The 72,089-nt window shown below is 44.1% G+C and overlaps 2 protein-coding genes across 2 annotated transcripts; one reads left to right on the top strand and one right to left on the bottom strand.

Moving 5' to 3' along the window:
• The first annotated feature begins 16,073 nt into the window (after positions 1-16,073).
• Positions 16,074-29,435, top strand: LOC135549614 (protein QNR-71-like). Its single transcript, XM_064979736.1, has 12 exons — positions 16,074-16,216; positions 16,920-17,057; positions 17,152-17,295; positions 20,290-20,463; positions 21,856-22,017; positions 24,449-24,739; positions 24,963-25,028; positions 25,159-25,461; positions 25,772-25,877; positions 26,041-26,267; positions 28,245-28,335; positions 28,771-29,435. Exons 1-12 carry the CDS (start codon positions 16,147-16,149, stop codon positions 28,916-28,918), a joined length of 1,920 nt encoding a protein of 639 aa, XP_064835808.1. The 5' UTR covers positions 16,074-16,146; the 3' UTR covers positions 28,919-29,435.
• Positions 29,436-34,227: 4,792 nt separating this feature from the next.
• LOC135549615 (insulin-like growth factor 2 mRNA-binding protein 3) lies at positions 34,228-71,779 on the bottom strand. Its single transcript, XM_064979738.1, has 17 exons — positions 71,052-71,779; positions 70,068-70,128; positions 61,522-61,570; positions 56,763-56,814; positions 56,489-56,552; positions 49,591-49,872; positions 48,938-49,072; positions 48,641-48,763; positions 44,434-44,569; positions 44,033-44,167; positions 43,730-43,798; positions 41,786-41,911; positions 41,641-41,679; positions 41,346-41,420; positions 40,946-41,077; positions 40,692-40,805; positions 34,228-36,104 (listed from the first exon to the last, which is right to left on the bottom strand). Exons 1-17 carry the CDS (start codon positions 71,224-71,226, stop codon positions 36,000-36,002), a joined length of 1,872 nt encoding a protein of 623 aa, XP_064835810.1. The 5' UTR covers positions 71,227-71,779; the 3' UTR covers positions 34,228-35,999.
• Positions 71,780-72,089: the final 310 nt, after the last annotated feature.

Raw genomic sequence — 72,089 nt, 5'->3', positions numbered from 1 at the left:
GGAGGGCACACCAGGAGAGAGAAGGAGGGGGAGAGAGAGAAGGAGGGGGAGGGCACACCTGGAGAGAGAAGGAGGGGGAGAGAGAGAAGGAGGGGGAGGGCACACCTGGAGAGAGAAGGAGGGGGAGAGGTAAAGTGAAGAAGAGAGGATGAGATGGAATGAAAGGGAATGGAGAGAAGAGAGAGGTGAAGAGAGAGCCGAGTCAGGGAGAAAGAAAGACTGACTAAGTGACAGAGGGGATGAGAGGTAAAAATACGATCTAGAAAATGAAAGAAAGGAATGTTAGAAAGAAGAAAGCGAGCATCTTTCTACAGGGCAGATTTCTCATCCCACACATCCTCCTCAGGAATGTTCCTTCCTCATCTAGAAGCCAGTGGTGTAAGTAAGGAGGGGGGCAAGAGTTTGCTTGTAACCACCTCCCTCCCCCCCCCCCTTGTCAGAGAGGTATGTTTGTTCTGAATGGCCTATTTCTATCTGACAGTTCCAAAGCGTTGGGTTGTATTCGGTCGTCACTAGTTAACACAACCCTAACCTTAAATTATGACCAAAAAGCACATTTTTGTAGCCAAATTTGACTTTGTGTCTGTGGAGTCTGGTTTTGTGGCTGTGGAGTCTGGTTTTGTGGCTGTGGAGTCTGGTGTTGTGGCTGTGGAGTTTGGTTTTGTGGCTGTGGAGTTTGGTTTTGTGGCTGTGGAGTCTGGTTTTGTGGCTGTGGAGTCTGGTTTTGTGGCTGTGGAGTTTGGTTTTGTGGCTGTGGAGTCTGGTTTTGTGGCTGTGGAGTCTGGTTTTGTGGCTGTGGAGTCTGGTGTTGTGGCTGTGGAGTCTGGTTTTGTGGCTGTGGAGTCTGGTTTTGTGGCTGTGGAGTCTGGTGTTGTGGCTGTGGAGTCTGGTTTTGTGGCTGTGGAGTCTGGTGTTGTGGCTGTGGAGTCTGGTTTTGTGGCTGTGGAGTCTGGTTTTGTGGCTGTGGAGTCTGGTTTTGTGGCTGTGTTATCAAATCCAATTTATTTATACAGCCCTTCGTACATCAGCTGATATCTCAAAGTGCTGTACAGAAACCCAGCCTAAAACTTTTCCCATAACTGGAACTAAGGGGCCTAGCCGAACCATGAAAAACAGCCCCGCACCATTATTCCTCCTCCACCAAACTTTACAATTAGCACTATGCATTGGGGCAGGTAGTGTTCAACTGGCATCCGCCAAACCCAGATTCATCTGTCTGATTGCCAGATGGTGAAGCGTTAATGATCACTGCAGAGAACACATTTCCACTGCCCCAGAGTTCAATGGCGGTAAGCTTTACATCACTCCAGCCGACGCTTGGCATTTTGCATGGTGATCTTAGGCTTATTTGCGGCTGCTCAGCCATGGAAAACCATTTGATGAAGGTCCCAACGTACAGTTCAGTCAAATTTCAATCAAATGTTATTTATATAGCCCTTCTTACATCAGCTGATATATGCTGTACAGAAACCCAGCCTAAATCCCCAAACAGCAAGCAATGCAGGTGTAGAAGCACGGTGGCTAGGAAAAACTCCCTAGAAAGGCCAAAACCTAGGAAGAAACCTAGAGAGGAACCAGGCTATGTGGGGTGGCCAGTCCTCTTCTGACTGTGCTGGGTGGAGATTATAACAGAACATGGCCAAGATGTTCAAATGTTCATAAATGACCAGCATGGTCGAATAATAATAAGGCAGAACAGTTGAAACTGGAGCAGCAGCACGGTCAGGTGGACTGGGGACAGCAAGGAGTCATCATGTCAGGTAGTCCTGGGGCATGGTCCTAGGGCTCAGGTCCTCCGAGAGAGAGAAAGGGAGAGAGAAGGAGAGAATTAGAGAACGCACACTTAGATTCACACAGGACACCGAATAGGACAGGAGAAGTACTCCAGATATAACAAACTGACCCTAGCCCCCGACACACAAACTACTGCAGCATAAATACTGAGAGGCTGAGACAGGAGGGGTCAGGAGACACTGTGGCCCCATCCGAGGACACCCCCGGACAGGGCCAAACAGGAAGGATATAACCACACCCACTTTGCCAAAGCACAGCCCCCACACCACTAAAGGGATATCTTCAACCACCAACTTACCATCCTGAGACAAGGCTGAGTATAGCCCACAAAGATCTCCGCCATGGCACAACCCAAGGGGGGCGCCAACCCAGACAGGATGACCACATCAGTGAATCAACCCACTCAGGTGACGCACCCCTTCCAGGGACGGCATGAGAGAGCCCCAGTAAGCCAGTGACTCAGCCCCTGTAATAGGGTTATGTATTGGAAGCCCTTGTATTCTGTCAACACTTCCTGGTTTTGTGTGAACTCAGATGACAGTTATCAGGTCTAGCCAGCAGAGGGGGGCAGGAGTGTTCAGCCAGAGAGTAAATATTCTCGGTGTCATTGCTTCAAGATCAGTAGCTCTGGATCATTATTTTTTCCAGATTCCAGCAGAACCTTCAGCCATTGGGACCAGAGTGACAGCCAGTAAATCAAAGAGAAAATGCAGGTTAAGCAGGTAGAGACCTCCCTCCCAACCCCACAGGACCTTTCTCTATGTAAATAGATTTCATTACATCACTTATTTGAAGCTTCGCTAAGATCTTTTCATTTTCAGCCAGAGCTAAGATAGGCTATATCCTCAGACCTCAAACATCATCAGAAATATTGTAAATTGTGAACCAACCCCCGGTCACACAAAACCAATATACATTGGAGGTTGGTTCACTACAACCAATAGATGAGTTGAAAATGTCATTCGATTTTAAAAACCCAAGACAAACAAAGATCTTTTTTTGTGTGTGTTAGAGCTTGGCTCCTGGAGAAGCGTTGGACAGCGAGGAGAGCGTCATGGTGTCTCAGACCCACTGAGATTATAAACAAGAGCAATAAAGAAATAGTCTCCACCTGTGAACGAGACAGTTATCACTCAAATTACAATGTACATTAATCAAATCCCCAGAACAGAAGTGTAGTCTCGCTCTGCATTAAGCCATGCACTAAGAACAGACATACACTACATGACAAAAAGTATGTGGACACCTTCTCGTCAAATTCTTCGTTACAAAATCATGGGCATTAATATGGAGTTGGTCCCCGTTTGCTGCTATAACAGCATCCACTCTTCTGGGGAAGACTTTGACTAGATGTCAGAACATTGCTGCAGGGACTTGCATCCATCAAGCCACAAGAGCATTAGTGAGGTTTGGCACTGATGTTAGGTGATTAGGCCTGGCTTGCAGTCGGCGTTCCAATTCATCCCAAAGGTGTTCGATGGGGTTGAGGTCAGGGCTCTGTGTAGGCCAGTCAAGTTCTTCCACACTGATCTCGACAAACCATTTCTGTATGAACCTCGCTTTGTGCACGGGGTATTGTCATGATGAAACAGGAAAGGGCCTTCCCCAAACTGTTGCCACAAAGTTGAAAGCACAGAATCGTCTAGAATGGCATTGTATGCTGTAGCGTAAACTTTTCCCGTAACTGGAACTAAGGGGCCTAGCCGAACCATGAAAAACAGCCCCGCACCATTATTCCTCCTCCACCAAACTTTACAATTAGCACTATGCATTGGGGCAGGTAGTGTTCAACTGGCATCCGCCAAACCCAGATTCATCTGTCTGATTGCCAGATGGTGAAGCGTTAATGATCACTGCAAAGAACGCATTTCCACTTCCCCAGAGTTCAATGGCGGTAAGCTTTACATCACTCCAGCCGACGCTTGGCATTTTGCATGGGGATCTTAGGCTTATTTGCGGCTGCTCAGCCATGGGAACCCATTTGATGAAGCTCCCAACGAACAGTTCAGTCAAATTTCAATCAAATGTTATTTATATAGCCCTTCTTACATCAGCTGATATATGCAGTACAGAAACCCAGCCTAAATCCCCAAACAGCAAGCAATGCAGGTGTAGAAGCACGGTGGCTAGGAAAAACTCGCTAGAAAGACCAAAACCTAGGAAGAAACCTAGAGAGGAACCAGGCTGTGAGGGGTGGCCAGTCCTCTTCTGGCTGTGCCGGGTGGAGATTATAACAGAACATGGCCAAGACGTTCAAATGTTCATAAATGACCAGCATGGTCAAATAATAGTAATCAGTGAACAGGTCAGGGTTCTATAGCCGCAGGCAGAAAAGTTGAAACTGCAGCAGCAGCACGACCAGGTGGACTGAGGATAACAAGGAGTCATCATGCCAGGTAGTCCTGAGGCATGGTCGTAGGGTTTAGGTCCTCTGAGAGATAGAAAGAGAGAATTAGAGAGAGCATTCTTAAATTCACACAGGACACTGGATAAGACAGGAGAAATACTCCAGCTATAACAAACTGACCCTAGCCCCCTGACACACAAACTACTGCAGCATAAATACTGGAGGCTGAGACAGGAGGGGTCAGGAGACACTGTGGCCCCGTCCGATGATGCCTACCGGACAGGGCCAAACAGGCAGGATATAACCCCACCCACTTTGCCAAAGCACAGCCCTCACACCACTGGAAAGATATCTTCAACCACCAACTTACCGTCCTGAGACAAGGCCGAGTATAGCCCACAAAGATCTCCACCACGGCACAACCCAAGGTGGGTGCCAACTCAGACAGGAAGATCACGGAAGACAGGAAGAACAGTTCTTGTGCTGACGTTGCTTCCAGAGGCAGTTTGGAACTTGATAGTAAGTGTTGCAAACGAGGACAGACGATTGTTACATGCTTCAGCACTCGGCGGTCCAGTTCTGAGAGCTTGTCTGGCCTTCCACTTCGCGGCTGAGCCGTTGTTGCTCCTAGATGTTTCCACTTCACAATAACAGCACTTACAGTTGATGGGCAGCTCTAGCAGGGCAGAAATGTGATGAACTGACTTGTTGGAAAGGTGGCATCCTATAACGGTGACACGTTGAAAGACACTGAGCTCTTCAATACGAGCCATTCTACTGCCAATGTTTGTCTATGGAAAGTTCATGACTGTGTGCTCAATTTTATACACGTCAGCAACGGGTGTGTCTGAAATAGCAAAATCAACTAATTTGAAAGGGTGTCCAAATACTTTTGTTTATGTAGTATATTACACAACGACAAATGCCTCCTCTACATTTCTCTCTCAGATATTATTGCGTTTAACCTCTTGTTTCTAATCCACTTTTCCTTCTTCTTTGCTGCCTGAATCTCAGTGTTTTCATTCTTCCTTCATCTCCTCTTTTATCTCTTCCTGTCCCTGAGACTCTTTAACCTCGCCCTCTGCTTCCTGTCGCAGAGACTCTTTTACCTCTGCTTCCTGCCCCTGAGACTCTTTAACCTCGCCCTCTGCTTCCTGTCGCAGAGACTCTTTTACCTCACCCTTTGCTTCCTGTCCCTGAGACTCTTTTACCTCACCCTCTCTTCCTAACTCCCTTTACCTGCATTAAAGCCCTTGTTCCACTCTTAGTAGTGGTCCTCAGTTCCTCCTTAGCCCAGGGGGAGATGGGTGGGAGGATGGGGGGAAAGGAGAGTTTGTTGCCATGCAACACAGGAAGGAGGGACCTCGAAGGAGGGAGGGGCCATGTCTATCTACCACCCAGGCCACGCCCCTTTAGTACGATCACCCCTCAGCTACGGCCCCTGCCCCTTAACCACCAGACCTACCGGTCCGCCCACGCCCCCACCCAGCTCTGTCAGACTCATCCCGCTCTGACTCTATGATGTTCGTGGTGGTGATCTCCTTCTCACGGTCAAACTCAGCTCCAGCCATTATCTTCCGGATTTCCCCTTGGATTTCATCCGTCTGAGCTTCCCAAATTCCCTCTCTGATCTCATCCACCATCCTCTTCATGGGCTACTCCACACGTCTTGGTCTCTTTGTTACAGCACTGGCCCTCGTGGATCAGACCGTTTTTCCTAGTTCTCTCCCGAAGCTCCAGGCTTTTCTCCAGGCTCTCTGCTGTCCTCTTCACTTAATCCAACTGCGCTTAATGTTTACTCACTAAACCGTTTGGTAAACTTATAGGTTTTAAACTGGGTTGTCTACTATATATGGATTTGAGAAATACATAAATAAAATGTGTGTTTGTAAATGAAATCTAATGACATGTATGATACATGATAACCATACATAATGACTACTGTAAATTATAAACATCTAATGACATGTATGATACATGATAACCATACATAATGACTACTGTAAATTATAAACATCTAATGTCATGTATGATACATGATAACCATACATAATGACTACTGTAAATTATAAACATCTAATGACATGTATGATACATGATAACCATACATAATGACTACTGTAAATTATAAACATCTAATGTCATGTATGATACATGATAACCATACATAATGACTACTGTAAATTATAAACATCTAATGACATGTATGATACATGATAACCATACATAATGACTACTGTAAATTATAAACATCTAATGACATGTATGATACATGATAACCATACATAATGACTACTGTAAATTATAAACATCTAATGGCATGTATGATACATGATAACCATACATAATGACTACTGTAAATTATAAACATCTAATGACATGTATGATACATGATAACCATACATAATGACTACTGTAAATTATAAACATCTAATGACATGTATGATACATGATAACCATACATAATGACTACTGTAAATTATAAACATCTAATGACATGTATGATACATGATAACCATACATAATGACTACTGTAAATTATAAACATCTAATGTCATGTATGATACATGATAACCATACATAATGACTACTGTAAATTATAAACATCTAATGACATGTATGATACATGATAACCATACATAATGACTACTGTAAATTATAAACATCTAATGACATGTATGATACATGATAACCATACATAATGACTACTGTAAATTATAAACATCTAATGGCATGTATGATACATGATAACCATACATAATGACTACTGTAAATTATAAACATCTAATGGCATGTATGATACATGATAACCATACATAATGACTACTGTAAATTATAAACATCTAATGACATGTATGATACATGATAACCATACATAATGACTACTGTAAATTATAAACATCTAATGACATGTATGATACATGATAACCATACATAATGACTACTGTAAATTATAAACATCTAATGACATGTATGATACATGATAACCATACATAATGACTACTGTAAATTATAAACATCTAATGACATGTATGATACATGATAACCATACATAATGACTACTGTAAATTATAAACATCTAATGACATGTATGATACATGATAACCATACATAATGACTACTGTAAATTATAAACATTTAATGACATGTATGATACATGATAACCATACATAATGACTACTGGTTATTTCTGATGGATTCACATAGTGGTAATCAAAATTGGTCACCATATAAAGTAGAAGGGGGTGTTTGAACACTTTCAACATGGAGCAGATAGACAGCAAGGGAGAGGAAGAAATCAAATAGCTCATGGACAAGGGGCCCCTCAGAATAGGTGGTCATGGACCCTGTCAAAGAGGTAGGCATGGACCACGATAAAGAGGTGGGCATGGACCATGATAAAGAGGTGGGCATGGACCACGATAAAGAGGTGGGCATGGACCCTGACAAAGAGGTGGGCATGGACCCCAACAAAGAGGTGGGCATGGACCCCGACAAAGAGGTTGGCATGGACCCCAACAAAGGAGGTGGGCATGGACCCCAACAAAGAGGTGGGCATGGACCCCGACAAAGAGGTGGACATGGACCCCGACAAAGAGGTGGTCATGGACCCTGACAAAGAGGTGGTCATGGACCCTGACAAAGAGGTGGTCATGGACCCTGACAAAGAGGTGGGCATGGACCCCGACAAAGAGGTTGGCATGGACCCCAACAAAGAGGTTGGCATGGACCCCAACAAAGAGGTGGGCATGGACCCCGACAAAGAGGTGGACATGGACCCCGACAAAGAGGTGGGCATGGACCCTGACAAAGAGGTGGTCATGGACCCTGACAAAGAGGTGGTCATGGACCCTGACAAAGAGGTGGTCATGGACCCTGACAAAGAGGTGGGCATGGACCCCGACAAAGAGGTGGGCATGGACCCTGACAAAGAGGTGGGCATGGACCCCGACAAAGAGGTGGGCATGGACCCTGACAAAGAGGTGGGCATGGACCCCGACAAAGAGGTGGGCATGGACCCCGACAAAGAGGTGGACATGGACCCTGACAAAGAGGTGGGCATGGACCATGACAAAGAGGTGGGCATGGACCCCGACAAAGAGGTGGACATGGACCCCGACAAAGAGGTGGGCATGGACCCCGACAAAGAGGTGGGCATGGACCCCGACAAAGAGGTGGGCATGGACCCTAACAAAGAGGTGGTAATGGACCCCAACAAAGAGGTGGGCATGGACCCCGACAAAGAGGTGGGCATGGACCCTGACAAAGAGGTGGGCATGGACCACGACAAAGAGGTGGGCATGGACCCCGACAAAGAGGTGGACATGGACCCCGACAAAGAGGTGGGCATGGACCCCAACAAAGAGGTGGGCATGGACCCTGACAAAGAGGTGGGCATGGACCCCGACAAAGAGGTGGTAATGGACCCCAACAAAGAGGTGGGCATGGACCCTGACAAAGAGGTGGGCATGGACCCCAACAAAGAGGTGGTCATGGACCCTGACAAAGAGGTGGACATGGACCCTAACAAAGAGGTGGTCATGGACCCCGACAAAGAGGTGGACATGGACCCTAACAAAGAGGTGGGCATGGACCCTGACAAAGAGCTGGACATGGGCCCCGTTAGAGGTTGACATAAGAGAGAGGGAGGCAGACGGCAGGGAACTGTTGTGTTTAATGAAGTCCGGGCCATCATCGGTGACCATGTGGTTAACAGAGACCTTACCATGGCAGAGGCTGATTAGTTAGGTTAGTTCAACCCAATCTGAAAAGATCAACTGTCAATTCGCCAAGAAAACCAGTAAGTCTTCAGGATATGGACTATGCTTTACCATTGCTTTTACAGTAAATTAATATCATAATGCATGTCAATTCACAAAACATGTTACACTATTCTTACTGTATGATCTATTGACAGTACACTCTGTTCTACCCTCAGAATTGACAGAAGACCCCATGGTGGTGGCCGTGTGCTGACCGACCAGCAGGAGTGGGCAGTGGTGGAAATGGTGAGGGCCAGGAATGAGATACGTCTGTCTGAAAGAAAGCAGGCCATTGATGAGAATGATGACACCTTTGCCAATGTGTCATCCATCAGCCTGCCAACACCTTTTGAAGAGGCACCAGGTATCTATGAAACACATTTACCTGGTGCCTTTTGAGAGAAACGACTGGGTGAAACAATTGCAGGCTGAGTATGTTCTGTTACAGCACTAACCTCACCGGCCGACGGACGACCGTCCAAGCACCTGGACAACGGGGGGAAACATCTCCATGTGCACAGCTATCTCTGAATAGTATGGTATGGTATGGTAGGATGTAGGCCTACCATCATTGTGTGGTAGGATGTAGGCCATTACTTTCATCCTACAATGCTGCACACTTCATTGTATTTCTATGTGAAATTGAGCAGACATGTCAAGGTGAAAGGTTAATGTCATTGTGTGGGACAATATCTGGTTCCACCCTGCAGAGGTGGTTCAGGCATGGTTTTGGGCCCATCCCCGATTTGTGACCCTATACCTGCCCCGTACTCATACTCTCCTTTCCTATTGAGGATTTGTTTTCAGCATGGAGGTGGAAGGTGTACGATCACCATCCCTATGAGCATGACACCTTCCTTCTGGCCATGGATGAGGCATGAGACGACATCAATTCAGACCACAGGAGGCTGCTGATGGGAGGACAGCTCATAATAATGTCTGGAACGGCACAAATGTAATTGCAGGCCGAGTATGGAAACCATGTTTGATGTATTTCATACCATTCCACTCATTCTGTTCCAGCCATTACCACAAACCCATCCTCCCCAATTAAGGTGCCACCAACCTCCTGCGATGCAAACCAATGTCAAGCTAGGATTCACCATGCCATGTTTTAGCACGTAGTGGCACTCCTACTGAATTAAAGCAAGCAAAGGCATGGAGACTATCTGGTTGCTAGACTCAGGGTTGTTGATAGTGATCCTGCGGTCACCAGCATGTCTGGACTCCACAGTTGGCTCATGACAGTCATCAATCTGCAAGTTAACTACAGAGAAATGAAAAGGAGTGACATAATATAAATACTGCAGAAATTCAGTTCATTCAGTTCATTCAATGTACTATTAGGTGTAGAAATCATTTGCTGTCCTGATGTCATGTGACAAGGCAGACATGGGTCAGTCAGTGGTCCAAACTGGTGTCTCTTGTTAAGCTGTCTAATTGATAGGACATCTCTGATGGTCACATGTTCATTTGTGCTTATCAACCAGGCAAAAAGCAGATAGTTGTCACGTACACTACCGGTCAAAGGTTTTCGAACACCGACTCATTCAAGGGTTTTTCTTTATTTTGACTATTTTTATTTCTACATTGTAGAATAATAGTGAAGACATCAAAACTATAAAATAACACATATGCAATCATGTAGTAACCTAAAAACTGTTAAACAAATATATTTTATATTTGGGATTCTACAAATAGCCACCCTTCGGCTTGATAATAGCTTTGCACACTTTTGACATTCTCTCAACCAGCTTCCCCTTCAATGCTTTTCCAACAATTTTGGAGGTGTTCCCACATATGCCGAGCACTTGCTGGCTGCTTTTCCTTCACTCTGCAGTCCGACTCATCGCAAACCATCTCAATTTAGTTGAAGTCGGGGGATTGTGGAGGCCAGGTCATCTGATGCAGCACTCAATCACTCTCCTTCTTGGTAAAATAGCCATTGCACAACCTGGAGGTGTGTTGGGTCATTGTCCTGTTGAAAAACATGATAGTCCCACTAAACCCAAACCAGATGGGATGGCATATCGCTGCAGAATGCTGTGGTAGCCATGCTGTTTATGTGTGCCTTGAATTCTAAATAAATCACAGTGTCACCAGCAAAGCACCCCCACACCATAACACCTCCTCCTCCATACTTTACGGTGAGAAATACACACACTGAGATCATCCATTCATCCATTCACCCACACCGTGTCTCACAAAGACATGTCAGCTGGAACATAAAAGTCTCCAATTTGGACTCCAGACCAAACGACAAATTTCCGCCGGTCTAATGTCCATTGCTCATGTTTATTAGCCCATGCAAGTCTCTTCTTATTATTGGTGTCCTTTAGTAGTGGTTTCTTTGCAGCAATTTGACCATGAAGACCTGATTGACACAGTCTCCTCTGAACAGTTGATGTTGAGATGTGTCTGTTACTTGAACTCTGTGAAACATTTATTTGGGCTGCATTTCTGAGGTGCAGTTAACTCTAATGAACTTATCTGCAGAAGAGGTCATTCTGGGTCTTCCATTCCTGTGGCAGTCCTCATGAAAGCTAGTTTCATCATAGCGCTTGATGGTTCTTGAAATGTTCTGTATTGACTGACCATGTCTTGAAGTAATGATGGACTGTTGTTTCTCTTTGCTTATTTGAGGTGTTCTTGCCATAATATGGACTTGGTATTTTACCAAATAGAGCCGTCTTCTGTATACCCCCCTACCTTGCCACAAAACAACTGATTGGCTCAAACATTAAGAAGGAAATTAGCTTTAAGGCACACCTGTTAATTGAAACAGGTATTTACACGTTATATTTTATATTGTATTATTGTATTTTGTTTAGTCCCAGTATGAAAATGTGCTGCAAGACAAGGTTGTAGACTATGACGAGTACATCGAGTCCCTGACGAGAGAGCTGAGGGAGGCCATGGAGACGGTACAGGTGTGGGCAACCAAACAGCTGAAGAGGCATGCAGGCCTCTACAACAGGAAGATCAGAGGAGCTCCAGTGGAGATCGGTGATCGGGTGCTGCTGGTGAATAAAGGTGAACGTGGAAAGAGGAAGCTGGCTGATCGTTGGGAAAACAACCTCTATATTGTTACGGAGAAGAATTGTGACATCCACATCTTCAAAATACAGAACATGTCGACTGGCCAGGAGAAAACGGTCCACCGTAACCTGATAATGCCTGTAAACTTTTAGCCTCTCCCTGACACTGCCTTAGAGACACCTAATACGGGAGACCGTGAGGTTCAGAGTGAGGAGATAGAGGACTATATACCAGAAATGGACATTGGTGAGAGGACTAGTGTGTGGGTATTAGAACAGACCTCGGAGGAAACACAGTCGGAGCCCTCTGAAAGAGACCCCAGATGTGCTGGAAGATGGGCCACTGGCGAGGGACCCTCAGAACTCACCACATTCTGAGGGTGCCACAAGCGTGTCAGCGCTAACCTTTGGAAAAGAAATGTCCGAACCCTCTGAAGAAGGAAGGCATTCTGAAGATGCCGCTGGTAGCACAAGCTCCAGCAACAGTCACAGAACCTTTGACCTTGACTATCCACCGACTGTGGACAGTGACTCACCAATGGTGGTTGTAGTTGAACAGGTTAAACATAATGATAACTCCGTTAGGCCTGTCAGGTCAGGGGCTGGTCAGGTTAGGAAACGCCCAGTGAGACTTATAGAGACTATGCAGACACAGAGGGTTTTTCATACAGAGTTCATTAGAATACCTGTGTGGGCATAGGATTAGAATCCAAGTTGGCCTGTAGATTTCCTGTAGAAAGCCCTTTCTTTTTTTTTGACTTTCAAGAGACCCCATGGAGGTAATGGGTCAGAGGTCAAGTCGGCCAAGGTTTTTCTGTCTTGGTTGTAATGATCATCGTTGGTGGAATTAGACCAAGATGCAGCGTGGGGTAGGTTAATCATATTCTTTAATGAAAAACAAGAAAGCGCTAACCAACAAAATGTACAGCCTTGTAGTGCTCAACAGCAACACTACAAGGACAAGATCCCACAACATAGGTGGGAGAAAAAGGCTACCTAAGTATGATTCCCAATCAGAGACAACGATAGACAGCTGCCTCTGATTAGGAACCACACTCGGCCAAACACAAAGAAATACAACACATAGAATGCCCACCCAAATCACACCCTGGCCAAACCAAATAGAGACATAAAAAGGCTGTCAGGTCAGGGCGTGACAGAGGTTCTTATTGTCACTGAGTGTACTGAACATGTAACAGGCATGTTTTCCTGTGGGGTCTTTGAATTCCCCTAATTCTCTGTAGAGAATAGTCTTTGCACTGGAATATTTGGTGACATATGCATTGCAAGGTATTGCATACCTTGTTTTGTTTCTTTGTAGTATGCAAGTGTAATTTAGCATGGGAGAATGTAACAGGGTTGGTTATGTTTCCAGTTGCCTCTAAAGAAAGGTGTATTTAGTGTTCAAGCATTCTTATTGGTTGGTTCAACTCTGGTGACAATAAGGCGTGTTGTGATTGGCCTCGCTTGCAGATAGGGGAGATCCCGAACGCCAACTCTCCCCAGTAATGAAAATGTGATGCAAGGGGTAGGTCACGTTCTGAATACGGTTTTATATTTTACAATGTGTACAGGTTTGCTGTACATTGCTGATTTATACATGTATGGGTCTATGGTACCTGTTCGGGGATTGAGGGGCTTTCTGGGATGTGCTTTAGTATATGATTTCTGTATATAAGTGTGTTAGCTAGCATGCTGGTCACATAAGCCCACTGCTAACATAGTTGTTTTCATGCTACAGATTTTACCATCGACAGCCATCATCATCATCAAGCCCTGCACAACTAACGTGCTGTTTCCTATTTAATAACAGCAGATAATAAATAATACTCAACTGGGACCACTGGCTGTGGTGATTTCTTTGGACAAAACACAATGCAAGGAGAGTACGATCAACATATGTTACAAAGGCACACCTGTTAAATTAAATGCATTCCATATGACTTCCTCACAAAATTGGTTGAGATAATGCCAAGTGTGTACAAAGCTGTTATCAAGTCAAAGGGTGGCTATTTAAAGAATCTCAAATATAAAATATGTTTGGATTTGTTTAACACTTTTTTGGTTACTACATGAGTCCATATGTGTTATTTCATAGTTTTGATGTCTTCACTATTATTCTACAATGTAGAAAATAGAAAAAAAAGAAAGAAAAAACCTTGAATGAGTAGGTGTTCTAAAACTTCTGCCTGGTAGTGTATACGCAGGTGCAGAAGGTGAGGTGCAGATTAACAAAATATGAGAAGCATACAGAACATAAATGAAAACAAACCAATACTGCCTGATGACTGAGACTACTGAGGGCTAAATAAAGGGAAGGTAATCAATGTGATGAGGAAGTCCAGGTGTGCATAATGAAGATTGCAGGTGGTTAGTAGACCAGCAATGTTGAGCACCGGAGTGGGCATAGGCGTGACAATAGTAAACAGACAGGAGTATGTTATTTTGGAGTGAGAAATTGTATCATTCATTTGAATTGTTTTCACAAATGGTGTTAAGTGTTTTAATTTAATTGACCAAAATATGAATTCTCAGAGCAATAATGTTTGTTTTGTCATATAGGAACCCAGTGCCTGATTTGGATTGATTGAATATGACCCATTGAGTCTGACTAAGGGGACATACAGTATAGGCCAATTCGATAGTATAGAGGGTTAGTTTGTCAAAAACAACGTTATTAAATTATCATTAGGATTCATCAAACAGCACCACGTGATGGCAGGACCAAAATGATTGACTATAACGACTAGAACAGGCATAGTAGCTTTCTCAACTTCACTGGGTTACCAAATCATCAGACCACCTGTCATTAATATTCCTCCCACGTGCCAGTTAGGCTACTCTCATGATAATCCAGTATTTTCTCGCTAAAAAATACATAATTGTAGCTACTTTTATGACTAACAGAAAGAATCCCTACACCACTCAAAATGCCATAACAAATTGCAACCGTTTTTTATGAAATAAAACACACTTTTGATAAGAATCGAAATAATCTATTTGTAAAGACCAACAGACTAGCCAACTGTAGGCTACATGACAGATGTATCATTGCCTTGTTTTTGCACTCGCTGGAGCTGTTCTCGTGACAGCAGACTGATGGCCGGTCACGATGATCGTCACAGGTTGGGCTGAGTTAACGAGACGGCTCGCGCGTCATAAGATAACCGCACACTTTCCGGTTTGCATAGGGCAGTACAGACCTATACCGCTGCGTTGACATGAATTTGGGAGAATGTCCCAAGACCTATGCTGTAAAATTCGTCAGATATACGTTGAATAAAGTCATTTATTTGATTATGCAATTTGTGCGTAAAGGCAGCATTTCAACAGGAATGCAGGAATTTCACATTCCTGTTGAAATGCTGCCTTTAAGGAAAAGGCTATAGGCCTACACAAATATGTATTTATTAGCCTATCGAAATCTGTTTTCTTTTGATGTTTTACCTAAATTGTTATTGACTTTTGTTTAAAAATGGTTAGGATTGAACAACACAAAACACATTCGAAAATATTATCTCCATCAATAAAAAACTCGGTAATAAGGCAATATTAAAATTAAAAGGCTCTGTTTGATCAAGATGTACAGGAACTGTCATGATTCAAAATAGGCTTTAAGTAGAATATGCGAATATTTTTGATAAAATAATATTCGGTATTTTAATTATTACAATAACTCGTGAAATAGCTTGGGTCTCTATTTCAATGAATTTCGATGCTTCATACAAATCCAGACCTGGCTATAGGCCTTTTAGCCAGACAAATCCGAATTTGTTGACGTCTGGAGTCTTCTGAAAACTACAGCCTCCACCAAATTGGACTAGGATTTGACCCCATGCGTATAGCTTCTACCCTTTCAGACCTCCAAGTCTTCTTCCACTTCTTGGATACTGGTCAATTATTATTTATGTTGTTGTTTAGGTGACGAGAGAACACGAGACATGTTTTAGGTGTTTTAAATGTAAGAGACAGGACAGAGCAGAGGGGATGGGGACTGAGACGGTCCACATGAGGCTCGCGACCTAATGAAGGATGAGATGCGTCTTGTTATCAACATCACATGTTTGCGCGAGCATGCAGCCCTGTATTAAATTATGGAACTCGGGGCACGCGGGGGAAGAAAGGGAGAATACATGTGTGCGTGAAGGAGCAGTTCTGTTTTTGGTGGGGTCTGCGTGAGGTGCAGCTTTTTATTAAAGTCGAAATGGGAGCTTTACATTATGTGTGTGTTCTGGCTTGCACTGTTTTCGTTTCTCAAGCAAATGGACTCAAAAGTAAGTACATTTTTGTTAGCTTTTTGGGTTTTAGCTGTGCCCATCAATCAGCTTTGCGGTATAGGATGCTTGGATGCAGATGAAGTATCCGGTTTTGGCAAATGATCAACTGAAATGATATAGGGATACTTGTTACATTGTTAATTGATAATTGCTATGCGGTTTGTTTTCTATTTGTCATTTTCAGCCTATAAAGGTTTATTACTGCACTCTGTCAAGTCTTTCAAATAACTATAGGTCGAAATCATTTACATTTATATACCTTTTTTCAGTTTACCCTGTGGTTTTCTAAATACTATTTACAAGGAAAAGGCAACGCTCCTTTAATTGTTTTCTTCTGACCTTGCTCATCTCATAAGAATTTCAGAGAAGCGCGAGCTGTTATTGCGTTGCCAACGTCCGTGCGCTTGTCCTGTCAGTCACAGTCCCATGAGCCCAATTACACCATTTGCGCGCATGCACTTTGAGATCTGTATTTTCCAAAGGTTACTTTTATTCAGTATACAACACGACTTTAAACAAAATATTTTCCACTGGTCAGTCAGGAAATATACTTTTTAAACGAATTAACAAGATAAACTTACATTAGGGCTCACATTAGATAGATTTTTCAAAGTTTTTAAAAGCACAATTTTAACCATAAATCTATAGGCCTAAGTCTCAAAACAAAATTGTACTCTCTCTCCCTTCCTCTTTCTTTCAGCTTACCGGGACATGTTCCCTCACAAGCATTCATTATCGATGAAGTTCCCGCCGATCCCTGGTTGGAGCCCAGACAGCAACCCGTGGGATGACTATATCTACCCACCCTTTGGTCCCAAGGAACTAACGCGGAGAAAAGGTGAGCACCTTGTCAAATTATGTAAATAAAGTTTATAACGTTCCCACTTTAAAACATTACAACATTTATCAACTAATTTCACCTCCGGATCCAGGTAAGCCCGTCAAAGTGCGCCTGACCAGCGACAGTCCAGCAATCAAAGGTTCTATGGTGTCATTCACTGCCAAGCTGGAGTACCCGCCATGTCAGAAGGAGGACACCAACGGGGAGCTGGTGTGGGATGAGCACTGTCCAGATGGTATGGAGTTGGAGGCCTCAGGTCCTTCCCACAAACCACTCTACACACGCACTGTCACAACACAAGCACCTAGCACAAACAAACCTACACACTCCCACTCAGAGACACCCAGACATGCACACACACATGCACCTTGGTGGACTTACCATGAGGAGGAATAGGCAATTACCTCGGGCCTCTCATCATCAAGTGGCCTCATTCCTGTGCATTGTTTCACGTGATATGATTGCAAACATGACTGTCACTGAAATTAAGTTGCAGCAATGAGAAGAAACAGAAAGATGTCATTTTTTTAACAGAAAAATGACCTACATTCTTTAGTAAAAGGACAGGTCTGCTGATAATAAGGTGCTGCTGATAATATTGCCGTAGTCCTCCAGGCAGAGGACATGTCCCACTGGGCACACTGGTTGAATCAACGTTGTTTCCAGATAATATAAATTAAATTACGTTGAACCAAGGTAGAATAGATGTTGAATTTAGAATAGACGTTCTCCTATGAGATAGTTTCAGCTACATGCGAATTGATGAAAAGTTGGAAGATATACAGTGCACTGTTCGGATCCTGCAATTATTTTGGATGAATGTGCAAAGGTAACCTATTTTTTGAAGTGATTTGTTTGAAAATCAGATGAAAGCTGGTTGTGTTCATGGCACATTAAAAGGTGATACATTTTTACAGTTAAATTAAATGTCTTCATGACAAAACCCATTCTCAAAATGTGTTCCTCAGTGTCCTCAGTCTGGCCTCTGCCTGGGGCCTCCACATTGTATTGTATTGTATTTATTAAGGATCTCCATTAGCTGCTGCCTAGGCAGCAGATACTCTTCCTGGGGTCCAGCAACATTATGGCAGTTATATACAATAAAAATATGACATTACATTTTATAAAACCTTTCACAACACATAGTGTGTTCTCTCAGGCCACTACTCTACTACCACATATCTACAATACAAAATCCACGTCTACCTATGTGTAGAGTGTGTGAGTTATCATGTGTACAGTTGAGGTCGGAAGTTTACATACACCTTAGCCAAATATATTTAAACTCCGTTTTTCACAATTCCTGACATTTAATCAGAGTAAAAATTCCCTGTCTTAGGTCAGTTAGGATCACCAGTTTATTTTAAGAATGTGAAATGTCAGAATAATAGTTGAGATAATTATTTATTTCAGCTTTTATTTCTTTCAACACATTCCCAGTGGATCAGAAGTTTACATACACTCAATTGGTATTTGGTAGCATTGCCTTTAAATTGTTTAACTTGGGTCAAATGTTTCGGGTAGCCTTCTACAAGCTTGCCACAATAAATTGGGTGAATTTTGGCCCATTCCTCCTGACAGAGCTGGTGTAACGGAGTCAGGTTTGTAGGCCACCTTGCTCGCACACATTTTTTCAGTTCTGTCCACAAATTTTCTATAGGATTGAGGTCAAGGTTTTGTGAAGGCCACTCCAATGCCTTGACTTTGTTGTCCTTAAGCCACTTTGCCACAACTTTGGAAGTAAGCTTGGGGTCTCTGCCCATTTTGAAGACCCATTTGCGACCAAGCTTTAACTTCCTGACTGATGTCTTGAGATGTTGCTTCAATATATCCACGTAATTTTCCTCCCTCATGATGCCATCTATTTTCTGAAGCGCACCAGTCCCTCCTGCAGCAAAGCACCCCCACAACATGATGCTGCCCCCCGTGCTTCAGTCGGGATGATGTACTTCAGCTAGCAAGCCTCCCCCTTTTTCCTCCAAACATAATGATGGCCAAACGGTTCTATTTTTGTTTCATCAGACCAGAGGATATCTCTCCAAAAAGTATGATCTTTGTCCCCATGTGCAGTTGCAAACCGTAGTCTGGCTTTTTTATGGCGGTTTTGGAGCTGTGGCTTCTTCCCTGCTGAGCAGCCTTTCAGGTTATGTCGATACAGGACTCGTTTTACTGTGGATATCAATACTTTTGTTCCTGTTTTCTCCAGCATCTTCACAAGGTCCTTTGCTGTTGTTCTGGGATTGATTTGCACTTTTCGCACCAAAGTACGTTCATCTCTAGGAGACAGAACGAGTCTCCTTCCTCAGCGGTATGATGGCTGCGTGGTCCCATGGTGTTTATACTTGCGTATTATTGTTTGTACAGATGAATGTGGTACCTTCAGGCGTTTGAAATTGCACCCAAGGATGAACCAGACTTGTGGAGGTCTACGCTTTTTTTTCTGAGGTCTTGGCTGATTTCTTTTGATGTTCCCATGATGTCAAGCAAAGAGGCACTGGGTTTGAAGGTAGGCCTTGAAATACATCCACAGGTGCACCTCCAATTGACTCAAATGATGTCAATTTGCCTACCAAAAGCTTCTAAAGCCATGACATCATTTTCTGGAATATTCCAAGCTGTTTAAAGGCACAGTCAACTTAGTGCATGTAAACTTGTGACCCACTGGAATTGTGATACAGTGAATTATAAATTAAATAATCTGTCTGTAAACAATTGTTGGAAAAATTACTTGTGTTATACACAAAGTAGATGTCCTAACCGACTTCCCAAAACTATAGTTTGTTAACAAGAAATTTGTGGAGTGGTTGAAAAACAAGTTTAAATGACTCCAACCTTAGTGTATGTAAACTTCCAACTTCAACTGTGTGTGTGTGTCTGTGCCTGTGTGTCTCTTCACAGTACTCTGTTCCACAAGGTGTATTTTTATCTGTTTTTAAATTGTGATTCTACTGCTTGCATCAGTTACTTGATGTGGAATAGAGTTCCATGTAGCCATGGCTCTATGTAGTACTGTGCGCCTCCCATAGTCACTTGGGGATTGTGAAATCACTAAGTACGCCCCTGCACATAAAAAAAACACACACACAACAGCTGATTACAAGATCATTATACAATCAGCAATTAAGCATTCATAAAAACTGAATAACTCAACATTGAGACATGAAATAGGCTTGGGTGTACTACATTCTGTGAATTGACTGTAATTCTCCCCTCCACTGCCCTATTCAAGCTAACAGTCAGCTTAAGTCTGGCTATGTATTTAACTGGACCTCCTGGCTAGATGACTACGGCTTTGGAAAGTGTACTGACCTGAAGAGATGTAACGTCTTCCCAGATGGGAAACCCTTCCCTCAGAGCAACGACTGGAGACACAAGGGCTATGTCTACGTATGGCACTCCATGGGTAAGAGTCTCACTCAAACACAGTCAATTACCCATAGACATGCACACAGTCATAAACACACATATACATGCACCATGTCCCTCTCCCTGTCCTCCCGGAGGACCTGAGCCCTAGGACCATGCTTCAGGACTACCTGGCCTGATGACTCCTTGCTGTCCCCAGTCCACCTGGTTGTGCTGCTGCTCCAGTTTCAACTGTTCTGCCTGCGGCTATGGAACCCTGACCTGTTCACCGGACGTGCTACCTTGTCCCAGACCTGCTGTTTTCAACTCTCTCTCTACCGCACCTGCTGTCTCGACCTGAATGCTCAGCTATGAAAAGCCAACTGACATTTACTCCTGAGGTGCTGACCTGTTTCACCCTCTACAACCACTGTGATTATTATTATTTGACCCTGCAGGTCATCTATGGACGTTTGCACATCTTGGCCATGTTCTGTTATAACCTCCACCTGGCACAGCCAGAAGAGGACTGGCCACCCCTCAGAGCCTGCTTCCTCTTTAGGTTTCTTTCTAGGTTCCTGCCTTTCTAGGGAGTTTTTCCTAGCCACCGTGCTTCAATCTGCATTGCTTGCTGTTTGGGGTTTTAGGCTGGGTTTCTGTATAAGCACTTTGTGACATCGGCTGATGTAAAAAAAGCTTTATAAATACAATTTATTGAATTTGATTGATTAGATGAGCTCTATTAAAGGTAAGGAGGCAGGTGCTTAGAGATGGAGATCTGCTATTATTCAAACTCTTTCTGCACTCTGATTCCTCCCTCCATCTCTTGTTCCCCCTCCCTCCCTCATCTCTCCTTCCCTCCTTCCTCTCTACTTCCCTCCTCCCTCCATCCTTCCCTCTATCTCAACTCCCTCCCTCCCTCCCATCATCTCTCCTTCCTTCCTCCCTGCCTCCCTCTATCCCTCCTTCCTTCCTTCCTCCTTCCCTCCTCCCTCCATCCTTCCCTCTATCTCAACTCCCTCCCTCCCTCCCATCATCTCTCCTTCCTTCCTCCCTGCCTCCCTCTATCCCTCCTTCCTTCCTTCCTCCTTCCCTCCCTCTATCCCTCCTTCCTTCCTCCTTCCCTACCTCTATCCCTCCTTCCTTCCTCCTTCCCTCCCTCTCTCTCTCCTTCCTTCCATCTATCTCTCCTTCCTTTCTTCCTCCTTCCTCTCTCTCTCTCTCTCTCTTTCTTTCTTTCTTTCTTTCTTTCTCCCTCCCTCCCTCCCTCCCTCCCTCCCTCCCTCCCTCCCTCCCTCCCTCCCTCCCTCCCTCCATCCTCCCTCCCTCTATCTCTCCTTCCTTCTTCCTTCCCTCCCTCTTTCTCTCCTCCCTTCCTCCTTCCCTCCTTCCATCCCTCCTTCCATCCTCCCTCCCTCCATCTCTCCCTCCCTCTCTCTCCCTCCCCCAGGTCAGTACTCTGAGACGTGTGATGGCTCCTCTTCCACCCTAACAGTGAACACCAGTGACATAATTTTGGGGGCGGAGCTGATGGAGGTCATGGTGTACAGGAAACGCGAGCGCAGGAAGTACAGCCCCCTGGCCACCGACAAGGCAGTCTTCTTTGTCACAGGTGAGTTCGCTGTATACACTACGTCTACTCTCCATGCATCACGTATCTCAATCAGCAACCTTTCTTCCTCCCATCTACTATCCTTCCTTCCCCTTGTACATCTTATAGGACACCAAGCCCTTCCCCTTGTACATCTTATAGGACACCAAGCCCTTCCCCTTGTACATCTTATAGGACACCAAGCCCTTCCCCTTGTACATCTTATAGCACACCAAGCCCTTCCCCTTGTACATCTTATAGGACACCAAGCCCTTCCCCTTGTACATCTTATAGGACACCAAGCCCTTCCCCTTGTACATCTTATAGGACACCAAGCCCTTCCCCTTGTACATCTTATAGGACACCAAGCCCTTCCCCTTGTACATCTTATAGGACACCAAGCCCTTCCCCTTGTACATCTTATAGGACACCAAGCCCTTCCCCTTGTACATCTTATAGCACACCAAGCCCTTCCCCTTGTACATCTTATAGGACACCAAGCCCTTCCCCTTGTACATCTTATAGGACACCAAGCCCTTCCCCTTGTACATCTTATAGGACACCAAGCCCTTCCCCTTGTACATCTTATAGGACACCAAGCCCTTCCCCTTGTACATCTTATAGGACACCAAGCCCTTCCCCTTGTACATCTTATAGGACACCAAGCCCTTCCCCTTGTACATATTATAGGACACCAAGCCCTTCCCCTTGTACATCTTATAGGACACCAAGCCCTTCCCCTTGTACATCTTATAGGACACCAAGCCCTTCCCCTTGTACATCTTATAGGACACCAAGCCCTTCCCCTTGTACATCTTATAGGTCACCAAGCCCCTCCCCTTGTACATATTATAGGTCACCAAGCCCCTCCCCTTGTACATATTATAGGACATCAAGCCCCTCCCCTTGTACATCTTATAGGACACCAATCCCCTCCCCTTGTACATATTATAGGACACCAAGCCCCTCCCCTTGTACATCTTATAGGTCACCAAGCCCTTCCACTTGTACATATTATAGGACATCAAGCCCTTCCCCTTGTACATCTTATAGGACACCAAGCCCCTCCCCTTGTACATATTATAGGACACCAAGCCCCTCCCCTTGTACATCTTATAGGTCACCAAGCCCCTCCCCTTGTACAACTTATAGGTCACCAAGCCCCTCCCCTTGTACATCTTATAGGACACCAAGCCCCTCCCCTTGTACATCTTATAGGACACCAAGCCCCTCCCCTTGTACATCTTATAGGACACCAAGCCCCTCCCCTTGTACATCTTATAGGACACCAAGCCCCTCCCCTTGTACATCTTATAGGACACCAAGCCCCTCCCCTTGTACATATTATAGGACACCAAGCCCCTCCCCTTGTACATCGTATAGGACACCAAGTCCCTCCCCTTGTACATCGTATAGGACACCAAGCCCTTCCCCTTGTACAACTTATAGGTCACCAAGCCCCTCCCCTTGTACATCTTATAGGACACCAAGTCCCTCCCCTTGTACATCTTATAGGGAACCAAGCCCCTCCCCTTGTACATCTTATAGGTCACCAAGCCCTTCCCCTTGTACATCTTATAGGTCACCAAGCCCTTAGTCGGGTGCAGCTTTAGCACTTTGCTTTCACTTATTCAATCAACTCTGACTAGCCATAGGGAGTCAGGGATTTTGCTGATTGGAACGCAGGCATAGTCTCTCTTACACATCATCCAAACGCAAATGCATATGACTTGTGTTCTACAGTGATGTAAATGTCGCTGTACATTGATGTCTAGAAAATGAGGCTATAAGAATTTTGGACTTGTGTAAACCCCACAGCTAATCTCAAGTGTGTGGGTTTACTGCAGTGACATCTAAGTAGGTTACTTGGCTGTTTACTCTGTGTGCTGCACTCACCCCCCACTATGGGTGTGTTCGTAAATTCAGAGTGTTGTCAGATTATCTGTTGGTAAATTAAGAGTGTTTCGCTCATAGGGCGCTCTGGCCGATGAGTAGGGTTGATCCGTGCGTTCTGACCTCACGACGGAAGTCAAGCACCCAAGATAACTGGCTAAAGTTAGTTTGCTAGCTAGCTACTTCTGGTCACAAATGAGAGATCACCTCACCCTGACCATTTTAACCTCTCTAGCAGAGCTGGTTAGGCAGTTTTCATGTTATCCAGAGTGTTGGTGACTAACTGTGCTGCTGGCAACGATTTCATTATTATTTTTTTTGCTGACATTCACTGACACCGGTCATATTCCATTGCTCGTTTGTAAATTCATCAGTTATTCTGCACTCTGGTACACTCAGACGTGAGTGCTCTGAAATCAGAGTAGATAACCAGAGAGAATTTACAAACACACCCTATGTGTTCCGGGACCTCCCGATTTACAAATGAAGCACTGGATACAGATAGATGAACGGACGTGTCATGTCTGAGGGTTTCTCGTTAACCTTTACCCATCCACAGACAAGATCCCAGTGGCTGTGAATATTTCCCAGAAGGCATCAGCCAACCTGTCGGACAGCGTATTTGTGCGTGGCGAGGAAGTTGTGTTCAGTGTGTCCGTTCACGACCCTAGTGACTACCTGAAGACCGCAGACGCCGTCGACTACATCTGGGACTTCAAGGACGGCAACCAGCTGGTCACCCATAGCAACGTGGCCACTCACTCCTACAGTGCGGTAGGAGATGTCAACGTGAAGCTGAGGGTGGAGGCCACGTTCAAGATCCCATGTCCTCCGCCCACGCAAACTACAGGTACGCACACTTGAGTCACACACTTCACTTCAGTGGATATTGCAGGTACACAAACCTAGAAGTACATAGTACACATTGACGAGCTCCATCCTTCACGATACTACTGGCCCTCCAGCCTGGAATAAGGTATGCACCATTGGGGGAATGTTGTTTTAGCTGATTGCGCTGCAGCCCCATGTCCGTCTTTGAAGCGTTATGTCATCTCTCTTTTTCTCTCCTTCAGCGGCCCACACACCTCCCCCTGGCACTCACGCCAGCACTCGCAAAATGGAGACAACCCATGGTTTTGGTAAGAATGACCTCTGTAATGTGAGTTGAATAGAAGTGTCTGCCAGAGTGTATGAGGAAGTGTTTTCTCTTATGAGTTTAGTTCTATTCAGCTGACATAAACTGTCCAAATTCCACTGTCTCGTTTCCAGTGCCAGTAACCACTGCCAGACCCGCCTCCAACACACCTGTTCCTATGACTACAGGCTTCCCGACAACAGAGCCCCTCCCCCCGACGGTTGCTGACGTGACCTTGGCGCTGTTCAACCCAATACAACTTTTTGCACAGTTCTTGCTAGCTGGCCCGACCCCCATGTCCCTGCCCACTGGCCCTACCCCAATGTCTCTGCCGGCTGGCCCCACCCCCATGGCCCAGCTCCGCTACGCACATCTGGCAGGCAATGATTGTTTCCGCTACTTCTACGGAACCTTCCAGACCAACATCACCATTATTGGTGGGTGGATGAGAATATGGTGTGTCTCAAATGTCATCATATTCCATTTATAGTGCACTACTTTGGGGCCCATAAGGCTCCCATATGTCTCTGGTCAAAGTAGTGCACTATATAGGGAATAGGGTGGGATTTCGGCCATAAACACTCTCATAGGGGCAAATACTAAGTTCCACTGGCCAATGTCTACACAAATATTCACTTAATCATGCATTGATGCCAATGGGAGTGGAAGTTAGTATTTGTCCCATTGTGAAAAGTCTTCAATCCAAGCATGTTTTAATCTCTCCATCCATGCCTAACCCAATCACAGAACCCAAGCACTTCATCAACAGCCAGCCAGCCAATCGGATCCTGGACGTGTTTGCTGACAAGGTCACCAACACTGACATAAGCTTCCTGGTCAAGTGCCTGGGCAGGTGAGTGGAACACAATTGGATGTGGCTAAGGCAACCCTCAGACATGTTTTTGGACTAGTAAAAAATATAATTTGTAATGAATATTAACCCACAAACCACTGCATAGTTGCCCCATCCACCTACCATAACCACCCTCCTCTCTCCTCCTCTCCCCCTTCCCCAGCACTCCCACCTCAGCCTGCACCATCGTCTCGGACCCCTCTTGCCAGCAGGTGAGAAACATCGTGTGTGATGACGTGCCCCCATCGTCGGAGTGCGAGGTGCGCCTGCGGAGGACCTTCCTGGAGCCAGGGACCTACTGTGTCAACATCACCCTGGAGGACGCCAGCAGTCTGGCCCTCACCATCACCACCACCATCACCATAAGCAACACTGACCCTGACACACCTGGTAGGTCACAGGGCTAGACCCTGGGGTCTTATTCAGGTTGAGTCCCAAATGGCACCCTACAGTGCATTCAGAAAGTATTCAGACCTCTTGACTTTTTCCCAATTTTCTTACATTACAGCCGTATTTTAAAATGGATTAAATAGTTTTTCCCCCTCATCAATCTACACACAATACCCCATAATGACATCACAATACCCCATAATGACATCACAATACCCCATAATGACAAAGCAAAAACCTGTTTTTAGAATTTTCTTTAACATTTTTTTTTTAATTATAAAAAATAAAAAGCTGAAATGACACATTTACATAAGTATTCAGACCCTTTACTCGGTACTTTGTTGAAGCACCTTTGGCAGCAAATACAGCCTTGAGTCTTCTTGGGTATGATGCTACAATCTTGGCACACCTGCTCTGTTAGGTTGGATGGGGAGCGTCGCTGCACAGTTATTTTCAGGTCTCTCCAGAGTTGTTCTATCGGGTTTAAGTCCAGGCTCTGGCTGGGCCAGTCAAGGACATTCAGAGACTCCCGAAGCCACTCCTGCGTTGTCTTGACTGTGTGCTTAGGGTCGTTGTCCTCTTGGAAGGTGAACCTTCTCCTCAGTCTGAGGGGCTGAGTGCTCTGGAGCAGGTTTTCATCAAGGATCTCTGTACTTTTATTCATTCATCTTTCCCTTGATCCTGACTAGTCTACCAGTCCCTGCTGCTGAAAAATATCCCCACGGCATGATGCTGCCATCACCATGCTTCACCGTAGTGATGGTGCCAGGTTTCCTCCAGACATGACGCTTGGCATTCAGGCCAAAGAGTTAATTCTTGGTTTCATCAGACCAGAGAGTCTTGTTTCTCATGGTCTGAGATTCCTATAGGTGTCTTTTGGCAAAGAGCAGGCTGTCATGTGTTTTTACTGAGGAGTGGCTTCTGTCTGCCCACTCTACCATAAATGCCTGATTGGTTGAGTGCTGCAGAGATGGTTGTCCTTCTGGAGGAACTCTGGAGCTCTGTCAGAGTGACCATCGGGGTCTTGGTCACCTCCCTGACCAAGACCCTTCTCCCCCGATTGCTTAGTTTGGCTGGGCGGCCAGCTCCAGGAAGAGTCTTGGTGGTTCCAAACTTCCATTTAAAAAAGATGGAGGCCAATGTGTTCTTGGGGACCTTCAACGCTGCAGAACATTTTTGGTACCCTTCCCCAGATCTGTGCCTCAACACAATCCTGTCTCGGAGCTCTACGGACAGTTCCTTCGATCTCATGGCTTGGATTTTGCTCTGAAATGCACTGTCAACTGTGGGACCTTCAATAGACAGGTGTGTGCATTTCCAAGTCATGTCCAATCAATTGAATTTACCACAGGTAAATCAAGTTGTTGAAACATCTCAATGATGATCAATGGAAGCAGGATGCACCTGAGCTCAATTTCGAGTCTCATAGCAAAAGGTCTGAATACTTATGTAAATAAGGTATTTCTGTTTTTTAATTTGAATACATTTGCAAAACATTTTAAAACCTGTTCACTTTTTCATTATGAGGCATTGTGTGGAGATTGATGAGGATTTTTGTTTTATACAATCCATTTTAGAATAAGGCTCTAACAACAATATTTGGAAAATATGAAGTGGTCTGAATACTTTCCTTGTGCACTGTATATAGTGAATAGTTTGTCGTATGGATGGGCCCTGGTCAATGTAGATCACTATATAGGGAGTAGGGTGCCATTTGGGATACAATGTTGTGAATGTGTATAAATCCACAGCCATAGATGGGATTTTCATTTTGAAGTTTGTTTCGTTTGATGGTATTGAGGCACAGTTTACACCTGATATTAAAGTGGTTTATTTATCTCCTAATCTCATCCCACCTCTCTCCACTTCTTTCCATCCCTCACCCCTTTGATTCTCGACTCCCCTCGATTCATCCCACCGCTCTTTCACTCTGTCAATTTCCCTCACATTTTTGTTTCTCCCCCCATCTGTTTGTAGAGTCTAAAGCTCCTCATGCTGCAGAGGTTGTCCTCTCCTCCAGTGCTATTCTGGTAGCCATCTTTGCCTTCACTGCCTTCATGGTCTACAAGTAAGTCAAGCCACTCAGTATTACTTGTGCACACTCAGTTTCCCTTACTCATCTCCCCCACTTCATCTCTTTCCCCTATCCCCCTATCTCTGTCCACTCCTCCTCGACTCTCCTTCTCCCTCAACCCCTCCTCCCTCACTCACTCCCCCTCCCTCACTCTCCCACCCCATCTCTCCTCCCTCACTCTCCCACCCCATCTCTCCTCCCTCACTCTCCCACCCCATCTCTCCTCCCTCACTCCCCCACCCCATCTCTCCTCCCTCACTCCCCCACCTCTCCTCCCTCACTCCCTCCCTCACCTCCCCCTCCATCTCTCGCTCCCCTCCATCTCTCGCTCCCCTCCCCCTCCATCTCTCGCTCCCCTCCCCCTCCATCTCTCGCTCCCCTCCGTCTTATCTCTCTCCTCCTCCCATCCATCTGTCTCTCCCCTCCCAGGCGCTATAAAGTCTACAAGCGGGTGAGGAGGTCCCTGGTGGAGGACGCCAGTGGCCATGTTGGTGGTCGTATGGGCCGGCTGAGGGAGGTAATATTCCCCACCAACGAGGAGAGTCGCCGCCTGCTGTCGGACAGACACCCCATGTAGACCCACCCATGGTACTAGAGCCACAGGCTGCAAATTTGGGGTGTGGAACATTTTGAAAGGTGCAGATAGAAATAACTGGATTCGCTTTCGTACCTGACAGACAAGCATATCTGTTCTACACAATACATTTCTATCTCAATGTTCTGCAACTTTATATAATCCTTAACAGGCCCCAGGATTTTTACTCAGAGGTTCTTCAGTACCAAGTTTAATTTTAGCACGTTCATAAATGCATCACAAAGATGATATCTAGACCAATAACTAAGAACTAACAACTGTTAATAAGATAGCAAGAGGAACACTTAACTTTTGATAATATGAAAATAATAGTGCCTTTTCTGTTTAGTTGACTTTGTTGTAGAAAAGTATGTTTATAGGAAGTCTACACCCTACTTGGATTTCTTCACATTTTGTGTTACAAAGTGGGATTAAAATGGATTTCATTGTAATTTGTCAACAGTCTACACAATACTATATTTTAAAGATGAATGAAAAATAAAACACTTACATACCTTGATTGGATAAGTATTCACCCCAAGTCAATACATGTTAGAATCACCTGTCGCGGTGATTACAGCTTTGCACATCTGTTGTGCAATATTTTCCCATTAAAAAAAATATATTTAAGCTCTGTCAAGGTGTTGAGGATCAGGGCTAGACAGCCATAGTTTTCAAGCAGATAAGTCATGTGTAACTTGGCAGCTCAGGAACATTCGCAGTCTTCTTGGTAAATCCGGAACATTCACAGTCTTCTTGGTAACTCCGGAACATTCACAGTCTTCTTGGTAACTCCGTAACATTCACAGTCTTCTTGGTAAATCCGTAACATTCACAGTCTTCTTGGTAACTCCGGAACATTCACAGTCTTCTTGGTAACTCCGGAACATTCACAGTCTTCTTGGTAACTCCGTAACATTCACAGTCTTCTTGGTAAATCCGTAACATTCACAGTCTTCTTGGTAAATCCGTAACATTCACAGTCTTCTTGGTAACTCCGGAACATTCACAGTCTTCTTGGTAAATCCGTAACATTCACAGTCTTCTTGGTAAATCCGTAACATTCACAGTCTTCTTGGTAACTCCGGAACATTCACAGTCTTCTTGGTAACTCCGGAACATTCACAGTCTTCTTGGTAAATCCGTACCATTCACAGTCTTCTTGGTAAATCCGTAACATTCACAGTCTTCTTGGTAACTCCGGAACATTCACAGTCTTCTTGGTAAATCCGTAACATTCACAGTCTTCTTGGTAACTCCGGAACATTCAGTCTTCTTGGTAAATCCGGAACATTCACAGTCTTCTTGGTAAATCCGGAACATTCACAGTCTTCTTGGTAAATCCGGAACATTCACAGTCTTCTTGGTAAATCCGGAACATTCACCGTCTTCTTGGTAACTCCAGTGTACATTTGGGCTTAATGTCCTGCTGAAAGGTTAGTTAATTGTCCAGTGTCTGGTAGAAAGCAGACTGAAGCAGGTTTTCCTCTAGGATTTTACCTGTGCTTAGCTCCATCCCATTTCTTTTCACGGAATTTGCCAATGTCAAGCAAACCCATTACATGATGCAGCCACCATGCTTAAAAATGAGTGATGTGTTTGCTCCAAACATAAGGCTTTGCATATAGGCAAAAAAGTGTATTTTATTGTTTTGTTGCATACAGGATGCATGTTTAAGAATATTTGTATTCTTTACACTGGTCTTACACAGTGCATTCAGAAAGTATTCAGACCCCTTGACTTTTTCCACATTGTTACGTTAGTCTTATTCTACAATGGATTAAATACATTTTTCCCCCTCAATCTACATACAATACTCCATAATGCGAGAACAGGTTTAGACTTTTTCAAATGTATTAGAAATAAAAATGAAATCTTATTTACATAAGTATTCAGACCCTTTGCTATGAGACTCAAAATTGAGCTCAGGTGCATCCTGTTTCCATTGAGATGTTCATAGATGTTGAGATGTTCATACAACTTGGAGTCCACCTGTGGTAAATTCATTTGATTGGACATCATTTGGAAAGACACCTGTCTATAGAAGGTATCACATTTGACAGTGCATGTCAAAAGAAAATAACCAAGCCATGAGGTCGAAGGAATTGTTCTTAGCGCTCCGAAACTGGATTTTGTCGAGGCACAGATCTGGGGAAGGGTACCAAAACGTTTGCAGCATTGAAGGTCCCCAAGTACACAGTCTGGAACCAAGACTCTTCCTAGAGCTGGCCGCCCGGCCAAACTGAGCAATCGAGAGAAGGGCCTTGGTCAGGGAAGTGACCAAGAACCCGATGGTCACTGACAGAGCTTCAGAGTTTCTCTGTGGATAACCATTTCTGTAGCACTCCACCAATCACGCCTTTATGGTAGTGGCCAGATGGAAGCCACTCAGTAAAACACATAACAGCCTGCTTGGAGTTTGCCAAAAGGCACCTAAAAGACTCTTGACCATGAGAAAAAAATATTATCTTGTCTGATGAAACCAAGATTGAACTCTTTGGCCTGAATGCCAAGCGTCACATCTGGAGGAAACCTGGCACCATCCCTATGATGAATTGAGGGAAAGTACAGAGGTCCTTGATGAAAACCTTGTCCAGAGCACTCAGTACCTCAGACTAGAGCGAAGGTTCACCTTCCAACAGAACAATGACCCTAAGCACACAGCCAAGACAACACAGGAGTTGCTTCGGGACAAGTCTCAATGTCCTTGAGTGGCCCAGCCAGAGCCTGGACTTGAACCCAATCGTATATCTCTGGAGAGACCTGAAAATAGGCGTATAGCAATGCTCCCCATCCAACCTGATAGAGCTTGAGAAGATCTGCAGAGGATAATATGAGAAATACAGGTATGCCAAGCTTGTAGCGTCATACCCAAGAAGACTCGAGGCTGTAATTACTGCCAAAGGTGCTTCAACAAAGTATTGAGTAAAGGGTCTGAATACTTAGGTGAATGGGATTTAATTTTTTTATAAATTTGCTTAAATGGGTTTAAAAACTAGTTTTTTGGGTCATTATATGGTATTTGGTATAGATTGGTGAGGAAAATGATTTATTTAATACATTTTAGAATAAGGCTGTAACCTAACATGTGGAAAGTGTGACGGCATCTGAATACTTCAAAGCACTGCATTGTTGTGGAGTCATTACAATGTTAATCCATCCTCAGTTTTATCCCATCACAGCCATTGAACTCTGTAGCCTTTTTAAAAATCACCAATGGCCTCATATCACTAAGCAGTTTCTTTCCAGTTCTGCATCTCAGTTCAGAAGGACATCTTTGATGTGTCTGGGTGGTTTAAGACATCATAAATTAACTTTATCATGCTTAAAATACACTAAGTTACCAGGGGTGTTGACTGTGTGCGGCAAATGACAAAAACCGTTTGGGCTGGGGCAATGTTTGAGTCAGCTCTGGTGGGAGAGTAATAGTAAGTTCCCGTCCCATTTCAATATCTATCCGCTTCCATTAGCCTTTTTAGATCTGTGAACGGCAAAGGGCCTAGGAACCAAAATGAAGCTGGGCAGAAAGTTATTTTAACAGATCTTCAGAGGTATTGATTTTTCTCACTCATGAATTTATTTAAATATTTTTATGCTGTGCTTCAAGCTTAATGGCTTACTTTTAGAAAAAGCTAACAAAAACAGTTTAAATAACTTCAGTTTGACATTACTCCCCATTCTCTGTGCCATCTACGTGTTGCACAAATGTACTGAAGTTACTAGTTAATGATTTTTTTTTGTTTTTTTTTTTGATTTGGTGTGAAACTGACGTTTCATTCTGGAAAGTTGAAGATCGGTTTTGAATATACTGGAAATGTGTAACCTACCTATCTGTATGAGTCTCTTTGGGGGCTCACAAGTGATGTAACAAGTAACCGTATTAAATACAATTTATAAAAAATTGGACTGAGCACTACACGGTTGTAGTAACGGACCAACTAACAATTTTGACAATTGCACACATGCCAATATCACTCCATAAAATGTTTTGCTAGCGGTAGCTAGAATATGTAGTGGCCGTTTAGAGAAAACCAAACCATAGATTACGGTTTCTCCTGGTCGATAAACTACTTTCAGGGCGAGGGACCATTTACGTCAAAGTTGTAAGATCCTGAACTTCCACTTTAACAAAAGGTTAAATTACACAAAACATTTAGAAAAAGTGCATCTTACGGTAGATGGAAAAATACATGAGAAATGAAGTGAAGGACATAGGAGCCAATGTCACTTAGTTTTTATTCAGAGGCGTTTGACAAGTTGAGCGATGTGAAGGGGCACAAGCATGTTCACAGAGGGGGCATCGTGCCTAAAGCAGACCACTTTTCCAAAAAAAAGGGACTCACTAACCCAGTCCCTCCACTTTCCCCACAAACATGAATTTCCATGTTACACATCGAAGAAAATACTAACAGAACAAATCGCTAGCAAATTAATGTAGCATTCGTGAAGACAAAGGTAAGAAAGACAGTATTTATTGTTAGTGTCAAACCAGAAACAAAAGGCAGGCCCCTTTATTATTTTTTATTTTTTTTACAGTTTATAATCATTTTTTACTTATCGTCCATTCACTGAATCAAAAAAATGCACGGGTGAAAAGACCTTTTTTCACAAAAAACCCAAGCAAGAAAGTTCAATACATGGAAGCCACTACCAAAAATAAAAGCAGAAAAAGCAATGTTTGAGGATTTTCAATCAATTAAGCAAGAGTAGATTATATAAATGCTAGCAAAGGAAATATTTCGGATCACTTTTTCAATTATTCCTTTAAATTCTAAAAGTGTACAACATGATTTGTTAATTTTCATTTATATCTGGGAAAGCGGAAGGAGGGACAGCGGGGGGGGGACAGCGGGAGAAGAACCCAAATCTAATAAATAGAAGTATGCCTCTAATTCAAAATGTGTTTCTAAAGAGGTAGATCAAAAAACAGATGACGGATGGGGGGGGGTAAACGTCACTTGTGCCCCTCATGTACGTATGCGCGATGTTGGACCGCGTGCGCACGTATGCGCCCATGCAGAGAAGTGTCGGAGGGAGACTGAAGTGTCGGAGCGAGTGCGTGGGCACTAGGGGGGGTGAGGGCGCTGGGAGGGGTGAGGGCGTGGGCGCTAGGTGGTCTATGGGAGCGAGCGCTAGGGGGGAGGTGAGGGCGCATGCCGCCACAAACCCCCCCTCGGCTGAGGTAGACAGCGTTCTATTGTGGAAGAATGGATACACTCAAGCACTTTTACCACAATCAAAACATATTTACATTCTGCATAAAAAATAAAGGATAAACTTGGTATATTATTTCTTTGTTGTTGGATTTAAAAAAAAACGTATCTTCCACGTCCCAAACATGGTTCATTTAGTAAAATGTGTGCTGCTTGGATTTTTGTAATGAATACTAATTTGAACTGCTTTCTCTCACTTCAATCAAAGGTTACAGCTGCTGCTGGTTAAACAGTTACAGTAAATTCCATAAAGACATCCGTCAGTGTGACTCCCCCTACCTTCACCATGCAGTAAACTACACTAACAGACTGTCTCGGCGGCTACTGGGGCCACTGCAAACTTGCTCTTTTTTTTCAAACCCATCAGGCTGTGGACCGCACTTTCACTTGTAAGAAACTTGGAGTAACTTCCAAATTTCACCCTATTCCCCATGTATTGCACTATAAGCGAATTTGAGACTGATGGTTCAAGGCCTAAGCAGGTAACAGAAAAACAAACAGACCGTGCTGCTCTGCCGTGTCTATTTCTATGAAGGCAACAGAGAGAGAACTCAGTACTCAGGCCCCTCCCATTGCCCTTCCAGGAAGACAGAAAAGAAAACATTTAAACGTACCGTCAACAATAAGTGTCAGAATCCCAAAACTAAACGGCGTCGCTGCAGTATGTACGGATGGCATGAATCGGCATTACTCTAATATAGACGTGCTTTTTGTAGTTTTCAGAAGATGGTGGATTCCTCAGGAAAACTGAGGTGATGTATTCTCTTGATACTCCCATCAGCAGCCAACTGAGTTGAGCGCCAACTCCGCCCTTGGCTCTATGTACACAGACAGACTTTATGTACAGGGCCACCGCCGTCACGTTGATGCTGCTGGAGAGCACTAGAGTTGAAGGCAAGGTCAGTTGGCAGCTGACCAAATTGTTAATTTTCTTAAAAAAATAAAAATGTTCAAGAACTATTAGCTTTATAAAGTATACAAAATACCACAAAGCAAATTTTAAAAAATGATTTTTTTTCTCATATATATATTATATATATCAATTTTCTTATTTTTTTTTCTCGTCGTCTTCTTGAGGTACTAGAGATCCTGAGGTAGTTCAGTAAAATGCATATTAAATTCGTTTTCCTGGCCAACACTGTTCAACACGTCCCTTAAGTGTTAACTTATCCTCAACTCTAAATATATATTTATATATCTATAAAATGCATCCGAATTTATAAAATGCCACTATCAATACCAGCACAGGGGCACCCCATTAAACCACCGCTGGGGCTCCTGTCCAATCAAACAAGAGTATTACCCCTAGCCCTGCCCATCCGTCTAAACCCCTTCCCGTAATCTTTCATCATCCTACCAGGACTCAGAGCAATGCCTTTTTCTTTCCACAGAAAACTCAGGAGAGAAAGCTTCAACCAATTAAACAAACACTTCATCCAGGGCGAAAAACAAAAGTCTAAATAATAAAAGGTAAAAACTGAAACGAGTGTCAAAATGAACACCTGTCATCAACATGTGAGGTGGTGTGTGTTACCACACCAGGGAGGGGGATAATTCTTATGTCTTGGTGTCGTCTACAAAAAGGAACCAATCAGGACCCATCTGTGTGGTGAGGGTGTGCGACAATGTTGGAACCCTCTGAAGTATAATCACAGAGAGGTGAGGTGATTTAGTTGTTTTTTTTTTGGGGGGGGGGGGTTAAGGTCTATCCACACTGTGAAGTTGGTCAAGGAGGTCATTGAGAGGGGTATGGGGTGTACAGTCAGGTACCCATGACCCTTAACCCCTGAGATGAGCGCGTCGTCCCTGCCCGTGTTTACCCCTCTGGTCTCTGCTCTGTCTTCGGGCGGTTCAGTCACTGGTCCCCAGGTCTACTTCCGGGAGGGCCGTGCGAGCCCGTCCCCACGGGGCGAGGGTTTTGGCTGTTGTTGCCGCCTCACATGGGACAATATCTCCTGGATCTTCCTCTGGGCCAGCTGGGGAGAGGTCAAAGGGCAAAGGTCAGGAACCTCATCTAACTCTGGCATGCACACAGCCAATTCTTCTAAGGTAAGTAGAATAAATAATTCACTAAGAAGGTTAATGTGGCGGCTTCAGAAATGGCACCCTATAGTACTGAAATGGCACCCTATAGTACTGAAATGGCACCCTATAGTACTGAAATGGCACCCTATAGTACTGAAATGGCACCCTATAGTACTGAAATGGCACCCTATAGTACTGAAATGGCACCCTATAGTACTGAAATGACACCCCATAGTACTGAAATGACACCCCATAGTACTGAAATGACACCCCATTGTACTGAAATGACACCCCATAGTACTGAAATGACACCCCATAGTACTGAAATGACACCCCATAGTACTGAAATGACACCCCATAGTACTGAAATGACACCCCATAGTACTGAAATGACACCCCATAGTACTGAAATGACACCCCATAGTACTGAAATGACACCCCATAGTACTGAAATGACACCCCATAGTACTGAAATGACACCCCATAGTACTGAAATGACACCCCATAGTACTGAAATGACACCCCATAGTACTGAAATGACACCCTATAGTACTGAAATGACACCCTATAGTACTGAAATGACACCCTATTCCTTATATACACACTGCCTTGCAAAAGTATTCAGATGCCTTGGATTTCTTCACATTGTGTTACAAAGTGGGATTAAAATGGATTCATCAACAATCTACACAAAATACTCTAGCATATATTAAAGATGAATGTCTGTTGCATTAGTATTCATTTTCCTGAGTCCATACATGTCAGACACCTTTGGTAGCCATTACAGCTGTGTCTTAGGATTGTACAATATTTGTCCCTTTTCAAAATGCTTCAAGCTCTGTCAAGATGTTGGGGATAATTGCTAAACAGCAATTTTGAAGTACTGGCATAGTATTTCAATCAGATTAATGTCAAAACTAACTTAATCACTTCAGAACATTCACAGTCTTCTTGTTAGGCAACTTGTGTCAATTTGGCGATATGTTGTAGGTCAATGTCCTACTGACAGGTGAATTAATCTCCCAGTGTCTGGTGGAAAGCAGGTTTTCAGCTTAGCTCCATCACATTTCTTTTCATCTTGAAAAACTCCCCAGTATTTGCAGATTTCAAGCAGACCCATACCATGATGCAGCCACTGCCATGCTTCAAATTATGTTTGCCACAAACATAGGGCTTTGCATTTAGGCCAAAATGTGTGTTCCTTTGCCATGTTTTTCCCCCCAGTATTACTTTAGTACCTTGTTGCATACAAGATGCATGTTCAGAATAATTTTAACTTGTTAGTGTTCTTTTCACTGTCATTGAGGTCACATCATTGTAGAGCCACTACAATGTTGATCCATCCTTAGCTCTCCCCTCACAGCCACTGAACTGTAGCTCTTAGAACCACCCAATGGCCTCATGGTGACGTCCCCGAGCAGCTTCATTCCGGTCCTGCAGCTCAGTTCAGTGAGACGACTTCATCTTTGATGGGTCTGGGTGGTTTAATACATCATCCACAGCATAACTTTATCATGCTTAAAGAGATTCAATGTCTCATTTGTTATTGTTAACCATCTACCAATCACTGCCCTTTACGGAGTCTTATGATTTCCCCCCCCCCCCCCTGGTCTTTGTAATTGATTCTGTGCTTGACATTCGCTACTTAACTGAGGGACCTTATAGAGGAATGGTTACTCATTTAAAAATCATGTCAACCCCTATCATTTCCATGTACACTTTTTGATTAGTTAAGCCACATTTTACTCCTGAACCAATTTAGGCTTGACAAAAAAATAATTAAAATACCACTTTCTAAAAATAAAATGAAGAAATCCAAAGGGTCTGAATAGTTTGGAGCACAACCCTGGTCAAAACTAGTGCCCTTGATAAGGAATAGGGTGCCATTTCAGATGCAGACATTGGTTAATGCTACACAGCTGTGAAGCAGTATGGTGAACAATCATTACATAAGGAAGCAGACATTGTACTCACACCACATCTGTTGGCTTTACCAAGGTTCAACAACCCAGCTATACTCCCTTCCCCTACAGCAGTGGTTCCCAATTCATTTTTTAAGGAACTCAGTCCAGCTTTCAACTTACTCTTGCAAGTTGTAATAGTAGAATGCACACAGTACAATTTCAAAATTGGGTAGTGCACAAATGTTTGTGTCATGTCAGTCATTGCATACCTTAAAGATATTTATAACATGTTAGAAATGTCCGGATCAACTAGCCCATGTCAGCTAACGATTTTTAGCCCATAGATTTTGTTGTAATGTTTGAGTCACTCAAATATCACACACACATTAGACATGGTAAAATGTATATAAATTACAGGAAATAATATTGTAAACCTGCAACATGAGGGGGTGTGAACAGTTTGTGCCCATAGATAGACGGGGTGCATGCACGCACACATGGGGGTGCAGGATGTTCCACAATGCTGGAAGGGGCCAGAGTGAAGAAGTTTGGGAACCCCTGCCCTACAGCACACAACTATACTCCCTTTACCCTACAGTAAGGATTCATATTTTAGAGAACCTACCAAGTTACAATACTGGCAATAATTCATATTTATAACGAGAGCCCCGGGAAATACCTCAAATCAGAAGTGCCCACTTAAAGCACTTAAAAATCAAGATATGGCCGACATGCCAGGGTTCTCCCCAAAGAAGGGTGCTGCGCCACCTTGTCAGCACCACTATGGAAACATTTCAGAGCAAATTAAAACAGATTCAGTCATGATAGTGTAACCATTTTTCATTATGTTATGAATTGTGAAACAGGCCATTCATAAATTGAGCGTTAAAATATTCTTCAATTCAGAGCATTTCAGGAGTAGGTGATCGACAGAGCACACTCAGGACACACCCAGAGTAGAGCGTTAGCCAATCAAACATAACGGCAGTAGGTGATCGACAGAGCACACTCAGGACACACCCAGAGTAGAGCGTTAGCCAATCAAACATACCGGCAGTCAAATGACTAAAGTTGCTAAGCTTGCTAGATAACCTCCAAAGAATGACAGATTATATTTTTGTCAAAATCGAGTTGATTATACAGATAGCAGTTCAGCTCATGCATAACTGGAGAGTGAAAATAGTTTAAATATCAAGGTATTTTAACAGGGACCAACTCTGCTTTAAAAATATCCATATCTACTCATACCGTTCATCACACATTCTCTACCGAAGCTCTCACACGGGCAGCAAGTACAGGGGAAATGTTACAGCGGTATTTTGACGTGCGAAGACAAGAGGTGTGCTTTGATAATGCAACCTATATATTACAGAATGAAGTTAGGAATCTTCATGTGTGACAGGAGTCAGGATTTTGGGTTACAGTGGAATTGGATAGGAAGAGAGCCTAGGCTGTAGGACAGGAGAAGATCAGAGGGAAAATGCTATCAGTCTTCATGTCTGACAGATGCATAGACCCATCAAACTTGTGACTGTTTGAAGTGTCACAATGACAGCTATAGGTTCTACTGCAGGCGTTTCCTGTGGGGATTATTAACTGCATTTGGGTCGCTTGTGCAGTCCGGCAGTGACAATGTGTGTACTTTGAATTAATGCCGACTGTGGGAATTAAATATGCTAGGCTAAAGGCTTCCGTGGGACAACCCGCTTGGATAATGCACCATTTTTTTTCTTATCTGATGCTGTTCATGTTGTGTATTTTGTGGAATTGCATTAGTTCCAAATGCTGTAATTTCCCAAGTCTTGTCATTATATATTTCTTCAGGCTCAGGATCCTCGTTCCCCATGCTAATCCCTACAACACATTCTAGATGGTCAGTTTCAGCATGAACCAGCCTTTTAGCCCACTGCTACCAGAGCTGACTGGGATGAATATCCCACTGCCAGATATGACTCAGTGCCACTAGCAGACACTGCCTGTCCCAGTGACAGGGCTGGAGGAACATCCCTGCCTGTCCCAGTGACAGGGCTGGAGGAACATCCCTGCCTGTCCCAGTGACAGGGCTGGAGGAACATCCCTGCCTTGCCCAGTGACAGGGCTGGAGGAACATCCCTGCCTTGCCCAGTGACAGGGCTGGAGGAACATCCCTGCCTTGCCCAGTGACAGGGCTGGAGGAACATCCCTGCCTTGCCCAGTGACAGGGCTGGAGGAACATCCCTGCCTTGCCCAGTGACAGGGCTGGAGGAACATCCCTGCCTTGCCCAGTGACAGGGCTGGAGGAACATCCCTGCCTTGCCCAGTGACAGGGCTGGAGGAACATCCCTGCCTTGCCCAGTGACAGGGCTGGAGGAACATCCCTGCCTTGCCCAGTGACAGGGCTGGAGGAACATCCCTGCCTTGCCCAGTGACAGGGCTGGAGGAACATCCCTGCCTTGCCCAGTGACAGGGCTGGAGGAACATCCCTGCCTTGCCCAGTGACAGGGCTGGAGGAACATCCCTGCCTTGCCCAGTGACAGGGCTGGAGGAACATCCTTGAAATGATAGATCAATCCATCTGATCCTTTCAGAACATCATTATTTGCTGTTGCAATTTTAAAAATACACAAATCAAACTTCACTTTAAGTGTAACATACCTGGCTTGCATAGAAGTGTCCAGTGATTTTGACGATGACCTGGTCATTCTCATCAGGCGTCTGGTCTCTGGGGACCACCACCTCAGCACTGGTCAGGTTCTGCAGCTCATTCACCTGGGGGGAGGGTGAGAAGTGGAGAAAACGTCAAAGATCCATTCATATTACAGCCTAGGTAATAGGTGGTGCTTTCAATTATTCTGCAGCAGAATTAGAACACATCTGGCAACCATAGTCACACACAGGAGTCTGCCTACCGTTTTGCCTCCCTTGCCGATGACACGCCCAGCAGCGAAGGAGGGCACCTTGATGTGAGCCTCCAGTTTCACCTCCTCCTTCGGCCCAAAGAAGTTCTCCTCCTTTAGCTTCCCAAAGATACGACCCTGAGCCTGGAACAGGGCCAAGAGTCAGAGGAATTTCCACAACCCTTGATTCAAGCGTCTTCATCTTCAAAATATCTTAATTAACTTGACTGGGGCATCAATCAACATCTGTGAATGTGCCAGATTTAGTCAGCTGGCCAGTTAACTGTACAGACTACGATTTTGTTCTATGGATTTCTGGGAGCAAAAAATACAAGGCTTTTCCTCTGGTGTTGTGGGTATTGGACACCGCATGGCTGGTAGAGAAGGTGACAGGGGTCCCAAGGGCTCCTACCTTGAACTGGGCCTCTGGTGGTCCCGCGATGATTACCATCCTCTGCTTGGCGTCCATGCCGTCTGGAGGTGCTACCTGAGGGGAGGGACATAACACGTTAACACACTTCACCTGATCTAAATCAGGTCCCACTGCTTCCCTTTACCCCGTCAGGGGTGCATCATAACAGCCTGAAGAGGGCACCACCCAAATCCAATCTGAACTGGAGCTCTAATCCAATATGCAGTTGTGGAGATCTGAGAGGATTGATGGATATAAGACGAAAAAGGAATCGGAATATTTGAAATTAAAATACCTGGTTTGAATCTACGACACGGACTTCATCTGCGCTGATCTAAAATGGAGGGGGGAGAATAGGTGAAAAGAACAAAACGATATGAGAAGCTATTTTAGGTTATTGAGATGCAGCTCAAACCCCTCCTGTCAGTTAAGTCCCTCACCTTGATGGAGGCTCCGGCATAGCGCGACAGCTGCTTGATGTGTTGACCCTGTTTTCCGATGAGCGCTCCGACCGCCAGCGCCGGGATGAACAGATGGACCGTCTCCGACTCCGGCTGCCCCTGGCCCTGTGGAACAGTAGAGGCCACACGACCATAATGAGAACACAACAGAGCCAGTCTGACCGTAAGGAGACCACACCAGGCAAACAGCAATAGCAGCCCAGTTGACCACAACCAAGCAACTGATGCAGCAACACAGGAAGAAGCCTCACTGGGCTGGCGTTCCAAATGGTTCCCCATTCCCTCTTTAGAGCACTACTTTATTTTGATTTACTTTTTCTCCCCAATTTCATAATTTCCAAACTGAAGTTATGGTGTTATTCCATTGCTGAAACTCCCATACGGACTCGGGAGAGGTCCAGAGCCATGCGTCCTCCAAAACACGACCCTGCCAAGCCACACTGTTTCTAGACACTTCTCGCTTAACCTGGAAGCCAGCCACACCACTGTGTCCGAGGAAACGCCATACAACTGGCGACCAAAGGAGGCCCCCGGCCCGCCACAAGGAGTCGATAGAGCACGAAGGGACGAGGACATCCGACCAAACCCGGAAGATGCTGGACCAATTGTGTACCGCCTAATGTGTCTCCCGGTCATGACACAGTGCACTACTTTGGATCAGAGCCCTATGAGCCCTGGTCAAAAGCAGTGAAATAGAGGGAATAGGGGGTCATTCAAGACACTGCCAGGGAGACCAGAAGCAGACCTGATAGGAAACTTCCTAAGGGTTTTATTAAATATGAGGTACAACTTTGTTAGCCAGTCAAATCTATCCCAATTTAACTTTTCCCCTCCGTAGCAAATAGAATCACAAAAGCACTGCATAATCATGGAAGAACTGTACATACATATTTGAAGAGGAAGAATACAACTAAACAAAATCCTCAACTTCCGAACGTGGAGTGGGTCCCAATTATCTCTCCTTTCTCCCCAAGTGAACACTTGTTCACTTCCCTTTATGGTTGATGGACATTCCCTCCTGCCCATGACAATACAACACTTTTAAATTAGTGGGGAATAGTGAACGAGTGAGGAAGGAGAGATTTATTGGGACACACCCAGGCTATAAGAGACCCTGACTCTAGAAAGATGAGAACATCTAGCATCCAGCACCAAGCTCAGGTAACAGCATTCCCAGAGGGATCTCCATTTCTCTGCAGCAACTGAACACATCCAACTACACCACAGTATATGGATGGACCACTCAGATAATCCCTTTCAGAATGCTTGACCCGGCTTAGTCACACACACATGATTGTATTAAAAAGATGACCTGCAGTAAACGGCGTGGGCTCACTGCACATGCCTGGTGTTAGAGGGAAGTGAAATGGGTGAGATCTTTTAGATGAAGGGGCGGGGAGGCATGGTCCTGCAGGGATTACTATTCCCTATTTAGTGACTGTGGTCAAAAGTAGTGCACTATAGGGAATAGGGTGCCGTTTGGGACAGCGCTGCTGGTTTTAATCTAGAGGACACCAACTCATTACACTTCAGTTGGGGGTAAAGTCATCCAACCCGAGATCACATTCAGAAGGCTCCAGATGGGAGAAAACCTTTTCACCAGGAGGCTGTTCCAGATCAAATTGTCTAATAGAAAGGTGCCCGTTTGGATACATCTGCGACCATTTGTAACCTTCTAAACATGCCACGGTGATCAATTGCTACACTTTCTTCAGCTGAAGATTTGAGGCCAAACTAAACCCAGTAGAAACTGTGGCCACCACCCAGCAGATTTGAGGGAAATGAGCAAAACATGAATTAGGCAATCCCTAGGGGGTCATAGGTTACTGGGAGGGGCTTGGCTGTGGCAAGCCCTGCCTTTCTACCCAATCCAGCAGCTAGCAGCCAGAAGCCGTGCAAAGCACTGTGGGAAGGGAGACTTACAGAGAGGGGCTGGCTGCTCGCCGACAGCACAGACGCCCAAAATGGCCCTTCGCCCCCGAAGTAACTGCTCTATAGGAGAGAATAACACAAAACCAAGTCACTGTCCTGCCCCCAAATGGCTGCTCTATAAGGAGAGAGGAACACAGACACGGTCACTGAAAGATCCAAAATGGCTTCTCAGTCAGACGTTGGTCTTTTGTAGGTTTCTTCTTGCAGAACTGCTCTGTAAAGAGGGGACATCTTTAAGCATCACTGTGGAGTAAACCCAGGGAGGTGTGTGGGGGGGGGGGTCCAGAAACTCACCCCGAAGGAGGAGTAGCCACCCTGGGCACCGGGAGGTGGGGCGTTGTGTCCCATGGAGGGGCCCATACCTGGAGCACCACCAGGGAACAAACCCAAGGCATTCAGGTTGAGTCCTGGAATCAGGTTAGACTGGAGCTGGGTAGAGAGAAAGATTTACTACTAGACAAAATTAACCAAGAACAGAAACATTCTCTGGGATAAACGACTCAAATACAAAGGTAACTTTATGTGGGTAGCTGCACAGCCTAAAGAAGAGCCATGATCTCCCAGGTTGCATCTCAAACAACACCCTATTTATTCCCTTATAGTACACAAAAGTTGAAGTAGGGTGCCATTTTGAACAACTCCAGATTATTTGGTTCCACCAACAGTGCCCCCAGTGGGTTAGTACAATGACCTACGTTCATTGCGGCCACGTCGTTCTCATACGACTCCCTGACCTTCTTCATTACTTCCTCCTCAGCGCGGGAGCACGCCTCGATGGAACCCTTCACTGTGATGGTCCTCTCAGGGTTGTACAGCGTCAGGTCCTGGAGACTGAAGGACATCCATTACCACCTTGGTTTCTAATGTGTGTGTGTCTTATGGAGACATTAGACATGACTGTCCAGTGAGGCTCTAAATAGGTCAGATAAGCTTGCAATAAATAACTTCAACAAGACCACCTCTCACCCGCAGAGGGGGGAGGAGGGAACTGGTGGGGGTTAACATCTCATGCCCTGTTGTAAATCAAGGATAGAACACCCCTCTCCAAATTCACCCAAGGAATGTGCTTTAAAACTTTTCTCGATGAAACTAACACGTTCGAAAGCAACAATATTTCTAATATAGAACGTGGGGAACGGGCAGAGGTGACCTGAAAGAAGACTAATGTTGTCTTGGTTGTTATTTTGTGGTGATAAAGTTAAATGTTATAAAGTAAATACTGTAACTTGAGAAGTACACACTACATGTACAAAGTTTCCATCTTGTGCATGCTTATATGAAAAATGTGTTTTTGTTGGTGGTGTGATTTTAGAAACTATAAGAGGAAATTGTTTTTTTTAAACTGTGCACAGTACGTAGTCACTGCCCCCTTGAGTGAGGTCAGAGCTTGTCAGCCTGACGGAACTGCCCCTTTTTAACAAACTGTATAAAATGGGTTGAGAATTAACATTAGACTAGAGACGTAGAGCTGCAGCTCCCAGACCACCGGTAGACCACCCAGACCACCGGTAGACCTCCCAGACCACCGGTAGACCTCCCAGACCACCGGTAGACCTCCCAGACCACCGGTACGTCGATTATCTGTCCTAAGTATTTAGAAAAGCGAATTGAAGTGGGACCATTCTACTACTCTGCTCAAATCACCGTATTACACGACTCATCACCCCACTGTGAACCATCAACACAGCTAGCTAGCCCATCTTCAAAGAGGAAGTTTCAGGAGCAAATGGAAAGAAAATCAATTCTGTAGTTCTGTTCAGGACTACATGACAAGTCATGGGATAACGGACAACTACAAAGGAAGACAACAGTATGAGACTTGTTGGAGCCATTTTGGACCGAGCCTTACAAGCATGCCGCGAAAAGGCCCAACCACCGTCAAGGAGGCCAGTTCCAAGAGGTACGACCTTTCACGTAAATACATTCACGATTTCTTAGTCCAAGCGGGTAAAAACATTCAGTTTAATTCGGGAGATGGTAACTAAAGAACCGCTGTCGTGGTGCCCTAAATCGTAATGAGTTATTTGTTGTATGATAAATATATATATTTTTTTAAAGAATCGGGTAACAATTAAATAAATCAGATTAATGTTAGAAGTCAAGTCACATCTAGGGTTGCAAAGGGTTGGAAACTTTCTGGTAAATTTACAGAATTCCCCAGAACATTTCTCATGGGAAGTTAAGCCTGGGAATTTTGCTTAAATTCAAAATAGTTTGCTTTTAACAGTTTGCCATTTTTGGGGGGTGGGGGGCACAAGGCAATGTTAGGACTTGTGGCATATTTTAGTTAAGCTATCCCCAATTCAATGGAATTGCAACCCTTTGCATGCACAGTGCAGCACAGTGCATTCCTCCATCACATGTACAGCTGATTCTCAAGATCTTGCACACTAATGAGATGCTATTGAGCCCACACTACTACACTGAGACAAGGACTACATGCTTTCTGGTAAATTTTGATTACAATACTGGGTGGGATGAATATATTTTATATGACTAATTATTTTTTGTTAACTAGTAAATAGTAGCCAACAGCAAAGTGTGTTTAAATTTCTAAACTTACTCATGTCAGCTAGTTAGTTTTAGCTTGCTTGAGCCTGCTAACTGAGTGTTAATTCACCTGTTTCCATACAGGTTTAAAACATTTATCTTATGAAGGAGTTGTTTAATCTAACTGCTTAACTATTTATCTGAACATGGATTTGGTTTGTTTTTTCCTCTTTTTTTCGTAATCGTCACAGGAAAATGCCACAGGCACTATGATGTGTGGAGACATTTCAGTGCAGCTAATGTAGAAGGAAAAGCTGTGTACATTTGCAAATACTATGCCAAATAATGTGAAGAATGCAACAAAGATGCAGAATCATATTGCCAAGTGCATAAAGTTCCCTCAGAGATTTCTGAATGTACTTCGGCCAGCATACACCCCTTCAACCAGACATGCTGATCTACTAATTTGCTGAATGCAAAGTTCAACAGAGTTCAAGTGAAGGTCAAGCAAATCATAGAGAAAACAGAATGTATTGCAACCATCCCTGATGGGTGGTTGAATGTTCGTGGGTAAGGAATAATTAACTACATTAATTGCCACCCCTCAACCAGTATTCTACCAGAGCAGACAAGGGACAGACACACCGGTCTCTACATTACAGATGGGCTGAAGGCAGTCAATGACCTTGGACCACAGGAGGTATTTGCACTGGTGACAGACAATGCTGTGAACATGAAGGTTGCTTGGTCTAAAGTGGAGGAGTTCTACCCTCAACACACACATTGGCTGAGCTGCTCATGCATGGAATCTGCTCCTCAAGGACATCATGGCACTGAAAACAATGGATACACTCTACAAGAGAGCCAAGGCAATGTTTAGCTATGTTAAGGGCCATCAAGTTACAACAGCAATCTACCTCACCAAGCAAAGTGAGAAAAATAAGAGCACCACATTGAAGCTGCCCAGCAAACCCGCTGGGGTGGTGTTGTCATGTTTGACAATCTCCTGGAGGGGAACGAGTCTCTCCAAGAAAATGGCTATATCACAGTCTGCTGAGATGGACAGCCCCCGATCAAGAGGATCCTCCTGGATAATGAATTTTGGAAGAGAGTGGTAAACAGCCTGAAACCTATAGCAGTAGCCATTGCACAGATTGATGGAGACAATGCCATCCTGTCTGATGTTCAGACTCTGCTTGTAGAAGTGAGAGAAGATATCCGTACTTCCCTGTTGCTCCAAGCAGAGGAAACTGCACTTCTGACATGCATCAGAAAGAGTGAAGACGTCTGCCTGAAGCCCAGACACACCGCAGCGTACATGTTGGACCCCAAGTATGCTGGCAAGAGCATCCTGTCTGGTGCAGAGATCAACAAGGCCTATGGTGTCGTCACTACCATGTCTCACCACCTTGGCCTGGATGAGGGCAAGGTTCTTGGCAGTCTGGAAAAGTACACTTCCAAGAAAGGGCTTTGGGATGGAGATGCAATATGGCAGTTGTGCCAACATGTCTCATCAGCCACCTGGTGGAAGGGACTGTTGATATGAGGCTCTTCTCCCTGTTGCGTCCATCATCCCCCAAATCAACCAACATCATCTGCCTCAGAGCGCAACTGGTCCTTGTTTGGGAACATACACACCAAAGCACCCAACAGGCTGACCAATACAAAGGTTGAAAAATTGGTGGCAAGCCGGACAAATTTGAGGCTTTTTGAGCCTGACAACGAGCCATCCTCAACAAGGTTGGAAAGTGACAGTGAAGATGAGGCCTTAGAGTCTGATGTTCAAGAGGTGGACATTGAGGAGGTCCAGGGAGAAGACATGGAAACCTGAGAGGAAGACAACCAAGGCTTTAGTTTCTAGACTATAGTTTTACAGATCTATGTTGAAAACCTTTTTGGGAGATGCGATGGATCATTGGGAATCATTCAATATTCCCTTTCTTTTGTTGTTCAGTGAAATCATCCCATGTGAAGTATCAACTCAATTAAAAGTTAAAATCGTAACTAAATTATTTTTATCTTTCTATTGGAATGGTTTAATCATTTGCAATGATGTCTACTTTTGATAAGGTAAAAGGTTTGTTTGTCTCCATTAGATGGTAAATATATCCAATGCAAAAAACATCTACATTTAAATGGTATTAAGTCACACATATTCGCATTAATTCCCACATAATCCCATTAAATCCCACAGAAAGTTTCCTCTGAATATTGCCCAAAATGTGCAAACCTTGTCATGACACACTCATCTTGTCTGCAGTAATCATTCTGATGGTATGTGCAAAGAACCTATAGATTAAGAACTCCAGAAACAGTCTGCTTCGCAATGCATTCCCAGAAATCTTGGTTTGAAAACTGTGGCTTGTGTATTTGAGTTTATGGGTAATTGTATGGGGATGTTGGTCTTCTTACGGGGAGATGGTGATCTTGGTTTCTGTGTCCACTTCAATCTTTTTTAGGTTCCGTCCTTCCTTCCCGATTAGTCGGCCCACAAAGTTGTTGTGAGCCAGAATCTTCAATGGAATCTCCTCAGTACTGTGGATAAAGGAGACACCGAGAGAAGACGGGTCAAGTTATATAATAATAATTAAGAATAGAAGTTTGGTATCCTAACATGACTGACTAGGCATGGGCAGTTGAACTCAACATGGTTTTGGAGGCCTGCTGGTTGTGTGCGTGTGTATGTATGCGTTCTCCAGCTGAACTCACAACTTGGTGTCCAGGGCCTCCTTCTGCATGATCTCCATGATGGTCCTGCAGGCATTGGAGCAGCCCTCTGGGGTGGAGTGGACCGTGATGGGCTTCTCTGCTGCTCCCGCATTCTCCTTTCTGTGGATGTCGATCCTATAGAGGGGCGAGAGAGACTGATTTAGAAGGGAAGAGTCGTTTTGTTCCCCTCTAAACAGTCTATTCTAGCGGTTACACTATCGGCTGGTCCCGTACTACTCCCAACCGGAGACAGTCGTTCAATACCTGTGTCCACCCTCCATACTGGCTCAATCTCACAGCATCACTAAAGATGGTTGAAAAAGTCAACGTCCATCGTTTTCAACTTGAGATGCCTTGAGGTTCACATCAATAGGTAGTTGGAGCCAAAATTAACATTTTCTCAGTGAGTAATTTATTCTGTGGGAGTGAGCTTTGTATTGCCAAGCCTCAAAATGATATTTACGGTTATAAATCAAAGCCATGTTCAGTAGCCAAAAATAGCAGATAGAAATGTCATTAAGAGCCAATATGATTCCTTATTCTACATTTAAGAGGGGTGTTTGTTGTACATGCACAACATTGCGTCCTGCTGAATGCACCCCATTAGAATGTTGTGTACATTAATGTGTACATGATTAGGGAAGCAGTCATACTTTGAGTGTGTCTGTTTTGTGACATTGCGAATCGTGGCTCCTTCCTTGCCGATGATGGCTCCTACGAACTGTGTGGGGACGAGTATGCGCAAAGGGACGTCCGACTGCAGTTTGGGGCGCGCCCCCAGGCCTGGGGAACCCGATCGCAGAGGGCCACGGGGGACAAAGCCCCTCTTACCCCCTGCCAGGGCCGGGGCGGCAGCAGCCGCCGTCTCGTCAGGGATGTACGACACCTTCAGGGCAAAGTTCTCCATCAGGAAGCCATTCAGCTTTTCCATCGCCCTGGCAACCAGAGAAAAAGCCGTCAGTCACTAGGCAGGTTTCCATTGATGCAGGTTTGAGAAAAGCAATGTGTCAAAAAAATAAAACGTGTCATGGAAACTTCAGATATAGAAAACATTTCTAATAGAGAATTTTTACCCGTTCAATGGGGTTTAATTCTTATTTTGTTGAATGTTCATTATCGTAACAAATGATGGAAACTGTGCTGTTCAAATACAATTGCCCAATCATTTTGAAGGTACAGGGGGGGACATGTCATGGCCCCAGTTGCATCTGCAAACAAATAATTTCTGTACGGAATTCATTTCCTATATGTTAGCTGTAGGCTAAATAACCAGATGGGAAGTTAATGGCTTATTAGGCATAAATGTTTTTTTACCCCCCTTAACGTCATATCCAATTAGGATCTTGTCTCATCGCTGCAACTCCTTCGATACATGACCCGCCAAACCGCACAGCTTAACACCCGCCCACTTAACCCGGAAGCCAGCCGTACCAATGTGTCAGAGGAAACACCATTCAACTGACGACCGAAGTCAGCCTGCAGGCGCCCGGCCAGCCACACAAATGTTATTTGTCACATGCGCCACATATACAGTGGGGTAAAAAAAAAGTATTTAGTCAGCCACCAATTGTGCAAGTTCTCCCACTTAAAGATGAGGCCTGTAATTTTCATCATAGGTACACTTCAACTATGACAGACAAAATAAAATAAATATTTTTTTTCTCCAGAAAATCACATTGTAGGATTTTTAATGAATTTATTTGCAAATTATGGGGGAAAAATAAGTATTTGGACAATAACAAAAGTTTCTCAATACTTTGTTATATACCCTTTGTTGGCAATGACAGAGGTCAAACTTTTTCTGTAAGTCTTCAAAGTTTTCACACACTGTTGCTGGTATTTTGGCCCATTCCTCCATGCAGATCTCCTCTAGAGCAGTGATGTTTTGGGTCTGTAGCTGGGCAACACGGACTTTCAACTCCCTCCAAAGATGTTCTATGGGGTTGAGATCTGGAGACTGGCTAGGCCACTCCAGGACCTTGAAATGCTTCTTACGAAGCCACTCCTTCGTTGCCCGGGCGGTGTGTTTGGGATCATTGTCATGCTGAAAGACCCAGCCATGTTTCATCTTCAATGCCCTTGCTGATGGAAGGAGGTTTTCACTTAAAAACTTACGATACATGGCCCCATTCATTCTTTCCTTTACACGGATCAGTCGTCCTGGTCCCTTTGCAGAAAAACAGCCCCAAAGCATGATGTTTCCACCCCCACGCTTCACAGTAGATATGGTGTTCTTTGGATGCAACTCAGCATTCGTTGTCCTCCAAACACGACGAGTTGAGTTTACCAAAAAGTTCTATTTTGGTTTTATCTGACCATATGACATTCTCCCAATCTTCTTCTGGATCATCCAAATGCTCTCTAGCAAACTTCAGACGGGCCTGGACATGTACTGGCTTAAGCAGGGGGACAAGTCTGGCACTGCAAGATTTGAGTCCCTGGCAGCGTAGTGTGTTACTGACGGTAGGCTTTGTTACTTTGGTCCCAGCTCTCTGCAGGTCATTCACTAGGTCCCCACGTGTGGTTCTGGGATTTATGCTCACCGTTCTTGTGATCATTTTGACCCCACGGGGTGAGATCTTGCCTGGAGCCCCAGACCGAGGGAGATTATCAGTGGTCTTGTATGTCTTCCATTTCCTAATAATTTATCCCACAGTTGATTTCTTCAAACCAAGCTGCTTACCGATTGCAGATTCAGTCTTCCCAGCTTGGTGCAGGTCTACAATTTTGATTCTGGTGTCCTTTGACAGCTCTTTGGTCTTGGCCATAGTGGAGTTTGGAGTGTGACTGTTTGAGGTTGTGGACAGGTGTCTTTTATACTGATAACAAGTTCAAACAGGTGCCATTAATACAGGTAACGAGTGGGGGACAGAGGAGCCTCTTAAATAAGAAGTTACAGGTCTGTGAGAGCCAGAAATCTTGCTTGTTTGGAGGTGACCAAATACTTATTTTCCACCATAATTTGCAAATAAATTCATTAAAAATCCTACAATGTGATTTTCTGGATTTCTCTCATTTTGTTGGTCATAGTTGAAGTGTGCCTATGATGAAAATTACAGGCCTCATCTTTTTAAGTGGGAGAACTTGCACAATTGGTGGCTGACTAAATACTTTTTTGCCCCACTGTACATGCACCGAATACAAACGTACCGTGAAATGCTTACTTACAACCAACAAAGCAGTTCTAGAAATAGAGTTAAGAAAATATTTACTAAATAAAAGTAAATTTTTTTCATAAAAAAAATGACAAACAAAATAACTAACATTCGGAAAGCCTTATTCTAAAATTGATTAAATTGTTTCTCAATCTACATACAATACTCCATAATGACAGTGAAAATGAGTTTAGAAATGTTGGCAAATTTTGTTTAAAAAACAACAGAAATACCTTTACAAAAGTATTCAGACCCTCTGCTATGAGAATTGAAATTGAGCTCAGGTGCATCCTGTTTCCATTGATCATCCTTGAGATGTTTCTACAACAATTAGAGTCCATCTGTGGTATATTCAATTGATTGGACATGATTTGGAAAGGCACACGCCTGTCTATATAAGGTCCCACAGTTGACAGTGCATGTCAGAGTGAAAACCAAGCCATGGGTCGATGTAATTGTCTGTGGATCTCCGAGACAAGATTGTGTCAAGGCACAGATCTGGGGAAGGGTACCAAAAGAAATGACAGCAATATTGAAGGATCCCAAGAACACAGTGGCTTCCATTCTTTTTCATTTAACCTTTATTTAACTATGAAGTCAGTTAAAGAACAAATTCTTATTTTCAATGACGGCCGAGGAATAGTGGGTTAACTGCCTTGTTCAGGGGCAGAACGACAGATTTGTACCTTGGCAGCTCGGGGATTCGAACTTGCAGCCTTTCGGTTAATAGCCCAACGCTCTAACCACAAGGCTACCCTGCCGCACCAATGACGGCCTACCCCGGCCAAGCCCTAACCTGGACAGCGCTGGGCCAATTGTGCGCAGCCATATGGAATTACCAATCATGGCCGATTGTGATACAGCCTGGAATCGAACTAGGTCTATAGTGACGCCACTCGGGAGCCTTAAATGAAAGAAGTTTGAAACCACCAAGACCTCTTCTTAGAGCTGGCCAGCAGGCTAAACTAAGCAATCGGGGTAGAAGGGCCTTGGTCAGGGTGGTGACCAAGAACCTGATGGTTACTCTGACAGAGCTCCAGAGTTCCTCTGTGGAGATGGTTTTTCTTCTCCCATCTCTGCAACACTCCACCAATCAGGCATTTATGGTAGAGTGGCCAGATGGAAGCCAGTCCTAAGTAAAAGGCATTTGACAGCCTGCTTGGAGTTTGCCAAAAGTCATCTAAAGACTGACCATGAGAAACAAGTTTCTCTGGTCTGATGAAACCAATATTAAACTGTTTGACCTGAATGCCCAGCATCACATCTGGAGGAAACCTGGCACCATCCCTACGTTGAAGCATGGTGGCAGCATCATGCTGTCGGGATGTTTTTCAGCATCAGGGACTGGGAGACGAGTAAGGATCGAGGGAAAGTACAGAGAGGTCCTTGATGAAAACCTTCTCCAGAGCACTCAGTACATCATACTTGAGTGAAGGTTCACCTTCCAACAGGACAATGACCATAAGCACATAGCCAAGACAACACAGGAGTGGCTTCGGGACCTGTCTATGAATGTCCTTGAGTGGCCCAGCCAGAGCTTGTACGCAAAAGAACAGTTCTGTAGATACCTGAAAATAGCTGTACAGCGATACTTCCCATCCAACATGACAGAGCTTGAGAGGATCTATAAAGGAGAATGGGAGAAACTTCCCCAAACACAGGTATGCCAAGCTTGTAGCATCATCCTCGAGGCTGTAATCCCTGCCAAACAAATTCAACAAATTACTGAGTAAAGGGTATGAATACTAAAGTAAATGTAATATTTCAGTTTATTTTTATACATTTGCTAACATTTCTAAAAACCTGTTTCTGCTTAGTCATTTTGGGGTATTGTGTATAGATTGATGAGGGGGGACAATTGAATCCATTTTCCGCAAACTGTGAATAAAGTAAAGGGGTGTCTGAATATTTTGAATGCACTGTACAGGGGGTACTGGTACTGAGTCAATGTGGTTAGTCGAAGTAATTTGTAGGGGTAAAGTGACTACGCATAGATAAACAGCAATTAGCTGCAGAGTAAAAACAAACACCAACTTGTATATAGGTACTCTGTGGAGACTCAAGTCACCCTAGTCATAGACTGTTCTCTCTGCTCCCGCATGGCATGCGTTATCTGAGTGCCAAGTCTAGGACCAAAACGCTCCTTAACCTTTGGATGAAAAACGTTCCCGTTTTAAACAAGATATTTTGTCACAAAAAGATGCTCGACTATGCATATAATTGATAGCTTTGGAAAGAAAACACTGACGTTTCCAGAACTGCAAAGATATTCTCTGTGCGTGCCCTAGAACGTGAGCTACAGGCAAAACCAAGATGAAACGGCATCCAGGAAATCAGCAGGATTTTTGAGGCTCCGTTTTCCATTGTCTCCTTATATGGCTGTGAATGCGAGAGGAATGAGCCTGCCCTTTCTGTCGTTTCCCCAAGGTGTCTGCAGCATTGTGACGTATTTGTAGGCATATCATTGGAAGATTGACCATAAGAGACCACATTTACCAGGTGTCCGCCCGGTGTCCTGCGCCGAAATTGGTGCGCAAAACTCAGCTGCAAGTATTCTTCCATGGAATTCAGAGAAGAAAGCAGGCTTCCACGAATGATATATCAATGAAGAGATGTGAAAAAACACATTGAGGATTGATTCCAAACAACGTTTGCCATGTTTCGGTCGATATTATGGAGTTAATTCGGAAAAAGTTTGACGTTGTTGGTGACTGAATTTTCGTTTCGGTAGCCAAATGTGATGTACAAAACGGAGCGATTTCTCCTACACAAAGATTCTTTCAGGAAAAACTGAACATTTGCTATGTAACTGAGAGTCTCCTCATTGAAAACATCCGAAGCTCTTCAAAGGTAAATGATTTTATTTATTTGGTTATCTGGTTTTTGTGAAAATGTTGCGTGCTAAATGCTAAGCTAGCTTTGCATACTCTTACACAAATTAGTCAATTTCTATGGTTCAAAAGCATATTTTGAAAATCTGAGATGACAGTGTTGTTAAGAAAAGGCTAAGCTTGAGAGCAGGCGCATTATTTTCATTTTATTTGCGATTTTCAGAAATCGTTAACGTTGCGTTATGCTAATGAGCCTGAGGCTTTATTTACGATCCCGGATCCAGGATGGGGAGTATCAAGACAGCTTCTACACTCAAGCCATAAGATTGCTGAACAGTTATTCAAACGGCCCCCGGACTATTTACATTGAACCCCCCGCTTTGTATATAGTTACTATATGGCAAGAAACTTGGCCCCAGTGATGTACTGTGCTGTACGCACTACCCTTTAGCATCTTACGGTCAGATGCAAAGCAGTTGCCATACCAGGCAGTGATGCAACCGGTCAGGATGCTCTCGATGGTGCAGCTGTAGAACTTTTTGAGGATCTGGGGACCCATGCCAAATCTTTTCAGTCTCCTGAGGGGGAAAAGGTGTTGTCGTGCCCTCTTCACAACGGTCTTGGGACCATGTTAGCTTGTGGGTGATGTGGACACCAAGGAACATCAAACACTCGACCCGCTCCATTATAGCACTGTTGATGAGAATGGGGGCGTATTCGGGCCCCCCCTTTTCCTGTAGTCCACGAGCATCTCCTTTGTCTTGCTCAAGTTGAGGGAGAGGTGTCTGACCTCCTCCCTATAGTTTGTCTTATCGTTGATCAGGCCTACTACCATTGTGTCCTCAGCTAACTTTATTTGTTAGAGTTGTGCTTGGCCATGCAGTCGTGGGTGAACAGGGAGTACAGGAAGGGACTAAGCACGTTCCCCTGAGGGGCTCCCGTGCTGAGGAACGGAGTGTTAGATGTGTTGTTGCCTACCCTTACCACCTGGAGGAGGGCCGTCCGGAAGTCCAGGATCCAGTTAACATAAACATAGCTACTGTCACAGCACTAATAATATAAAGCTGTCAGTCACAAGAGGAACTTGCTTGACCCCTCTGGATAGGCTACTGATGCAAGGTCAGTTGTGTTCCAAGGTCAACTGACAATTTTATTTTCTCACTACTGAAACAAGATCTGGATGATAAAAGCATTAGAAGATTCATGTGTATTAGTGCAGGGGTGGAACAAACCCCTGTTGCTCTTCAAGGCCAGGACTGACTGTTCTGTGAACTGCACTAAATGTTCCCATTCATTTTCATACACCGTCCACGCCCACTTTATCAGGAACGGTCAGGGCGCCACACACACCAGAGGGCAGCAGTGAGCTAGCTTCTCTCAGCCAGCATGTTACTCCTATAGCAGCCACTTAGAATGGACAGCTTTGGAGGGTGACGAGGAATGCGCTGCACTAACAAAGCAAAGGGGATCAATTCAAATGCAGTGCTGGGAAAAGTGCAAACCACCTAAACAAGTCTCTGCATTCTACAAGAGCAGACTTAAACTAAGAAAAGGTGTGTGCTTACTGTCTGGCCTGGTCCTTGGCACCATATCGAACGTTGACCACTGCCGTGTCTGTGTCTGTATTTACTGTGGAGGGAGAGAGAACACAGACTTAACACCCACAGGGCAATACAAGTTTATACACTAAACATGCACTTCAACTGAACAGTCACAGACTTGAACAAAAACCTACTAGAAACAGCAGATACAGAAAGGCTATTGTGTGTGTGTGTGTGTGTGTGTGTGTGTGTGTGTGTGTGTGTGTGTGTGTGTGTGTGTGTGTGTGTGTGTGTGTACCTTGCTCGCAGTTCTCCACTGTGCCATACTGAGCCAACATGCCATCCAGAACCTGAGTCAGAACCACAGGGGAGAGAATGTGACTAGAACCAGACCAGAGTTCCAGTTAGATATAATGTCTTTTTCACACTGTCATGGGGACTCAAACTGGCTTTCTAGTGAGGACAGTTTAGTAAGTAAGCCTTGTGTGAGAGAACGCCCCATCCATCTCCTGTTTCTGTAGCGTGAGGCTGCTTGATGCATCAGTGGACAGGGCAGGACGTTAGTCTATCGCAGGGGTGCACAGTTCAGTGCAAAACAGGAAACAGCAGAGCAAATTTAGTTAACCTGTATAATCTTACAGAATTTAACGCCAACGTTCATAAACACCCAGCAGGTGATCAGGAACACATGCCCTGGGGATAAGTTTCCCTTAGGTACAGATTTACCTCCCAATTCTAAATTTAACTATTAGTGGGGGAAATGCAAAACTGACCGAAGGGTCGAGGGGCAACATCCCAATGACAAGCCCATGGGCCAATCAAGATAATAAACATTTACAATTAAGCCACACATTCATCAATATTTTGTATTTACTATGGATGCCCAGTACGCTTCCTGGGGTCCAGCAAAATTAAAGACAGTTTGTACACTTTTAAAAACAATACATTCAGACTATGTCCTCGGACCCCCTACTCCACCACAACTACATATATACAGTCCAAAATCCATGTGCACGGGGATAACACCAGAGCCCTATACTACGAATCTGGTTTGAGGAATTAGCGAGGTAATTGAGTTTAACTTGGGATAACAGGTACCACCAATGTGGCTCACCTTTTAGCCAGGTACATTTCTATGGCAACGAATCCTCCAGAACTAACCTGCTCCGTGGTAGGCCAACTCAGGTTTAGACTCCAGTTATCCCTGAATGAAGTGTTTGAGAAGTGAGTTGGAGACCAATCAAATTCATTCATTCTCCGGACCAAATGAGGAAGATGACCGATTAAATATTTTATTCATTAAAATGAGTTAAAATAGGAATGTTCAAATACATACACATTTGAAACTAAAACGTACAGTAAAACTTTTGTAAAAAAGGGACTTGTGCATTGATAACAGCTCAACACCAAAAAATGTAATTTGTTCTGACAAGCACACCAAAGAAAGATATGCATAAGGAACACTGCCCTTCTAATAACCCATTTCACATATCCTGCTGAATCTGCAGGTAAACTTTTCATTTAGATTTCGGAAAAAAATTAAGTTGTGGCACAGACCATGGGTTGACGTTTCAACAATCACATTGACTTGTTTGACGGTCGACTAGCCACGTGCGACGTGAACACGCAGTTACAAGCCCAGATGGAGCAGGCTCCAGTAAGCAACGGGTGCACAACCAATATCTACCATCGTAACATGGATGAAGCTTGAGCTGGAATGTGATGCTGAAGCAAGCCAATTTCAAATAAGCCAGAGTACATCTAGCTAGATGTCCCTTCTTATTTAACTAGTCAAGTTAGTTAAGAGCAAACTCTTCTTTACAATGACAGCCTCCTGCAGGAAGGGGGCTGAGATTAGAAATACAAATATGAGCGCGCGCGCACACACCCGGGGATACCTAAGACAACATAGCATGGTATCAACACACCATAGCATCACAGAACATGGTACAAACATTGGGCACAGACAACAGCACAAAGGCAAGAAGGTTGTCATCAGCCCTGTGATCCAACTGGCCCTTCAATACCACCTATCAACCAGGCTGTACGAGTCAAGCAGGAGAGAGATCTCTAAATTTGTGATCTTTAATTTCCCCACATTATCAAGCTGAACTGATCATCCACTTGTGAGTCCATAGAGAAAGACACCAAAAATCTGTCGGAGCCAAACCAATCTGGAAAACTTCAACTAGCTAGATCTAATGTTCCTCTTCAAGTGTAGTAATGGATGAGAAAGTGGGAGAGAGCGAAGGACAGGAGTCCAAACACAGCCTACAGGGAGAGGACAACCAATCATGCCCAGGCTTACTGAGAGCCACACCCGAGCACTCACAACCCCCCTTTCTGACCAATCAGAGTCGCTCCCAGCCCCCTTTCTCCCAAACCACCAATCCCCTTCCATCCCGCCCCAGAACTCCCAAAGCTGTCCCATTGGCTGTTCCAGCACTGATCTTACATTCCCTGTGGTGAAGAGCACCTGCATATTCACTGGCTTCCACGTCTGCCCGTCTCCAGGGCTCAGCCAATGAGAATCCAGGCCATTCAGGAAAGGGTGGAGTGCATTCCTGCAGGAAGCGGTGGTTGGGTTGGGGGAGGGGTGGGACAGGAGTAATGCTACACATTCTGTGAGTGTCTGTCCATAGCACATGGAGGCAACACAGAGCAGGCCCACCCGCCAACCACGAGCTATCCTAGCGAACAAGCCAGCTCTTTGCCTGCATGGCTGTGTACTGAGGCACCATGTTATCTCCCTGATAAGATACAAGGTCTCCTTCACGTCAAAGACGGTTCTGTGTTCAGTCCCTCCCTCCCCCCATTCCAACCCCCATCCCCATTCTGGTCAAATAACCATCAGCTAACATGCTATAGACTACCACCCATTTACACAGCACAAGACAAGCCAACCAGTGCAAAATGATTTGTCAATTTAGAACAGTTACGTCAAAGGTGGAGAGGCTCAAATCAGTCATACTTTGGCCCATGCACCTCGAGTTTAGAATGGAAGAGAACGTTGTCCATTAACTCTATTCTATTTGGTAAAAATGAGACCTGAAACACCCTTTTCTAAAGTAGATGTTTCCTGTGATACAGACCCAGTTCATTCTCTTTAGACAGCGAGCGGAAAGGATCAAGGATTATCTTAGACAAGTGGAACTAAATGAGCAATCTGTGGGCAATACCGAAGATGACTTAGGGTTGAGCGTTAAATGTTCATACCGTTTCTGTACCATATTGGGATAAACAGTATTACCAGAAGTGCACACCAGGGGCACTATAAAAAAAACAAAATGAACGTTTTTTTGTGCACAAACAATTTAGACACCAGGAAGCTTGATCCCAGGAGGGGTTTGAATGTCTCCTCTGTAAACAAGAAGCTTGATATTGACATCTCGGCACATAGATAGCAAGTTAGCAAACCAAATGCATAGCTGGAGCCTAGCGCTGGATATAATTTGACACGTTACATTTCTTATAGTTCTAAGCAGTGGCATTGCACCCAACACTGCTGCAGGGATACTAAATCTCCCAGGCCTACTAACAAACGACCACTGGCATAAGGTACATCTCCCAGGCCTACTAACAAACGACCACTGGCATAAGGTACTTCTCCCAGGCCTACTAACAAACGACCACTGGCATAAGGTACATCTCCCAGGCCTACTAACAAACGACCACTGGCATAAGGTACATCTCCCAGGCCTACTAACAAACGACCACTGGCATAAGGTACATCTCCCAGGCCTACTAACAAACGACCACTGGCATAAGGTACATCTCCCAGGCCTACTAACAAACGACCACTGGCATAAGGTACTTCTCCCAGGCCTACTAACAAACGACCACTGGCATAAGGTACATCTCCCAGGCCTACTAACAAACGACCACTGGCATAAGGTACATCTCCCAGGCCTACTAACAAACGACCACTGGCATAAGGTACATCTCCCAGGCCTACTAACAAACGACCACTGGCATAAGGTACATCTCCCAGGCCTACTAACAAACGACCACTGGCATAAGGTACATCTCCCAGGCCTACTAACAAACGACCACTGGCATAAGGTACATCTCCCAGGCCTACTAACAAACGACCACTGGCATAAGGTACTTCTCCCAGGCCTACTAACAAACGACCACTGGCATAAGGTACATCTCCCAGGCCTACTAACAAACGACCACTGGTGTAAGTCCCTTCCTGAAGGCAGTACTGCAGGACAATATCCAATTGATAAATTGAGAATGAATGGCAGTAGGTGGTGTAGAAATAACAAGAGATCTGACCATGTCTGCATGAGCAAGGTTTGATCTCTCACAGGCCGGGGATGCACACACACACACGTCATGCGTGTCACACTCTTGTTGCACAACGCACCTTACTGTACACCTGAGGTTCATTAGTAGGTCACTCGCCTAAAAGGTAATCCTCCACTGTTACACAGACTATCACAGCTCCATTGATCACACACACGGCATGAGCACAACAACCAACAAGTCTGCAGCAATGAAATAGATGAGGTAATGTAGGCACATTTGAAATATGATACTGTCATTACCACCAACAATAGCTTGAAAAAGACTGTCCAATGCTTGCTTTATGCTGGTACTCACCTCCATAATCAAGTTTTTCTGGATGAAATATTCTTACAAAATCAACTGCTAAATTACTACCTGTACTAAAAAGGTAAATTAAGTACCAAAACACAACCAATTCCATTCATAGGGACCCTATGGGACCTGGTCTAAAGTAGCACACTACATACGGAATAGGGTGCCCTTTGGTGCGTGAGCCTAAATATAAAAGTACCATAATGAGACAGCCAGAAGAAAATGGCGACCTGCAAGACTAGCCTCTGTTCTAAAGAACTAATGAGTGGATCCAAAACCAAAAAGGAACGCAAAGATGACAAAGAACCTTGTCAGTGGACTCGTTTACACCCAATGTAAGCCTTACATCACATCCTGTTTCAAAATATTTTTTTAACGTTAGTTCCCATTGAACGGGATGGAGTATAGCTCGTTAGATCCAAAGCTTTACCAATGGACCAATTAACACCTACCTCCCACTGCAGATGAGGCGGGATGTTCCTGATCTGCAGCTTACAGCTCCTAAAAGGAAAGAGGGGTAGAGAAGGGAAGAGGGAAGAAATGAGTGGATCCAAGTCAGCATTAAGGGTTCGTTGGGCGAAAGGACAAATTGACCGGTTCAAAAAAAATAAAGTAATAAAACAGAAAGTTAGTAGGTGCCTCCTTCCAGCATTCTGTGCTCTGTAAGAGGTGCACAAGCTGTGGACATGACTAATGTTTTAACCCCCCCCCCCCCCCAGCACAGCGGGTGTGCACCAGAGGAGGGAGGAATGGATGGAGAGCGGGAGGGAGGGAAGGAGAGAGGCTGTTACATTGTTGGACTGGTAGCTTGATCGTGTGGAGAAACTGTTCAAACCAGCTGATAATGAGAAGCATCGGGAGAGAGGGAGGGAGGAGAGGTAGGGGGGAGGAAAGCATGGCAAGGAAAGGAGGGAGGACAGGTAAGGAGGGAGGACGAGACAGGAAGAAAGGAGGGGAGGGTTATGGAGGAGAGGAGCAGAAAGGAGAAAGGCAGAGGAGGAGAGTGAGCGCAGAAAAGGGAGGGATGCCAAGCCCAGGAAAGAGGGAACCTCCACGAGCTGTGTCAAAGCAGAGAGAACAGATGGGGATTCAGAACGAAGGAGCGCTCACATCACAGTCAACAGGAGCACAGTGGCGCAGAACAGACTATCCTACCAATTACTGTCAGTACTCAGAAAGTCCTGCATTTCAAACTCCAAACCACATTTTGAAAACGTTTGGTTTCGATGAAAACATTGTGAATACCAAGGACACAAATACTTTAGAGGTCATACAGATGCTTGGTTGGAGTAGTGAATTGTAACGAGTCTGGATTTAAACAATTCAGGTGGTACAGCATGGCGCTTGCAATGCCAGGGTTGTGGGTTTCGATTCTCATGGGGGACCAGTATTGGAAAGTAGTATGAAAAATGTATGCACTCACTACTAAGTCGCTCTGGATAAGAGCATCTACTAAATTACAAAAATGTACAATGTAATTTGGTGTAATTGTGACACGTTTCATAAAAAGGTGATAGTTTGGACCACGGAGATAAACGTGGGGAAAGTGTCCAGGCTGCTCTAAAGTCCACCACCTGTTCCCACACTAAAGGAACACAATGTACATGCAGCTGGGAGTTCCAGGGCAGACTGTGACCCCTACTCAATTCTACACAGACCGTACACCCACCCACAAAACACAACATCCATCCAACACTCCTAACCAAAACCCTACAATCTTACTGTAAACTTCTCCCACTGACATCTAGTCAAGACAAACGACACCAACAACAAACAACTTCCACTAGGACCAAAAAAAAATAAAAAATCCATATCATGGCTATAAGTACAGTTTTGACCAGGAAATTAAGACTTGGGTGTGTTTACCATGAAATGTCAAAAAACCTTTTGACATCTGACAAAAACTACATTGGAAACGTTGTATTTTGTGGGGCAGGCCTAAAGCTTTGCAGAGCAGCAATGAGCAGGCCTCAATTCGTCATCTGTATTATTTCTTCCTCAAGTTCAGGATGTGCATATCACACTCCTGCTCTTCACAGACTTAAGTATAAAAGAGTAGAAGTCTAATAGACTATACAATCGAAATATGATTGGTTCAAATTGAAAACATGCTTTCCTACTCAACTGGTCTTTAGCTGTGCAAGTCAATGAGTGAGTCAAATGTTAACGTTTTCATGAACAGGCTGGTTGGTAGCCTTAAAGATGTTTCTCAGCCTGCCACCCACACAGCCCAGCTCACGCTTCATTATATGAAGAGAGAAAACAAGCTTTACATTGGAGCATACTAAAAATGTGATGCACAGAAATCCACATCTGCAGTCTAGAAGGTTTGTGGGCGTCCATGCATGCAGGACTAGGCCACAGTGAAAACTTAGTAGGGGAAAGTTCAATGACATTTGCCGTTAGTATTCATTTATTTATTTCCAACCCCCTCACGTACCACAAGAAGATTTACACATTCTTTAACATGCACACTCAATCTGGAGGAACTTTCAGCATTGTCACACCAACAGGGCCTCAAATTACATTTTATTCATTTTTTTGGACCATAAACATAAATATATTCTAAATGGCGAATTGTAGAAAGAAAATACCATTAAGTGTCCGAGAGGAATTGCAGCCCTTTCCGGTCTACTGTGCCATTCCTGGCTGATCCAGCCCCCTTTCTCCGTGTGCACGTTGCTCTGCATTGCAGTGGGAATGCTGTGCAAAATGTGCAAATGCACCAAGCACTTCAAGCCAGATTAACCTATAGCTCCACACACACGGACGAAGTCAGCCGGGGTATTGGGGGGGTGCATTCCCTAGTCCCAGCCTTTGATTTGGGAAAGGGGTGGTTTGGGGGGTGGGGAGACAGACACAAGGGCCCTCTGCCCTGTAGGGGTGGGGCTCGCGTTTCCATGGACACAAGTCCACTGACAGAAACATGGAGGGGTGTGGGGACCGTGAGGGCTGAGTTGTGATGTAGTGTGTGTAAAACCCATAGGAGGAATCCCATGTCGAGCAACATCAGACTTCACCACATCCATCCCCATTTCTCACAACCATGATCATCCATGTCACTACCCCTCCCCCACCATCCATCTTATCATACAAACAATACAAGAGAAACACTGGCACCCACACTAGAAAAACCCATCCATGTCAGGAAACACACAAAAACACACCCAGGTCTGTGCTCAACGCCCATCCATCCACACTCATTGACTATTCAGTATGCAGGCGTTCTGAATGACTGATCTCAAAAAACTGCTCATTTTCCACTGCACTCTTACATGGGCCATTCCACTGCACTCTTACATGGGCCATTCCACTGCACTCTTACATGGGCCATTCCACTGCACTCTTACATGGGCCATTCCACTGCACAACAAGTGTCCATTCTGCAGTAAAAAATAAATAAATTGTAAAGCAAAAAAAATTGCTAAATTGGTTTGAGCTAGAATTGGAATATTTCTAAATTAAATCTGATGATTTGCACGCATAAATAGCTAAAAATTCTACTTCCCTGCAGCATAGTACGCAATGGTTCTGTAGCATAAAACTCCACACTATCACAGTGTCTCTTGCTCCATGATAAGCATGAGTGAGTTGAGGGACCTTTAGTCCCACTCGCTAGATGGGACAAGTGGCCATAGAGAATTTCGGGCCCCCCGTGCTTCTATCCAAAATCCCTTCTTTGCAGGTTGGGCCCCACAGTGACCTCCTGACCCCAAATTCTTTAATAAGAGCTGGGAGCTACTACTCCTCACAAAGCCGCAGTTACTGGGTTAGAATGACCATGGAAGTGGGCTTTGCTTTTACGACTTACGATTTTTTTGTCTGTTGGTTAAATGAATAGGGCAATGGGTGTATTTTTTTGGTTTAAATGACGATTGTTGGGATTTAATGACCTACGCCCTTCGCCATTTGATGAGAATATTGATAATATTTTATCTACATGTGTAGTTTTAGAACGTGTGAGTAAGTTACTGTGCCAATACAACTTCAGATTTGTTGTCTGGTATAAAAATATTTTTTAGAAGGTCCTAGACTAATACTAAACTAGGTTAGAGTTGAACCATCTTCACAAGGCAGACTGGTACGAGTTGTGGAATTTTACATTACTGACATTCAATAACACGGATTCATCAACACTTACACAGCAGCTTCCTACTCGCCCCTTGACCTGCCCAAATGCCTGAATGCCCCACACACGGGACACCTCTCAAATCATGCAATTCTTTATTTTTTTTAACAGATGGAAGTTATATTTTATTTCAGCATTCTCCTCAAACTAATGAATATAGCTTTAATCAGGTCACAGTGTAAAATGTTATAGGGTCTGTGTGTGTCCTACAAACTGACGAGTACAGCTAATAGAGCATGAGAGTTAACATGAAATAAACAAATTAGTGAGGAACTATAAGGAGCCAAAATACACTTAGACCCTAAATGTCGGTGGTTGTCCGCTGGGCCCAAAACGACCTTAACTTATTGCATTATTACATTTAACTCCTGTAACCCCTCATGATCAAGCTACAGCGATTAATGTGTAAGCCAAAGACCAACAATGACTATGCAAAACGTCACAGAGTAGGACTAAGGCAAATGGCACACTTGCACCAAAACATAGCCCACCCACCCCAACAACCTGCATGCACCCCTCCCGCCACATGCACATCTCGATGTGCCTATCCCACCCAGGCCCCAGTGTTTGGTCTGGAGTGTGGAGCCACGAGCTCTGCTGGTCGGCTAATGCGTAGCAACCTAGCGGTGACAAAAGCCCTTGGACCTCATTTAGAAACCACGTGCATGTACAAAATATGACCCTAAACATGGGTACTCGAGTTCACACGCTAAAGTTGCCATTTAAAACTTTAAAAAAAACTTAACTTAAAGTGAGATTGTGCTCAGCTTCCCACAAACTTTAGACCGTGTGGACAGTTTCTAGTGGTGGCACTATTGCATTGCAAGCAGCCAAGTATTTTGATAAAATGGCGGATAAAATGGACTCGTTTGTTCATAACAGGTTAATAACAATATGCAATTGTTTGTCGTTAGTGAGAAGAAAGATCAATTTAGTTTATCTTGGCATTATAAAATATTTAGAGATAGGCATCTATTTTGCTAGGCTATATTAATTATATTATTTCCAAGATAATTGAGGGCTCCAGAGTGGCACAGCGGTACAATACATTGTATCTCAGTGCTAGAGACGTTACTACGATTCCAAGCTGTTAACACAAGCGGCCGTGATTCGGAGTCCCATAGGGCGGCGCACAATTGGTCCAGGTTAGGGTTCAGCCAAGGTAGGCAGTCATTGTAAATAAGAATTTGTTCTTAACTGACCTGCCTGGTTATATTAAAAGGTTAAATAAACTTTAATTCAATTGCTGATTTTTTTTTAACCTTTTCTGTGATGTTTTCATACTCAGCAGGTAGCCTATAGGCCTACAACAAGTCACAATACCATTCTTTTGATATTTCGTTTAATAGGACACTTGATAGCATATTTATTAACTACCATTTCAAGTACTTTGCTCTATGCTGTCTGGTCAGGAGCTTAGTTTAGCAGTAGAATGGACGATTACACTGCCCTATCACACAAAAGGCAGTAACTGCTAATTTGGTCAGAAATGTGTTATTAATTGTTGCAAAAAATGACTACATGCTTAATCATGTGGACAAGTATCCTGCCTCTATTGTATTGTGTTTTGGAGAAAATGGGGGTCATGTTAGCAGTAACTGCATAAAGTTACTGTAAAACCAAGGTAAATAAAAGCCATTTCTCAGTTCCATGCTATGAGCAGTTACTGCCTTTTTGCTTGGTAGGGCAGTATAGCTACTTCCATACGTCTCAACACTGTCACTTCAAATTTCGTGTGTAGACAATATTTTATTTGTAAACATAATATATTTTTATAACCTTTGCAAAATAAATTCCTCACCTTTCTGACCTTGATAGGTTCATATTCCCGAGGTCTCCTACAACAAATTAATTGGCCTCCAGTAGAAAGGCTATTTTTAAGGATTTTGCTCTATGAATAAGGTAGGGAGTGTAGTTTATAACAAATAGTAGAATTTAACAGGTGAACAGCTCATCTTCTGCATTGGTGTGTATGGTTACCACTAAATAGACATAGTGGCAGAGGTCGTGGGCAGTGAAGCGTATAGGTTAAATAAAAGTCAATACAAAACACCTGTTTACAGGTCCACAGGAATTTGCAATTGTGTTTGTCTTTCAATAACGTTGTCTGTCAGGTCGCCTTGGCCTGCAGCAAACGTCATGGCTATCAAACCACCAAAGACCTTTGGTCAAGTTCGCCATTTCCTTTAGAAAACTGCCTCGGCCCAATTCCAATACTTCCAAAGTTAGCAGAAAATAGGGTTTATTGTTGTCACCATAAAAAGGTGAATAATGGGCATTTTTCAGGTGGAGTAGTAATGCTTGTTTGTTCACAGAATTTCAGGACATTCTGATTTATAAATGGGAAACATTCGTATGTATGGCGTGCGCCAAGTTTGTAAATCTTTAGATATTTTTGTACGAGCGCAGTCTTTTCAGAAAGGGCGGCCACAAATAGTGTGAAATTTACGCAACAGTTATGAGGCCCCTTGTTTGCCCTAGAAAGCATATGTAAATTACAATCCCCAGAACGGCTAAACAATTTATAGAGCCGTTTAGGGCTCTAAACTTTGTTGATAAGGATCAAGTTCCATTCCAGTGGTGAATCCTTTAAAAGTTGAGATAAATCAAGATACTTAATTAAATAGTGATCCATTATGACTACTACATTTGTAGTCTAACATGACCACGTACTGACAGACCAATCACGGGACGGCAGGTTACAATGAAGCTCATGCCCTCATCAACTCTGGACCTCAAAGCTAGTTCCACTACACCCCCCCTCTAATTGAGCACTGATTTAGATCTGGGACACCAGGTGGGTGCAATTAATTATCAGGTAGAACAGAAAACCAGCAGGCTCTGGACCTCGTAGAGCAAGACTTGAATACCTCTACCTTCAACATTAAGGTTGACTCTCTCAGGCTGGATGAAAATGATTATATTGACCACGATCCTTTGCTAGTAAAGGCCACTTTCACCATAATCTTTAAATATTTTTTTGGTGCCAATATGGCGGGTTTCAAATTCAAATAGTTCCGGCTTCAAGGCCATTGGGAGTTTTCCACAGGAATAAGTGGATGACATCATCGCTATCACCATCTACTGGTTTTAATGTCTACAGTCCCACCCTGGAACACTGGAGGACACCAGGAGCCTCTGCCTTCTTGCTCGCACTTCCCCTTCCCACAAGTTGAAAGGTTAAGTTGTGGTGATTGGCCGAGCCTCCAGCTGACACTCAGCGGGCTGGAATGCAGAGGGGCCCCAGTGCACACCTCAGTGTGTGTGTGTGTGTGTGTGTGTGTGATGGGCAGGATACTGTTCCCAGTCGCTCCTATAACCTTTCCTGTGGCAAAGGGGGGACTTAATCTTTTTTCTCTCCTTTTTCTGTAGGTGGAGGCCAAAAAGCACCAGGCTTACACTTTACTATATATTTTATTAAGCTAGGCAAGTCAGTTAAAAGGCCTACCTACTATAAAGGCCTACCACTACAAACCGCCAGTGTCTGTACGTGTCAAAGACTAATCATTTAGCAAAAAATATCTAGCACTTTGGGAGGGGAAAGGTCAACAAATTGACCAGAGTAATTTGGCTTTTCTTTTTAAATAGGTTAATGATTCCATCCCAATAATGAACGAGCTAAAAGCAGTAAAACACATTTAGGGGGAGCCCTGCGGAAGTTCATTTTGGCCTTAACCTCGACAATTCAATGCATGGACATTTCAAAGCATGCAAATAAATGTGTCCACTATAATAATTGTATATTTGAAATATGTTAACACCATTGTGTGCAGAATGTCAATAAAAACAGATTATTCGATTTAGTAGGCCTAAATGGTGGTATCGGCAATTACACAAATCATAATTAGGTTAAACTTGACTTCAATATACATTTAAAAGTTGTGACCAGATGCTTGTTTCTAATTCCTTACAAACATAGCAGTAGCCAAACATAACAGTAGCCTTTATCCACTGCTTTTAGCTCAAATTATTTTAATCATTAAAATGCACATCTAAACACATTAAAGTGCATTTCGGCTCTAAATCCTCTTCCCCCAAATCCTCAAATGATTTCAACAATTACTCATTTCAATGACAGCAATTAAAATCCAAGAAAGGTTTAATAAAGGACTAAATGTTTCATGTGGCGGGTATCCTACATGCCACGCCAAATTGTTGCATTTTTTTGTCCCTCTTCCACGTAAATGAGGATCAATATCACCCCAGACTAAAGGCTATAACTCAGCATAGTTTAATCCTGTTGACTGTAGCCTACACGGAGCTACATGGTCTTTAGCAGACCGGGGGTTTTCCGAGTCCATCTCGTGCACCATCACAATGAGCGAGGAGAGCAGAAGCATGGGGCAGCAAGGGAGAATCACGGTCAGATCCTTCTCAAATGAACGACTTCAGAGGGCCTACGCCTCAACACACACATTCATACATGTACACACACCTAAGCAGGCCCAGAATGCTATTGCTGCTTAAAATAGCCCTACAGTCTGCAAGTGTTAAACACTTGGAGATTTGCACTATATAGGCTAACTACTTCCACAGATGGGAATGGTGTCTAAAATAAGGTACATTATTTTTTTTAAACAAGTCGCATATTTTAGGTCGCCATAGGCTTGACGGTATGAGATCCTTCATGCCCGTATACTTCGACCTCTACACACCCTATGAATTTCTGCTTGCCCCAAATGGACAAACATTTCGTCCCTTCCTGCTGACGCCCCAAACACACTGACTACAAGACACAATCAGACCACTTCAATCAAATAATGTTACAAAAATAACATGTTTCCAGAAGTGTCGATGGAGATATGTACAATTTGGCTGAGGACAGCAGCAGCCCCTTATAGCATAAATGAGTTTATAATCAGAATTTACCTTTGACGTTTAGGGACCGAGTGCTCCACTTCTATGAGTTTTCCATGTAGTTCAACTTTACCTATAGTGAGGAGAATAAATGCAAATTTTAGTTCACAATTAGTTAAGTTCTCTTCAACTGTTCTCACAGGCAGCCAAAAGTAGGCCTCAACTGTAGTTTATGACCAAAAAGGCCTGGCACGAAATAACGTTAATTTCAATCGGAAGCACAATTGTGTGACCATTCAAATGACAGAAATTACTTTATTTTCACTAAGTTTCACCGAACGTAACGTGAATGTCTATTCTAAAAAGGTTAAATATGGTATCGATGACAAGTATCCGACACCTGAGCTCAATACGAGGATATTTTGTAAAATCGTTTCTAGATTGTGGCCTGCTGAATGCCACTGAATGTCCCATATTGCGTACATTTGTTGTCGTTTCTAAATTGTAACTAAAAAGTCGTTTGCATTAGTCTTGCATTTCGTTGGCCTACATTTGACCAATACACAATTAAGCCACCTGGTGTGTCAGCATAGGGCACATGCACTGTGTGCTATAATTTAACAAGTTAGGCCATACTTCCATTAAGACTTTGTTGGTCCACGAAGAGAGTGCAAACTCAAAGGCGGCAACAAAAGTAACAATACAGAGTTACATTTAATCGAAGTGATCCATGTTAGACACAAGCCTGCAATGTGCGGCCACTGCCTGTGTGCCCCGTTGCTCTGAATGGCGTTACACTGGACAGGCGTTTCTTCCTTCCTTCACTCAAACAAGTTACTTCAAACGTTTTGGTACAAGATAAAATTCTCACTTTGAATTTATTAAAAGGCATGGACTATCGTTCTACGGTGTCAGGAGCCAAGCGTGAGGCAAGGAGACAAGCTTGGATACACCCCCACCCTATTGGGCTCTATGCATCCATCTACAGCGGTTAAAGTAAACCCGTAGCCATTTCCGCAATAAAGCACCGTTCGAACGCCTTTTTTATTGTCTCACCTGAAAGAATGTCGATGGCCATCATTGCTATCTTTTCATCGGGGCAATCCACGAACGCATAACCAGTTTTGATGAGAAACGGACCACTGTGCGGAATCTTCCACTGCTCAAAGATAGTTTCCAAGTCCTCGGCACTCGCCTCTTCACTCACGTTTCCAATGTACAGCTTATTCATGGTCTGCGCTGAAATTGACAATCTTTACGCAGAAGGAAATCGTGATTTGCTCTATCGAGTTTGGAGTCGCCAAATTCGCCTTACTACTCAACGGAGTGGCGGTGGCGTGCTTCCCCCAGTCGTTGAAGCCACAGATATATTTGACGGGCAACCTCGTCGCGTTTGCGCTTACTCGCCTCTTCTCTATCGCGCAAAAAAAATGTATCTTAATTATTTATTCAGTTTCTCCAAAACGATAGTTGACTGAGTGAAAAAGGACACACGACTTTTTTTGTCTTCCTCCAAACCCCTTGGCAAAGAGACAGATAAATTCACACACGTTAAGGCTCGTGCCCGCCTCTGAATAAAACCAATATGAAGAAGGGGAAGGGAAAAAAACTAGGATATTCCGGCTTTTTTGAATGAGCCACGTGTTCAAACTACAAATCAACCCCGCACGTGAGGAATCCAAGTTGCTCAATTAAGTGTTGGATTGGGAATATGTCACGGGAATCTGGGGTGGGGACCGTTGTCGAGAGAAAATGAGGGGAAGAGTGGATTGGTGTTTGGGGGAAAAACCTGGCGAGCTATGTGAGTTAAGATATTCTGTGAGAACCCAGTGTATCTTTTACTAGAATCACATTTGTGTGCCTTTCTCTGCAAAACCTCGCTTCCCATTGGTCGCTGGTCGAAGTAGTAAAACAGCAGTGCGCGCACGGATATAGCAAGGGGCAACAGTGTTGCGCGCACGTGAGACTGCGGTGGGTGTAGGGTAGGCATACTATAGAGAACATTATGGTGGGAGAGGAAGAAGGGGGAGGTGCCATTCATAAATTATAACATCGAGCGACATAATTTATGCATGTGAAAGACGTTTGAATTGA

The sequence above is a fragment of the Oncorhynchus masou genome, chromosome 12 (assembly GCF_036934945.1).
Source record: "Oncorhynchus masou masou isolate Uvic2021 chromosome 12, UVic_Omas_1.1, whole genome shotgun sequence".
Lineage (NCBI taxonomy): Eukaryota > Metazoa > Chordata > Actinopteri > Salmoniformes > Salmonidae > Oncorhynchus > Oncorhynchus masou.
The sequence above is the reverse complement of the archived record's forward strand: the minus strand, read 5'-3'. Positions and strand labels throughout refer to the sequence as shown.

What these genes read in the sequence shown, in the direction of transcription:
- LOC135549614 (XM_064979736.1), top strand. Translation starts at nt 16,147, where the DNA reads ATGGGAGCTTTACATTATGTGTGTGTTCTGGCTTGCACTGTTTTCGTT. An exon ending in CTGGTCAAGTGCCTGGGCAG is followed by an intron (nt 25,878 to 26,040) that starts GTGAGTGGAACA and finishes CCCCTTCCCCAG; the next exon opens with CACTCCCACCTCAGCCTGCA. An exon ending in ACTGCCTTCATGGTCTACAA is followed by an intron (nt 28,336 to 28,770) that starts GTAAGTCAAGCC and finishes CTCCCCTCCCAG; the next exon opens with GCGCTATAAAGTCTACAAGC.
- LOC135549615 (XM_064979738.1), bottom strand. Translation starts at nt 71,226, where the DNA reads ATGAATAAGCTGTACATTGGAAACGTGAGTGAAGAGGCGAGTGCCGAG. An exon ending in ATGCCGGAGCCTCCATCAAG is followed by an intron (nt 41,680 to 41,785) that starts GTGAGGGACTTA and finishes CCTCCATTTTAG; the next exon opens with ATCAGCGCAGATGAAGTCCG. An exon ending in TCGGCAAGGGAGGCAAAACG is followed by an intron (nt 40,806 to 40,945) that starts GTAGGCAGACTC and finishes CCCTCCCCCCAG; the next exon opens with GTGAATGAGCTGCAGAACCT.